The 64,028-nt window shown below is 34.1% G+C and overlaps 2 protein-coding genes across 6 annotated transcripts; both read right to left on the bottom strand.

Annotated features, from left to right (window-relative positions):
• Positions 1-4,805: 4,805 nt before the first annotated feature.
• On the bottom strand, positions 4,806-10,180 carry LOC115706176 (nuclear transcription factor Y subunit B-1). Of its 5 annotated transcripts, XM_030633722.2 has the most exons (7): positions 9,957-10,180; positions 9,499-9,725; positions 9,293-9,422; positions 8,853-8,858; positions 8,666-8,749; positions 8,512-8,550; positions 4,806-5,199 (listed from the first exon to the last, which is right to left on the bottom strand). In XM_030633722.2, the coding sequence occupies exons 2-7, from the start codon at positions 9,717-9,719 to the stop codon at positions 5,158-5,160; spliced, it is 522 nt and encodes a 173-aa protein (XP_030489582.2). In that variant the 5' UTR covers positions 9,720-9,725; positions 9,957-10,180; the 3' UTR covers positions 4,806-5,157. The 5 variants fall into 5 exon arrangements, 1 of the variants encoding a protein (XP_030489582.2); XR_009685708.1 differs by having other exon boundaries at positions 8,853-9,422; positions 9,863-9,960; XR_009685709.1 differs by lacking the exon at positions 9,957-10,180 and adding an exon at positions 9,855-9,952 and having other exon boundaries at positions 8,853-9,422.
• Positions 10,181-31,230: 21,050 nt separating this feature from the next.
• Positions 31,231-35,596, bottom strand: LOC115706683 (protein NRT1/ PTR FAMILY 2.7-like). Its single transcript, XM_030634399.2, has 6 exons — positions 35,242-35,596; positions 34,936-35,153; positions 33,925-34,103; positions 33,289-33,645; positions 31,898-32,283; positions 31,231-31,664 (listed from the first exon to the last, which is right to left on the bottom strand). Exons 1-6 carry the CDS (start codon positions 35,354-35,356, stop codon positions 31,264-31,266), a joined length of 1,656 nt encoding a protein of 551 aa, XP_030490259.2. The 5' UTR covers positions 35,357-35,596; the 3' UTR covers positions 31,231-31,263.
• Between the last annotated feature and the right edge of the window lie 28,432 nt (positions 35,597-64,028).

The raw sequence follows: 64,028 nt of genomic DNA, 5'->3' as shown, positions 1-64,028 counted from the left end.
TCTCTCTCTCTCTCTCTCTCTCTCTATCTCTCTCTCTCTCTCTCTCTCTCTCTCTCTCTCTCTCACTCTATTAACTTTCTGTTGTTTCTTGTGCATGTGAGAGCTTCTTTTCCTTCTTCTTCAAGCTTTTCAACTCTGGATCTTGAAGAATATCACTCAACCGTACCTGGTTGTGTTTGATGCAGGTATATATAGATCTAGGGTTCATGCTTTGTATTTGTAATTAGTTAGTCACAGAAATTAGTTAGGTGTGGATTATAACCTAATCCATTCTAACTAATTTCTGTTAGGGATTTAGAGGCCGAAGGCCAAATTAGGGATTTGCATGTATTTACTGTTTTGTCCTTGTAATTAGTCCATTATCAGTGTAAGTGAAGGTTTACTTCAATAAATATATTATAGACAAAGAATAAGAGCAAAGTTTTTACGTGATTCAAGAATTAATGACCTCTAGTCTACGAGTTAATATTATTATGATAAGATTGAAAAAGTCTTATTGATTTACACACGTGTTTGAAGCCTAAGATTTGACTGAGCACTTAAGGAATGAACTTCTAACCCTTTGCATGAATGAGTTTTCTTATATTTATAGTGCTAGGATTCTAGTATGTACACATTGCCCACTGATGGGATAAATACAAAAAATACATTGACTTCGGGCTCATTTGGTGAAGTCCAACCCATGAGGCATTGTTCTTCTGATGATGTGGATGCCACATCATGTTGATAATTGTCAAATTGTGGGATACTTTTGTGGATAATAAAGACACATAAATGTTTGATTGACAATTACTTTATTTTCTTATCTGAAAGATACGAATCCTGAACATGATCCTGTAAATAAATTTGTGCTATTGTGGGATTTGACAATAAATTATTATGGTACGAAGCTGGATATCCAGATGCCCATTACTAATCTAAAAGATCTATTCGATGCCATCTGGAGATACGCTATGTCGGAGGTGCATCTTTTCTGGACAAGCCATCTGTCCAACATATGGAAGGCTTGACTTCGCTAATGGATCTTGTTGACCTCACTTTTATCTAATGACGACGAGTCAATTAAAATAATAAGATAATATATAATAATTAATATATTTAAGCAATAAGAACACCATAATTTATAGAGGTTTGGCCCCATGATTATAGTAATAGTCTACTCTCCTTTTACTTGTATTACTTCAAAGAATTATCAATATCACAAGGAGCTGACCAAATGAGTTTCTTAATAATCATAAAGAAAAAGTTTACAATTATTTAGACAGCGTAACGACTCTCTAGAAAATCCAAAATCGGATCCCTCAATGGTGAAATGGCTCCACCATTTACAGGGGAAGAAATACATTCGAATGGTTTCTTAAAACAAATTAGAATAAAAAGGGAAAACTAAACTAGTTTCCTATTATCTCTTTACGATGTGTGTTAACTCCATCAAAGTAGGAATTTAAATGAGAGATATTTATGGGAAATATCCCTAAAAATTGTGCTTCATCTGCATTCACCCTATATGGAATACTCGACTTCACTATCACACTGGAAGCTTCTCAAATGGTCACATTTAACCTGTCCAGATGTTCCATGTCGATCTTCAAACTATCATTCTTAAACATGAATCACCCTGAACAATACAGTAAAGTATATACTACCCGTCCAAGTTTGAGAATTTTTTCCATGTGTCACTCATAATAACACCACATAATCCTATGCAGAAATTGGGATAACATTTACTCCTGAAATCTGCGTGAGAACCATTTGCTCATATGTGGACTTATGCGGCTTCTGAGGTCTTGAATGGGTGACACATGTCTGGATCCCATTGTTTGCCTAGTTCTGATGAGGTCGGATCACGAGGTACAAAGATTTAGCTGTCCTTTTGTATTTTGAAAATTTATTACCTCGCTTTGAAGAATGGACATTAATCTGCACACTCACAATTGTACTTTCCAACAAGTAATGATTGTAACTACAAAAGGGGGTTTAGGTATCCTTCCCATTCGTTTACACATTTTCAAACTCGAGGACCAGAGCAAAATGTTTTTTTCTCTTCAGAATTTCTTAATTTTTCTTCTTTGAAGCTTCAAAGAACCCCGAAGCAATTTCTAGAAACCAAGTCAACTCATCATCCATAAACTTCCAACAGCGAGTAAGTTTTATAATTTTTTTGCATTTTTTCAAATTTCTACATTTTATTTTTTGCTTGGATCTCTTTTGTAAAACCTAGGCTCAAATTAAAATATTTTTTGACATTAGAAATTAGGATTCTTAATATTGGGTCTGAATGTATGCGTATGACCTATGATTCTTAATTTTTTGTTAATTCCAAACTTCTTTGCTATAAAACATTAAAAAATATTTGTTCGACATTTCTGGAAATTTCATGAGTTCTTCCTGTGTTTTTGAACTTGTTTGCTTTGGAATTTTTGTTATCAAGTTAGAAGTTCCTTCCTTTGATCTTTAAATTTGTCTGATCGTAGCATCAATGATGATTTTTCTTTGGAAAAGACATTTTATCTATCTGGTCCTTACCTCTCTCTCATTTCTTTTGTAGATGATTCGGGACAATTTTTAGGGGTAAGCATCGGATAGACAAAGATTTACTTTAGCTACTTCACAAAGACCGGCCCATGCTCCATGCAACTTCATCGTCATTAAGCAAGAGCTCATCAACTTTAAGTTTTGATGAGTGGGAGGTGACAAGTGATTCGTCAGAGTCCTCAGAGTTTACCGTACAACACCATCGTTAGCCCGGCCAGGTTGGCGAAGATGGGTACGAAAAGTTCATCTGGGAGTTGAACAGAAGTTGGAGATAATACCTGCCTACATCTTGGACATACAAGGACAGGGAACGTTATATAGATACCCTGCCTAAAGGTTCATCTGCGTGCATTTTTGAATGTTTTGTAAATATTGTACTATATTCTAACAACTCTAATAATTTTTAATTCAATATACGTCCAATTTATCATTAATAAGGGCTAAAGATTTTATAGTGGTTATTCGTTTTAAAATTAAAGTGAATTCTATAAATTAATAAAAGAGACACTTGTTGAAACCACTAGTTATTTGGTTAAAATATTGTCAACCGTTTCTAAAATTTTCTTCACAGTACCGTTTGTAATATTTTATTTGTATTTTGATTGTTATTCTTCTATTTCATCAAAGATAATAAGAAGGAAATTCCCAAAGGGTTTTAGGTAGATCCTCATGAAAAGGGTGTTTAGAAAATGCAATAACGTGCCCTGTTGATGAGCTGGCTGGCGCGTGGAGCCAACAAAATAAGTCACGTCGTGAGCGATGTGGGGGAATGAATACACACATCAATAATATATTTATTATGTTTATTTGTTATGGAAATTGAAAAGGAATTAATAAAAATGGCCCTTTGACTGACCATAATATGATTTCACCACGCCACCTTACGAGCTATTTTCTTCATTCTCTTCTCTCCATTATCATATCAATTCACGTGCATGTAACATGATAGTTTTGCCTTCCAACTTTTAACTTCTACAACAACCAATTTCAAATGACGACAACTGGCTTCTACATTTACATGATAAATGTTAAACACTTTAGCCTAAGGTATCAAACTTATGCACATTTTATATTTGTAGAATTAAATATTAAATCTTACCTCAGAACCATTCTCAATTATAGCATAAAGAGAAGTGCTAATTAAACTCTTATTACAACTTTTTAGTTTATTTCTATATCTAAAATTACATGGTGATTTTTTTTTTTTTGTTATAACAAGATTCGTTCGTTATGTTACAATATCATCTATGAAAATTTTAAAAAAATTCCGAATAGTTACAGCACTGAAAATAGAGTTCCAAATATTTTAATTTACCACATGTGCTAAAAAAATTTTAAACTTATTGTCATCACGATAAATTATTCAAACGTTTACAAAAAAGATGTTATAATTGTAACGAACATAGTCATAATTTTATTTTTTTTAAAAAAAATAAAAAATATTCCAACATGTATTTTTAGATACAAATTGACTAAAAACTTTGTAAATTATAATAGTCTAAATTAATAATAAAAATTGAGTGAATAATAAGTGGATAATGTACCTACCAACCTTGTTCCCATTTCCCATTTATGCCCCCTATCCCCACTCTCGAAAACAAAATTCCCATTAAGTATGAGAACCCATTAGGTACTCATTAGGATTAAAACAATAATAATAAGAAAATGATAATGTAATATAATTCAAAATGAAAATAAAACGTACAAAGATATAAACTTTAAAATAAATATTCTACCAACACAGTAAATTAAGATTAATAATCAACTTTGTACGTATAGCTAATAACTTTTTCTACGTACTAATTAGAAAACTGTATAAAAAATTTAAAAACTATATATAGATCGAATATAGAGTGAGTAGTATCACTTCCAACCCCGCCCCAAACCCACTTTAAGTATATAAAATTACATCTTACCCCACACCATTATCATTAAGACGGATAATCCCTGCCCCATTTGGAATGGGTACCATGGATACCCACCCCGCATGCCAAATTTCCATCACTAATCGGAATAACTTGATCATTGTCATCTATCCTCCAAAAAAAATTAGACTATTCATGTCTTACGTTTACACATTGTTCTGCATTTCACATGGAAAAAAGGATACAAACATTCAACGTGGGAAAAGGAGACATTTGGGGAAATTTTGTAGAAAAATTACACTATCAATTTTCTTTGAATGTATATAGAGTGGAAAAAGTCACAAAATTGAGTGAGTTACGTCGTTCATGTAATGTAATAATATGAATCAAAATGAACACTGTGCAGAGAAGAAAAACAATCGTAATAATACTGACTAGCCATATATACTGCAAAAATGAGAAAAGAACGACTTCGGTTCATAGGTTTTGGAGCCATACATCTAAGCAGTCTTCCATGGCGAGCCCACTATACTACGAAGAGAGACAAGTGATTTACATTACACAACTGCAGATGAGTAAGATCATTAACCAGGTAAAAATAAATCCCTACCCAATGGGAAAGAGAGCCTTTGAAACATAATTCTTAGACTGAATTAGAATATTCATATAAAGAGGATATAACTAATGTAATTTTGCCACCCATGGAGTGCATAAAAGAAGATAGAGAAGGAAACTGAAAATGAAAAGCTCAAGTGTCCTACTCATTGCCTTGCATGGAGGGAACCACCATATGCTGACCCTGCATCACAAGAGGAAAAGAAAAAAATCATGCAATGTTATAATTCTATTCATTGTGCCAATGGTGGTTATAAAACCCCATATCGTATTCTCCTTTCTCAGAAAAGTAAAATTAAACCATCACTTCTCTCATCCAAATTATTCATAGGCACACATGTCTACTTTCCTAGGATAGCTTTGCAAAGATTTCAAATGAAGTTAAATTCACAAAATTAAATGACAAGTAACATCATTGATACACTTCAGATCTGTCAACTTAAGTGGGCAATAATGATCTCAAATGAAACATTATTTAAATATATTAACCTATAATTTGCAAGCACCATATCAAGGAAGAGAAACCAAACCAAAAATGTTCAATTCTGCTCATTTAATTGGAGATGACATAATGTAAGAAAAATAAAATAAAAGAACTCACATGAAGTGAGACTTTTCCGTAACACGTGATGATGATGATAGGTTAAATCTCTTACATAACAACACATATACTACTAATACCTCAAACTTTCATTCTTAGAGAATGTCTACAAAAAGTGTACAAAACATATAAAGTTTACAGAAAGTACACCTTATCCATGCATCTTTAGGTAGTTTTAAAGACATTTTGACTACCAAGTTCAGATAAAATATTTGTACTTATGACCATAAAAGCAAATAGCGCATAATCAGAATTAGTGAAATGCACAAGTAACATTTGACAACTACTACAAATAAAAAGAAGTTGTACTTCAAAAAAAAAAAAGTTAGTTTTTGTTGGAGATGAATTCAACCCATGATAGACACTCAGGTTGTTGTAACAAGTAAACGGGATAAAACCACTTGAGGCTAGCTCAATAGGGCTTACAGGGGTGTGTGTGTGGGGGTCATGGGATCAAATCTCAGATTTTGTAACTCTAATAAGACGCTTCAATCAAAAGAAAAAAAGAAAAAAAAAACAAGTAAACAGGATAAGCACATTAGCTCTGCTGGTTGTGCTCATATTTTCATCCATTTTATAACAGCAGTTATGTTCTAGATAGTTTACATTTAAATCCTTCAATAACTAATTTTGGAAAGAAAAATTCTATTCATCCTGATTAAAAAATCTGAACGAGCTGATTCGGTTTTATTTGATTGGTCCTTTGCAAAGTGATTAAGTTCATTTAATAAATTTTATTAATTTGTAAAATTTTAAGATCCAATACAAGTGGATTGGAATAAAAATTCCATTGTGATGGATAGCAAAGCTCCTTTGCAAATGGCTACCTATACACATAAAAGCTGGAAGGAAGCAGAGAAACTTTATTATTCCAAGAGGACAATTACAAAGATTAGATGAGACTTGACAAAGAGCAAAGCAACAACAAATGGAAGCCCTAATCAAGAATATGAAAATAGGTTTTCTAGTAGACATACCACTGAGCTCTGAGTTTAAGTCTGAAACTAATGGTTATACAAATGAAGTACCATATTGAGATTGTGTACCCTAGTTAAAATATTAAAATCAACAATAAAAAATCAGCAAAAATCTACCTATCATCGGTTAACTACTTGGTGCGAAAACAAAAAAGAAGAGAAAAAGTCTCATCAATGAAAACTAGCATCCATAGAGTACAAAGGTTTCATCACATACAAATCTCAGCTAATATAAGCATAAGACTATAAGAAACAAAATGATTAAAACCCTTTGGTAGCGTTTGGTTAGCGGTAATGAAATGGAAAGGAAATGAATCAAATTTAATTCCATTCTTTTGTTTGGTTGCATGTTAGAGTATTGGAATGTCATTTCACCATTTTGGTGGAATGATTATTCCAATTTGAAATGGAAAGAAAGACTATTCCAATAGAAAATGAGAAAAAACTTAATAACTTTTTTATCTGATTCATTTATGCATTTACAATTTCATTCCATTCTATTCCTATTTATATTCTCATTCACATTCCTATTCCATAGTTTTTATTCCTCCCAACCAAATACAACCTAAAGTGTATTTAGTTGCGGGGTAATGAAATGGAATGGAAAGGAATCAATTTATCTTTCATTTTAGTTGCATTTTAAAGCATTAGAAATAACATTTCCATCATTTGGTTGGAATGACTATTCCATTTCCAAATGGGAAGAAATGCTATTCCATTGAAAGATAAAAAGAAATTAATAACTTTTTTTTTATCAATTTTATTATGCATATTAAATTTTATTTCAATCTATTTATTACAATTCCCAATCCTACTCCATGTTTTTATTGCACTTTCCATACACGAGGAAAGGATAACACATTCACAAACATGAGAAGGAATGTTAACCACAAGCTACAATATCTGAATTCTATTATTTCATAAACTTCAAACGTGGCATAAAATATCTTATAAATTATTTAAAACACAAATACAAAGATAACAATTATTTTGTATAGAACTACAAACTAGATTCTACTTCATAACTAAAAATATTATATATTTATGTTAAGCAAGAAGCGCTATTAAAGGGACGGACAGCTCAGCTCTCTTAATTTTGCAGCAAAGGCTACATTAAAGACATGGAATTAAGGTTCCTAATGAATAAAATTAAAGCTGGTATTTTTATTAAGTCTTCTCGGACTTCTAAATAAAAAACCTCACCTTTCATTTTAGCAGCAAAAACTATGTAAGTAAAAACAAAATTCAAACTGGGCTTTCTTATTAACTTATTAAAATTTAATGGCCTTTAAGTCCAAAGAGCCTAAACTGAGAGTCATCAATTCTGTGAAGCACCCCTAAAGGGGACAGTTTGCAGTAGGGAGGCGGTGTACGTGTATGCCTCTTCATTTCTCACAACATATAACTCACTCTTTTTTAATGTTCTTATTCCCATCTTCCACCCCAATTAAGTCTGAATTACTTTTTTTTATAAGAGTACAAGACTTTACGTTTTAAGAAATGGCACTAGGTCTTATTCATCTAATGTGTAATTGTGTGTATGCTTACATTAAATATCAAAATTAGTGAGCCTAAAATACTGAGTTGGAAAGAGGTGAAACATTTCTCATTCAAGGTTCATGTTTACAAAAATGATAAATTTCAGTAAAAAGAACAGAACAGCGTTAAGTCATTTAAGGACATTGAAATTTTGAACTCAAATTATATATTCACATCTTACTATGTAGCTATAAAAAATGTGCAGTGCTATGTGTACCTAAAATATGCACCAAACAATTACACATCAATCACAATTTTGTAAATCACGTCACTGGGTGTAATGTTTTGGTGCATATTTTGAGTGCACATATCATTACTCTCAAAATATTATGCATGCATACATGGGTACAAATATGTATATAAAGGAGAGATAAATTACTTGGGAATTTATGTAGTTCAATGATCCCTGGTGAACATACTGCCACATTGATTCGAACAAACAGAAAAAGAAATTTGGTAAGCTAAGGATCTAAAATATACTAAAAGCAAAATAAAATGGCACCATTAACCTCTTCATGTTATTATTATCAGACCTGGGGATTTTGACCAGGCCCAGCTCCTAGTCCATCTCTTTTTGCAGAACCATCACCACCCCTACCAGATCCCTTGGTGTCTCCCTGTCAAGGTTGTTCCCCAACATAACCATTCCTCTTAGAAAACATTCTACATTTAACACAAATCTAAAAAGATAACATCAAATTAAAAAGATAGAATTGTTACCTCCAACTGCCGCAGTGCAATCACACCAACAAAATCAGCCACGTCAACAAAACAAGAATGGAAAAATTAGAGTTGAATTTGCACCCAAAGAAATAAAAGAAAGAGTTAAACTCATTTTGTCGAAAATGAATAAATACAAGTATAAGTAAGGTGCTGCCTTGATGCATAAGGGAGAGGACAGAAAAACCTTCTTCAATTTTCAAATTCTACATGCAGACAACCTCAATTTGAATATTATTAACCTCAAATACGATTTGGGATATGATACGGAAAAAAGATTGCTCTTCTTTTTATTCTTTAGTTTTCACGTCAACAAAACACCGTGTAGTCTAATTCAAATTTTAAGTATTTAATTCAATTCATAGCCAAACATGAATCGAGCATAATAATTCGGGTCAGTAAATGAAAAAGGAAATCAGAATCAAAGATTCAAAATTTACCTCCCTGTATCTTGCCAGGTAAGTCTTAAGCGGTTCAATATAATCCTCAAATCCCAACGTAGCCATTGCCCATAACAAATCATCGCCGTTTATCGTCTTTCTCTTCTCCTTTTGGCACTTGTCACTCGCCCTAAACACACAAAATGAAAAATGACAAACAAGACTACTAATTATTTCAGAATAATTATTAATTTTGGAAAACTTACTCGCTGGTGATGAAACTGATGAATTCAGAGACGCATTCTTGTACAGTATCTTTAGCGTCCTTAGCGATCTTGCCATTAGCAGGCAAGGCCTTCTTCATGATACGACTGATATTGGCGATCGGCAGGTACCGATCCTGCTCTCGCACACCGCTCCCACGCGGGCTATGCTCACCGCCGCTATCGGGACTCCCGCCAGCCGGACTCGTCGGAGCTTCCGCCATGATGATCTGCAGTTAACCCAAAAACGAAAACCCTAGATTTTATCGTACACAGCCACAAAACCCACGCGTACACATAAATACAGTCATGCCAAAAATACAATGGAGAACAGAGAAGGAAAAAATCAATAGCCGGACATTGTTACCCTAAGTCCAGGCTAGCATTAAGGAGTTTCAGCAAAGAAGAGTGAAAATTTGTGAAAAGAAAGGAGAGAGGAAGGTGTGTGTATGTATACAAACCTGGAAAATTATATAGAGAAAAAGAAGAAGGAAGTGGTTGTTTTGTATTTGGCGCCGAGACAGAGAAACCGAATTTTTGTTTTGGATGGGCTATAAAATTTTATTGGAGAATTGATTTTATGAAATCTGACGCTGGAGAAAAGAATGGAGAAGCCTTTCGGCGTTATGCTTATCAACACCGTTCGTTTTCCCTTTTTCAATCTCTATATTTATTTATTTTTTTTTCCACAAAAAGAAAAAAAAAAACTCCATATTTATTTATTTTATTTTTATTTATTTTCTTGTTAAGTTCAATCTCTTTTACTTTTTATAGTGTCTCTTAGCACTGAATTTTGGGCGGGTTTCGGGTGAAAAAAATAATCTGAACCTATTTGTTTACGTGTCGCGGGTTGACAGTTAGGCGAGTTGACTTGACCAACTCTTTTTTTTAATATTTTAAAAGAAAACAAAAATGAAATTCTTCATTTTTACATTTCAATATTTTTTTTTTTTTTGTATTTTTATGAAAATCTACATAACAACCAACAGAGCAACTTGAATTGCAACTACAATTCACATAGCAACTCACATAGAAACCATCAGAGAAACTCAAAGATGGTGGTTGTCCAGCCAAGAAAGCCTAACATCAGGAGAAATTTGTCGGTGAGAACCCCATCGATGAAGAGAAGATAGATGACCAAGAAGAAGACCTTGAGGGCAAAAATAATGATGAGGATGATGGCAGAGACAACAACGAGATTAAAGATGGGTATTACAAAGATGGATATTATTATGAACAAGATCCTGAGGTTTATCAAATGGCTGGAGAACTTACAATAACTCAACAAAAATTAGTAGCACAAGAGGATATCTCCAGCCAGATGGAGAAAACACTAGCACAACTACAGGCTAGATTCGAGGCCCACGAGGAAATTTCATAGGAGAACACTCCAGAAGAGCCAAGGAAATAACCCCACAAAAAAGGCGGACCCAGTTGATGTTAGACCTTCTACTCCTGCAAAGGACAAAGGAAAGGTGTTACGTGTGAACCGCAGAAAAAGACTACTCCGACTGTACTTAAGACTAACTAGAATCTAGTCAACTAGTCCCTGCAAAAAAAGAAGGCCACCCCTACCCCAGGGCTAGGATGCCCTTCTGATCCGCGAGCCAAGGTTGATTGGAACGACATGTTTGATGCTCCAGTACCAAGGCCTGTTGTTTTAGGGATGGAAAGACCGCCCTAGCAATTTTGTAAGCCAAGACAAGGGAATAAAGGTAATTTCTCCTAAAGATATTTGGTCCACTATAGATCTCCGTAACCGCCTAAATACAAAATGGGAAAGAGCCAGAGGTGAAAGGGCGATGCCTCATGGAAATGATCTCCACAACCATATTAACGGAAGGATCCAAGTGCTTGGAAGAGTAGATGGTCGCCCTGACCAAGATAATAAGGAAACAAAGCGGGGCCATCTCCGATTCAAAGGAGGAATATGCAGAACCCTATATTAGACGAATCATAGAGGCGGCACTAGCAGAAAATTTCAAAATGCCACAAATAGAGTTATACGAAGGCAGGACGGACTCACGTGCCCATCTGTTAAAATATAACCGACTAATGCAAGTAGAAAAAGCCAGCAATTATGCAAGTGCCTTTGTTTTTCGTTGACATTAACCATGTCCATTGAAGGCGGGTGGAAGAGGCTTCCTCTGGGATCAGTTCACGGTTGGAAGGACCTGCAATCCACGTTCAGGAAACATTTCATTACCACCAAGGACGTTGATATGGAGTTTAGATCCTTAGCCAATATCAAACAATAGGAAAGGGAGAGTCTTACGACCTTCATCCAAAGAATGATGGAAGCAGTGGCCAAGACCAATGTCAGTAACGACATGAAGCTTGTGACCCTTCAGTCCAAATTGATAGTTGGCTCCTTTCTCTGGAGCAAAATGCAAAGAAAAATGGCTGAAATTCCATCTAAATTCATGTACAGAGCCCAAGGAATTATTAATTTAAAAGACTTATATTCAAGCTTTTTGAGTTGCTCCAACACTAACTCCACCGAGTAGCACAGCCTTTGCCCCATAATTCTTAGCTTCGACAGCACAATGGCCGGTAGCCAGTACACAACTCCTACAGTCTTCGGACCTGTTGCCCTAGGGTATGCACCTACGTAGACTAATTTTTCTAGCTATGGGGCGGTACAAACTAGATGTAGTGCTGATTAAGGCTCAAATTTGTACATTTTAAAGGTTTAATTGCGACCATAAAATTAATTTAATTAATTATTTTCATGGTTTTAATTATAAAATTATTGTAGTTGGAAATATTTAATTTAATTAAATTTTTATGTTACTTTTTTTTTTTTTTTGTAGATTTGAGCAAAGTGGTTTAAATAAAAATTATGTCAAGCCCAATAAAATAGGCCCAATTCAAATTCTATATACTTGCATTACTCTATCTCTCTCTCCAATCAAGATACATTAACTTGTTAAAGCTTCACAAGTCTTCAACGTCCAAAGCCCAAGTCATACACCATTTCAAAATAATAGAAGAACCCAAATTGATCATGATAATGCACCTGAGGGAAGTCTTCAATTAGCCATGTGGTCGCTTGTTTTCCTTCAAGCCCAACATCAATAGGTGCAGCTATCTTTTCTCTCACTCCACCTGACCCACTTTCCTCAAACAGCCACTTACACACAAGCCCACCATCTTAGCTGAAGTAATTGATGTGGCCCCATTATCCACTACATCAAAGTTTTTCGTCACTTTCTCCAGTGTGTGTATGAAAAAACTATCAAGTGTGGGAGCAAAATCTGCTCTATAAATAAGATGATTGAAGAGAGCAAAAGTCATCAGATTTTTAGAGTAGTAAAATTATACTCTCTTTATTATTTTCTTATTTCTCTCTTAGTTTTACTTATTTTATGTGACAAAAATGAGTGAACTATTTTAGAAATATTGGTGAGATTAGATGGTAGCTATTTTACTTTTTATTATTTATATTGATATTGATTCTTTTGTGCTTCATCTTCGTATCTCATTTATTAACTTGTTCTTCATCTTCTAATTTTTCTTTCAAAGTTAGCAGTATCTTTTATATAAGTTCAGTCATACTTTTCTTATGTAAGTTAGGCTATTAATATTTTGGTATATTTATTATATTTTATGTCGTTTACTGCCAGGCCCGGCCCTGGGCATAGGCGGGCTAGGCCTGTGCCTAGGGCCCACCTATCCCAGGGGCCAAAAAAAAAATATTTACCTTTTAAAATTATACCATTTTTTTACTGATTTTGAAAAATACCATATTTTTTTCTAAATAAGGGCCCAAAATAATTTTTTTTTCTATGGCCCACTAAAAGTCAGGGCCGACCCTGTTTACTGCATTCTGCTAATAGTGGTATTTTGTCGATTTATGATATATAATATGATATGTTGTCAAGTTAGAGGTGAAATTCAATTTATGCAAGATTAATTAATTAACGCTTTTATTATATACATTTTCCAGTTGTAATTAATGGTGTAGAATTGCAACTGTGTTTTGAATTAATATCGGTTACATTTCTATCTTACCAAACTCTTTATCTGATCAACTTTCTCATCTCATCATTTTTATTATTTTTAGTTCATTCACATTTATATTATTTTCTATTTACATTAATCTTTAGTGGTAATTTACCTCCCTACGGATATGACATAGCCCATTTACTACCGCGATCGTCGTGTAATTAATTGGGCGACATAGCCCTAGAATTGAATGTGAGCTTTTCGCATAACAAGAAAAGTGGAAGAAGATAGAGCTAGAGTGAGGCTCCAAAGAAAGGAAGAAGTCAGTATGAACCAAAATATACTAAATACACCAACTTAATCGACACTTGAGAGAATGTTTATAAGGCTACCTACAATATGGTCCACTATAAAAATCCACCTTAAATGTTCAAAGGAGGGAAGCAAAAAAGAGACCAAAGTAACAGGTGCGTGTACCACAGTGATGTTGGCCACACTATCAATGAGTGTGATTATTTAAAAGATGAGATATAAACTTTGGCCCGTGTTGACCATCTTATTAGTCATTGGGTCTAGTTCCTCATAATCTATCTTAGGCAAGGTATAGCTCACAAACAGCTCGTCATTCTCGAATAGTAGGGAGCTATAACTCCTCTGCAGGGGGTGGGCCTTCTTCAAGCTCCCAAAATACCACCTCTGGCTCTAACCGCTCCGGTGATGCAAGCCCCAACCATTCAGGCCCCTCATGGGGTATTTAATATGCAAGCTACAGTGGCAGTCCTTGTCCCTAGACCTTGGAACCCATACCCACAAGGGTTGGCTCTGCCACTCGTGGATGGCTACATGGCAACTATCTCTAGAGGACCGCACATTACCGAAAGTACTTCCAATGCCCAGAAGAGATATTTGAATGAGTTAGTGCCCTAGTGCAATCACCAACTCATCATTCGCAAATGATGAATTTTCCCATCACTTTCACAGAATAGGACGCCCAACACATACACCTCCCAAACAACGATATACTGGTGATTGAAGCCTATATTACCAACAAAAGAGTGTCCAAAGTGCTAGTGGACAATGGAAGCTTAGTCAACATACTGTTCAAGTTTTCCTTCAGAGAAATTGGATTAACTAAACCTGATTTGATGCCATGCCCTATCCAACTTTAAGGCTTTAATAGGGATTTTCTACTGCTAATAAGGAAGAACCATCTCCCAGTTACTTTGAATGGGGTATAGTCGGAAGTACTACTACCTTCGCTTTTAAGCATTGTATGTTCATAGTAGTAGACTGTCCCATTGCCTATCCTAGGACGCTAGTCTTAGTCAATTTTAGAGTAATTACTTCCTTCAAACACTTATGCATGAAATTCCCATGTGACAACATAAGTGTTGAAGTAATAAAGGGCGATCAGAAAAGCGCATGGAAGTGTTACAATGTATCGGCCATATCAATTTTTATGGTCAGGGACGAAGTTGAAGAAGCTCCTGAAGCACCCATCCAACTTGTAATGACCGCTTTAGTAATGTGGATTAGTAAAGGCAATTAGCACTAATTTTTATTATTTTATTATTATTTGTGAATTTATTTAATTCTGAATCCCAATATTTAGAAATAAATATTAGAGTTATAATTTCTCAATTTCGGAGATTTTATTAAACTCTAGGGGTATTATTTAGCTTATATGTGTAATATGTTATTTTTGTAATTTTTGCTCGGCGACAACGGAAAATGCGATGGATGGCTAGATTGATCACATGGGTAAGTTTAGAACCTTATTTCATAGTGGAAAATATTTTAAAAAAATAAAAAATAAAAAATAATAATTATCGGGATTGAGCGGGGTTATGGAATTTGACCATTTTACCCCTAGCTTTAGAAATACCTTAGTTTAAAGTCTAAAGGGTATTTTAGTCTTTTCCTTGGTGGGAGTAGGTGGCAGCCATGGGTGATGACACCTAGTTTAATTTAATTAGTGATTGGGAAAAGAGGGATTACTTTGAAGAAAAGAAAAATTAGGAAAGAAGGAAATTGGAATTTGAGTTGTTCTTGAACTCTCTCTCTCTTTCTTTCGGCTGGGGCAAAGCAAGGGTAAAGATCAAAGTTTTCATCTTGTTTTTCTGGGATTAAGCTAAGATTCAAGGAGGTTTCATCTAAGGTAAGCCCTAGAACCTTTGAAGATGTGATTTTAAGCTTTTTCTTTGGTTTGAATATATGAAATTGTTAAGTAGGGGCTGTTAAGGTTTGAATTGCCTAGGGTTCGAATTTTAGGATCTTATTGAGTTGATTTTAACTTCTTGCAGCTGGTTTTATTTAGTGTTGATGGTTTTATGCAATTTTAAGTTTAAAGTTTAAAGCTTTGGTCTTTAATGGCAAGTTGAGTATTGATGGATTGTTCTGTGAAATTCTGGTTAGAAATGGTTGTTTATGCATTGTATAGGTACCCTGGAAAGTTTGGTTAAGTTTGGTTGAGTTTTGAGTTCAAGGGGAGATTTTTCGGGTTCCCAGCAACCGACCCGTCGGGGACTGTGCCAACCGGTCGACCGGATGGTGACCCAGAACCGGATTTCCGGTTGGGAACTCGCTCGTTGGGGGAATTTTCAGAACCCTAGTTTTGCCCAATTTTGAGATATTTAGGGTATTGCCATGAGGTTTATCGATAGGGAAACTTTTAGTTTCAAGTTTAAGTCCCGGAAAGTGATTTAGCGAGTCACTCATCTGTGTTACAATTATTGTGATTAGGGCATCCATCTAGCACGAGATTTCCGTTCAGGTCGGCCAGCACACTTGAATTCGGAAAACAGGTAAGAACTGTGTATAATATATGATGTGATTATCTGAATGTGTGTATATGTGTTTGTATATGCATGCTTGAATTATGTTAAGCACTACCAGCACTTGTATGAATAAGTTATAGAGTGCATTGGTATAGTGATTATTGTGGTTGTGAGTACGATACAGTGATACCAACACGGGCACGGGAAAATACTAAGGTGTGTGGTACATCACTCAGTGCTACTCAGTGTTCGGGGTAAACCCTACCAACACTCGTACAGTGAGGTACGATGTGTATGTGGTATAGTGGTTGTACCCTGGTGTTGAACGTTCATACTCATCTCTTAAGCTCTGTAAATAGGTGTATGGGCGCCTATTTACAGGTCGGAAATTATATGGTATGTTATATGCATTTCTTACTGAGTCTGTTGACTCCGCTTCCATGTGTAGGTAAAGGAAAGGCGAAGGCTGAACAAGAATGAACCTGAGCTCGGGTGAGATTGTACATGTCAAGCAGCGCGACCTGGAGTGTTAGGTCTCGGGACATCTGGGAATTGGATTTTGAAAGTCGCTGTGCGACCTGGAAATTATGTATTTTGAAATGTAAGTTTGAAAAGTAAATTTACAAAGTTTAAAAACGGGATCCCAGAATTTGTAAATATTATATTATATTACAAAGTTTAGTATTTAAAGCAAAAATTAATTTGACACGTTTTTCGAGAAATTTCTTTGATTAGCAAAGATCGCACAATAATTGAAAAAGTACTGTAGCGTGCCTTAGCATTAGGGCGTTACAATTTTGGTATCAGAGCCGCTAGGTTTGTCTACCGAAGCTTGCTAAGACATGTACAATCTTCATCAGAGAAAGCTCGGTTCATGGTTCAGTAAGCCCGTACTTGTTTAGTACTTTAAATAAATATGAATGTGAAAGCATGTTAGGAAGCATATTAGATTTTAATTAATTATTTATAAAAGTGTGTTGCCTTTAAGTATTTAAGAGCGGTGTTAAGTTTTGATCGCTGTCTAACCTGCCTGGCTTATGGATTCGCGGGCTAAGTCCTATTAAATGGACGCCCCGCGAAATACAAGAAGTCAGGGTGGCATGGTTGAGACCGGAGGCGGTCAGGGGAATCCTCAAAATCCTCGTGGTTGCGGCCGTGGCCGTGGTAGAGCTCAGGGTGGTCGCCCTGTAAATCCACCTCAAGCTCCTCCTGATTGGGAGCAAAGATTTGCTGAAATGCAAGATAGAATCCGCCAACAAGATGAAGAGATCCAAAGATTTAGGCAGCAAGGTCCTCCTGCCGTGCCTCCTCAAGTGGTTCAGGCCGTTGCAGTTCCTGCGGTGCCAGCAGAACAACCTGTTGCTGGCAACCGTATGGAGCCGTTGTACGAAAGATTCTGGAAATAGGCACCTCCAGTGTTTTTGGGAGGCCCTGATGTGATGAAGGCCGAGCAGTGGCTTTCAGTGATTGAACGCATCCTCAATTTTAAGGGAGTGGTTGGAAATGACCGGGTGACCTACGCCACTTTTCAGTTTCAGGAAGACGCTCTCGTGTGGTGGGAGTTGATAACCCTCACTCGAGACGTCACGCTGATGACCTGGGAAGAATTCAAGGAGTTGTTTAACTCCAAGTATTACAATGAAGCAGTCCGCAGTGCAAAGCGGAAAGAGTTCACCGAATTGGTTCAAACTGAGGGAATGTCGGTTACTGAATATACGACAAAATTTGATCGATTGGCCAAGTTGGCAGCGGGAATTGTGCCAACTGATTTTAGCAAGAAAGAAAAATATTTGGCGGGTTTGAGTGCAAAGATTCGGCATGATCTAGTGATTACCACCACTGAAGCAACCACATATGCAGAGATGGTTGAAAAGGCTTTGAGAGCCGAGGGGGCAGTGAAATTCCTTCAGGAGCCCCTTGTGACTCCTAGTGTTGGTGGAATCCCCACTGTTCCTACTCCTGTTTATGGTAGGGATGGTGGTGACTCCACCACCGAGCAGAAAAGAAAAGTTGTTCCAGCTTCTGGTGGCTCGGGGCAAAATAAGCGGTTCCGTGGGAACCAAGGCAGAGGAGGACGCCAGGGTTACTCTTACCCTGAGTGTCCACGGTGCAAGAAACATCATCCGGGAGAGTGTAACCGGAAGACATGCTTCCTGTGTGGCATGGTGGGGCATTTTAAGAAAGATTGCCCCCAGGCAAAGAAAGAGGAACCGAAAGCTGAGGTGAAACCGGTTCCTGCTCGAGTGTTTGCCATCACCCAAGATGATGCTGCAACCAGTCCTTCAGTTGTGACAGGTCAGCTTCCCGTCAACAACTTATTGTTTACAGTATTATTTGACTCGGGAGCTACACGCTCATATGTGGCTACTAGAGTAATTGATCTTTTGGGTAGGCCTTGTGATATTTTAGAAAGAGGGTTTGGAACCCTAATGCCTAGCGGGGAATTGGTTATCTCTAATAGGCGCATTAGGTCTATGCCAATTATGATCGAAGATAGAGAATTGAGTACTGACCTCATAGAATTGAAATTAACTGAGTTTGACATTATACTGGGAATGGATTTTCTATCCAAGTATTCGGCCAGTATAGATTGTAGGCGGAAAATGGTGACTTTTCAGCCGGAAGGTGAAGATCCATTTGTTTATGTTGGGTCAGTTCAGGGGTCTCGGATCCCGGTTATTTCTGTACTGAAGGCTAGGGATTTACTATGCAATGGTTGTGTAGGGTTTCTAGCGGTGGTTTATGACTCCAGCAGACCTGAAACATTTGGGCCTGGGGAAGTCAGGGTGGTAAAAGATTTTCTTGATGTGTTTCCCGAGGAGTTACCGGGATTGCTGCCACAGCGAGAGATTGATTTTGTAATTGATTTGGCACCTGGAGTCGAACCTGTTTCTAAAGCTCCATATAGGATGGCTCCAGCAGAACTCAAGGAGCTTAAGTTACAACTTCAAGGGATGCTTGACATTGGGTTTATTCAACCCAGTGTATCGCCCTGGGGAGCTCCGATTCTCTTTGTGAAAAAGAAGGATGGTTCCCTCAGAATGTGTATCGATTATCGGGAACTAAACAAGCTGACGATTAAGAACAAGTACCCGTTACCCAGAATCGACGATCTGTTCGATCAGCTTCAGGGAAAGACAGTGTTTTCGAAGATTGATTTACGGTCTGGTTATCATCAACTTAGAATTCGGGAGGAGGACATACCGAAGACTACTTTTAGAACCGAATATGGGCACTATGAGTTTCTGGTAATGTCATTCGGATTGACTAATGCTCTTGCAGCCTTTATGGATCTCATGAATAGGGTATTCAAGGATTTCCTCGATAACTGCGTTATAGTGTTTATCGATGACATTCTTGTATACTCTCAGTCAGAAGAGGAGCACGAGCATCATCTTCGAATGGTATTACAAATGTAATTTCAGTGGATCACAAGTTGTATGCCAAGTTCAAAAAGTGCGAATTCTGGTTGTCTGAGGTATCCTTTCTGGGTCATATTGTTGGAAAGAATGGAATTATGGTTGATCCAAATAAGATAGAATCAGTGAAGAACTGGCCGAGGCCCAAGTCTGTGACGGAAGTTCGAAGTTTTCTCAGATTAGCAGGGTATTATCGGCGTTTTGTCGAAGGATTTTCTAAACTTTCTATGCCCCTAACCGAATTGACCAAGAAAAATCAGAGATTTGTGTGGTCAGATAAGTTTGAGACAAGCTTTCAAGAGTTGAAGCAACGTTTGATAACAGCTCCAGTGTTAGCTTTGCCATCAGATCAAGAGAAATTTGTAGTTTATTGTGATGCATCCAGACAGGGTCTGGGATGTGTTCTGATGCAAGCTGACAGAGTCATAGCCTATGTCTCTAGTCAATTGAAAGATTATGAGCAGCGTTACCCAACTCATGATTTAGAGCTCGCTGCTGTGGTTTTTGCTTTAAAGATATGGCGACATTATCTTTACGGTGAAAAGTGTGAAATTTATACAGATCATAAGAGTCTTAAATACTTTTTCACCCAGAAAGATCTGAATATGAGGCAGAGAAGGTGGTTGGAGTTGGTTAAAGACTACGATTGTGAAATACTGTATCACCCCGGGAAAGCCAATGTTGTGGCCGATGCTTTAAGCAGAAAAGGTCCCGGCCAAGTTTGTACTACGGTTATGATAGCCCCTCAACTAGCCTCGGAAATGGTTAGTGCAGGGATTGAGTTCGTGGTCGGGAAATTACATAATCTAACACTCCAATATGATCTGTTGGAGAGAATCAGAAAAGATCCCGAGCTAGTCAAGGTTCGAGACGAAGTAATGGCTGGTCGGCCTAGAGGCTTTTCAGTCTCGAACAGTGAAATGTTGTTATATAAAGCTCGAGTTTGTGTTCCTAGTGTTGGTGAGCTTAAGAAAGAGATACTTGATGAAGCTCACACCACGACTTATTCGTTGCATCCGGGAACCACCAAGATGTATCAGGATTTGAAACCCTACTTCTGGTGGTATGGAATGAAAAGAGATGTGGTAGACTACGTGTCCAAGTGTTTAACATGTCAGCAAATTAAAGCTGAACATCAGAGGCCGGCAGGGTTACTACAACCTTTAGTCCTTCCAGAATGGAAGTGGGAGGACATTGCAATGGACTTTGTAATTGGTTTGCCTAGAACTACGGGGATGTATGATTCAGTATGGGTCATCGTGGACAGATTCACGAAGTCGGCTCACTTTCTACCAGTGAAAGTTACATATTCAGTGGATCAGTACGCTGAATTGTATGTGAAGGAGATAGTTCGTCTCCATGGAGCCCCTAAATGTATTGTGTCAGATAGGGATCCAAAGTTCACATCGAAGTTTTGGGTGAGTCTTCAGAAGGCTATGGGTACCAAGTTAAAGTTTAGCACAACCTTTCACCCTCAGACTGATGGTCAATCAGAAAGAACTATTCAGATTTTGGAAGATTTACTGCGAGCCTGTGTCATGGACTTTGAGGGTTCATGGAGTAAGTACCTGCCTTTAATTGAATTCTCCTACAATAATAGCTACCAGAGTACAATAGGGATGGCTCCCTATGAGATGTTATATGGTAGAAAATGTCGTTCTCCTATTCATTGGGACGAGACGGGAGAAAGGAAGTACTTGGGTCCAGAGTTAGTGCAGAGGACCAATGAAGCTATTGATAAGATCAAGGCTCGAATGCTTGCTGCTCAAAGCAGGCAGAAAAGTTATGCTGATCTGAAGCGCAGAGATGTTACATTTCAGGCAGGGGAACATGTTTTCCTGCGGGTTTCACCAATGAAGGGTATTAGGCGCTTTGGGAAGAAGGGTAAGTTAAGCCCTAGGTTCATTGGGCCATTTCAGATACTCGAGAAGGTCGGGCAGGTAGCGTATCGGCTAGCCTTACCACCAGCATTATCGGCTGTTCATGACGTATTTCACATTTCTATGTTAAGGAAATACGTGTCGGACCCGACTCATGTCTTGAGTTATGAAGCCCTTGAACTGCAACCGGACTTAACCTATGAAGAACAACCTGTACAGATTTTGGATAGAAAGGAAAAAGTTCTTCGGAACAAAACTATTGCACTGGTTAAGGTACTCTGGAGGAACAGTAAGGTGGAAGAAGCCACCTGGGAATTGGAGTCAGATATGAGGACTCAACATCCAGAGCTATTCAGGTTAGATTTCGGGGACGAAATCCTATTAACGGGGGGATAATTGTAATGACCGCTCTAGTAATGTGGATTAGTAAAGGCAATTAGCACTAATTTTTATTATTTTATTATTATTTGTGAATTTATTTAATTCTGAATCCCAATATTTAGAAATAAATATTAGAGTTATAATTTCTCAATTCCGGAGATTTTATTAAACTCTAGGGGTATTATTTAGCTTATATGTGTAATATGTTATTTTTGTAATTTTTGCTCGGCGACAACGGAAAATGCGATGGATGGCTAGATTGATCACATGGGTAAGTTTAGAACCTTAATTCATAGTGGGATATATTTTAGAAAAAAAAAATAATTATCGGGATTGAGCGGGGTTATGGAATTTGACCATTTTACCCCTAGCTTTAGAAATACCCTAGTTTAAAGTCTAAAGGGTATTTTAGTCTTTTCCTTGGTGGGAGTAGGTGGCAGCCATGGGTGATGACACCTAGTTTAATTTAATTAGTGATTGGGAAAAGAGGGATTACTTTGAAGAAAAGAAAAATTAGGAAAGAAGGAAATTGGAATTTGAGTTGTTCTTGAACTCTCTCTCTCTCTTTCTACTGGGCAAAGCAAGGGTAAAGATCAAAGTTTTCATCTTGTTTTTCTGGGATTAAGCTAAGATTCAAGGAGGTTTCATCTAAGGTAAGCCCTAGAACCTTTGAAGATGTGATTTTAAGCTTTTTCTTTGGTTTGAATATATGAAATTGTTAAGTAGGGGCTGTTAAGGTTTGAATTGCCTAGGGTTTGAATTTTAGGATCTTATTGAGTTGATGTTAACTTCTTGCAGCTGGTTTTATTTAGTGTTGATGGTTTTATGCAATTTTAAGTTTAAAGTTTAAAGCTTTGGTCTTTAATGGCAAGTTGAGTATTGATGGATTGTTCTGTGAAATTCTGGTTAGAAATGATTGTTTATGCATTGTATAGGTACCCTGGAAAGTTTGGTTAAGTTTGGTTGAGTTTTGAGTTCAAGGGGAGATTTTTTGGGTTCCCGGAAACCTAATCTTGCCTGGGGACCTGTGCCAACCGGTCGACCGGATGGTGACCCAGAACCGGATTTCCGGTTGGGAACCGGTCTGCCTGTTGGGGGAATTTTCAGAACCCTAGTTTTGCCCAATTTTGAGATATTTAGGGTATTGCCATGAGGTTTATCGATAGGGAAACTTTTAGTTTCAAGTTTAAGTCCCGGAAAGTGATTTAGCGAGTCACTCATCTGTGTTACAATTATTGTGATTAGGGCATCCGTCTAGCACGAGATTTCCGTTCGTGCCTGGCCAAGACACTTGAATTCGGAAAACAGGTAAGAACTGTGTATAATATATGATGTGATTATCTGAATGTGTGTATATGTGTTTGTATATGCATGCTTGAATTATGTTAAGCACTACCAACACTTGTATGAATAAGTTATAGAGTGCATTGGTATAGTGATTATTGTGGTTGTGAGTACGATACAGTGATACCAACACGGGCACGGGAAAATACTAAGGTGTGTGGTACATCACTCAGTGCTACTCAGTGTTCGGGGTAAACCCTACCAACACTCGTACAGTGAGGTACGATGTGTATGTGGTATAGTGGTTGTACCCTGGTGTTGAACGTTCATACTCATCTCTTAAGCTCTGTAAATAGGTGTATGGGCGCCTATTTACAGGTCGGAAATTATATGGTATGTTATATGCATTTCATCGAGTCCGTTGACTCACGGCTCGCTTCCATGTGTAGGTAAAGGAAAGGCGAAGGCTGAACAAGAATGAACCTGAGCTCGGGTGAGATTGTACATGTCAAGCAGCGCGACCTGGAGTGTTAGGTCTCGGGACATCTGGGAATTGGATTTTGAAAGTCGCTGTGCGACCTGGAAATTATGTATTTTGAAATGTATAGTTTGAAAAGTAAATTTACAAAGTTTAAAAACGGGATCCCGGAATTCGTAAATATTATATTATATTACAAAGTTTAGTATTTAAAGCAAAAGTTTTAATTTGACACATTTTTCGAGAAATTTCTTTGATTAGCAAAGATCGCACAATAATTGAAAAAGTACTGTAGCGTGCCTTAGCATTAGGGCGTTACACAACTAGAACAGGGGTAACTTGGGAGGAAGATGAATTAGATCCTCGAGTTGGGATAGAAAGGATGATTAAACCATTGGAAGATTTTAAGGAGGTCAACATTAGCAAAACAGACCCCACTAAAGTTATCAAAGTATGACGTAATTTGTCTCCAGTAATGAAGGAAAAATTATGATCCAATGGACGGGGTGAATGGGTGCCAGGGTAGTTAAAAACAATTGAGTACCTCTCTAACACCCGAATTAAATGCGTCGGTCTCTCAATGGATGGGAAGCGAATCGTTGCCTGCAAAAGGAAATAAATATTAATGATGACAGTCATAAATGCAGCCCAAGCGCCTAGGGGACGTGCCGTTACGTAAACAAAGCTAGCGGAGGCCTCAAACAAGCCTCATTTACCCTTCACTAAATGAGACTTGGGGGGTAAATGTTGCCTAAGATTTTTTTCAAAATATGTGGCCGCATGTAAGGATGCCACGTGGATTTAGGAGAATTTCCACTTACAAAAATCAATTAAGTCTTGGGGAAGGATGTGCATCTCAGGGAGCGAGCCTCCCGAAGGAGAGCACAAAGCACGTGTTTACTTTCCGGGAGGCTAGAATTACAACAAGTCATCTCCGGGAGGGAAAGAGATCGTTCGAACGATCACCTCGCATTTAATGCCGCATGGGGAAAAACGTATTGGAACCTCCATAAAAGATATGACAGATGGTGTAAGCTCTTTTAAAGGCGATTGCACAACGATCGATGTGTCTAGTGACAGCTACATTATGTGGAATCACATCAGTCAAGAGAGGATAAAAGATTATATCCACCTACCCCTTAAGATACCTACGATATAGGTCATGTATTTCCTATTTTGTGTTTGATAGGAGCATGTACCCCTAAGAAGCAAACACAGAAAGACAAGTGATCCCTTCCTAGGGATCCCTCCAGAAAAACACTATAAATACCCCCACAGACAGAATGGAAAGGGGGTCAAAAAATTGATTAAGGAATCAAAGAGAGTAAAGACGAGAGAGATTCACCAAGAACATTCTTTGTAATAAACACTCTCATAAATAAAAAAGACTTGTAGACTAAGGCTCATTAATGCCCCCAACCACGTAAAAGTCATCTGCATTAACTTTCTACAGCTCTTCTTATTCTGCTAATTTATTGGTTGCCAAAAACCTCGGTCAACAACCCCATTTTCGAAGCCTAAACTTGTAAGATATGTTAGTTATCAAACCTCGTCAACTTTGAAATCCCATTCAAAGAGGCCGTAAAGCTTAAAAAAAATTAGAAATAGTCTACCAACTAGGGAGTAGTTTAAGACGATGCCGATACATCATTTTTCAGAGGAAGGAGCCCCAATATATGGTTAGTTACTCTACTTCAAGAGCTTGTTTATAAAATGACTTTTTAGGGTTTTTTTTTCTTCTCTTTAAAATTTCTTTGATTTGAGGGTTATGTACTGATTTGGTTGGGTCTTATGTATTGAGGAATATGTATTATTCTAGTTTATATTTTTGTGGGGTTGTGCTTTGTGTTGAAATAAGTAAAATTCTATGTGTATTTTTTTGTTATTTATTGTAGTCAACTATTGATTCATTGTTTGATTTCAATATTTAATAAGCTTTAGTTGTGGAAAGTATGTGAAAAGTTGAGTAAATCCATGTGAGCTCTGTACATGCTTTGGAATATATGCTTAAGAATCTTACACAAGTGGTCCTCTATAGTGGGGTCTATTATATTGTTACTGTAGAATTGATTATTTTATATGTGTGCTTTTTTACTAATAAATTCAACTCCATTATAATAATCATTTAATCAAAGATTGAACAATTTATAGTATATATTTTTTTGAAACAGAACAATTTATAGTATTTGATAGGTTTTTAATTTTTTCAATCATCTTCTCTTCTGTGACAGTTTATTGAAGGAAAGAGATATTTCATTTTATGTTTTGCATAGTTAATGATTTGACCTTGTTTGTTTTATCTTAACATGTATGTGGTTTCATTGTGTGATTTCATAAAATTTGTTTTGTCTAATTTAGAAGTATTTATCACATAGATGCCATAAGACATGTGGCTGCTAATGTAGTTTTCAATGAAGAAATTCAAGCTGTACAACAACAAGTCCTACAAATACAAACTGAAGAACCACAAGCTGACCAACAACAAGTCCCACAAACCCAATTTGAAGAACCACAAGCTGAAGAAGATTTTGAACTAGAAGAAGAAGAGTATGCTTAAGATATAGAAGCAGAGAAGAATGTTGATGTTCCAACCAATCCAAATAGGTGGTGGGGATCTGTGACTGTGTTGTGCAATGAGACAGACGAAGTGGATGATGGTATAGAAAGTGAAGAAGACTTAACTAGCTTATGTAGTGATGATGAAGACACTACTCTGAAGAAGTATTCTATAGAGTATAATCCAAAGACAAAGTGAGAAGACTTCAAGTTCAAACTTTATATGTAGTTTGGCAGTATAGATTTGTTGAGGACGACTATTAGGGAATACTCAATTCAGAATGATAGAGATTTTAGGTATGTGACCAATGAATCTGATCGAGTGAGGGCAATATGCAAATGTGATGGCTGCCCTTGGATGGTCTATGCTCATGTTCTCTCTGACAAAAGAACGTTTAGGGTGAACTCTTTGTGGGAAACGCACGAATGCCCGTTGGTGTTGAATAATAAAAAGGCTGACTCATCTTGGTTAACAAACTATTTCTTGGAACGATTCAGATTGAATCCGAATATGGATTTTAAGGCATTTAGAGAAATAACTCAAGATACCAAGTTTTCTATGGTTAGTAGGCATACTTTTTACAGAACAAAGAACAAAGCAATGAAATTATTGGAAGGATCTGTTGAAGAGAAATATAGAATATTAGATGACTATTGCAAAATGGTGGTATCAACTAATCCACGTAGCACAGCCATATTGAAGACAAGATTAGAGGGTGAGAAAATGGTATTTGAGAGAGTGTACATTTGCTTGAAGGCCTGTAAAGAAGGATTCTGAAGAGGTTGGAGGCCTTTTATTGGCCTAGATGGATGCTTCTTGAAAGGGTATTGTAAAGGAATGTTGCTAACAACAATTGGAATTGATGGGAGCAACAGTATGTTCCCAATAGCTTATGCAATTTGTGAAAAAGAAGATACATATACATGGACTTGGTTTTTTCATCTATTGAAGGAAGATCTATATGTTGACAACCCTGCCATGTTCACAATGATGAGTGACAAACAAAAAGGCCTAGAAAAAGCCATTGCAGAAATATGGGAGGGAGCCAAAGCTCGAAATTGTGTTAGACATTTGCACAGTAACTTCAAGAAAGAGTTTCCTGGGTTATTAATGAAACAATTACCATGGGCGGCTGCAAGGCAACCACTCCTCAAGAATTCAAAAGGAGGATGCAAGAAATTAAGGATGTTAATCCCACTGCATTTGCTTGGTTGTCTGGTAAGTTACCAACTCAGTGGACAAAGTCTTATTTTCGAGAAGGTGTGAAATGTGACATGTTGGTTAATAGTACTTGTGAAAGTTTCAATGCTGTTATATTGTGTGCTCGAGATAAGCCTCTAGTGTCATTGTTAGAGAAGATTAGGTACTGGATGATGTGTAGGTTCAATGATAAGAGAGTAAGTATATCAAAGTGGAAGCACCCAGTGCCGGTGGCAAATAGAATTATGCAGATTATAGAGAAACTTAAAAAAATTACTAAGAATTGTTATCCTCAAAGGGCAGATGCAAACAAGTTTTAAGTGCATTAACCAGGGAATAATGTGATCTGTGTGGTGGATATTGTATACAGAACATGTACTTGCAGAAAGTTTCAATTGGCTGGAATCCCTTGTGAACATGCTTTGGCATGTATTTGGAGCATCAGAGCAACTGTTTATGATTTTATCCATGAATGTTACAAGAAAGAACGGTTTGTAGCTGCTTATGAATTAGTTGTTAGGCCAATGCCAAGTCCAGATGAATGGCCATAGGGGTGCGCATAAATCGATCCAATCCAATGACAACCGACCGATCCAATCACAACCGACCGCCAAACATTGGATATCCAATTGTGATCGGATCAGATTGGATGTTATTTTTGAATATCCAATTGGATCGAATCGGATGTTGGATGAAGTGTCTAAAAATCTAATACATCCAACATCCAATTAAACTAATTAGTATTTTCATTTAGTTTGGATGAGTAATTAGATTTTATAATGTTATACGTAAAATATATATGTATACATAAAAATTAACATTAAAATTTTACTCTTTTTTTCTTGGATTGCATGGATCCAGTCTACTCCAGTACATATTGGACCTAAAATATTGGATAGATCTGATCCGATCCAAAAAATACTAGTCTAAAATATTGAATAAATTCAAATTGAACCAATAAATATATATGAAATATATCCAATGGATAGAACCGATCCAATCCAACATCCAATGGATGTTGGATCGATTGAATGACTGAAATTAATTGGATCGGATCGGATGGTAAAATCTAACATCCAATATATAATTAGATCGGATCTGGATGGGCCTAAAACATTGGATGTGATCCAATGAACATGGCCAGATATTGGACTTAACCTTGTAATTCCTCCTACTGCAGCCCCTATGGAAGACCTAAGAAAAAGAGGAGAAGAGAAGCTGATGAGCCTCCTCCAGGAGCAAAAAGGCTAGGAAAATTGGGCAGATAGTTAGTTGTAGTAACTGTAAAGACAAGGGACACTATAAGAAAACATGCATGCAAAAAATTGTGCAGGTACAAGTATTCATTATTTTGACACTACTTCAAGCTCAGTTGTTGGATTTATTTGCACACATACTTTTTGTGAGTTTGTAGGTACACGTTACAAAAAGTATCGAAAGGCCACTAAGCAATAATCCATCTGACGAAACAATCAAAAGGAGACGGAGAAGGCAGAAGCAACAACTTAGGGAAGAAGGTGCATCTGCTGGAGTAGCTGGTCCAAGTTCTTAGTTGTTGGGATTTTAGTGCAGTCGTGAGTGTAGATTTTTTGATGTTAATGCAGCTAAAACTATGACTTTATATAGTTAATAGATACAATTCAAGTACTGTGGTTTTACTATTACAACAAGTATTTTGATGGATACACTTAAATTAGTATGGTTTTGTTATCGCAACTAGTATTTTGATGGATAAAATTGAAGTACTATGGATTTATTATTGCAGCTAGTATTTTTTGATGTTAATGCAGCTTGCATTATGACTTTGTAATGTTAAAAGCTACATGTGAAGTATTATGACTTTGTTGATGTTAATTGGAATATTTTTTTTATTGTTTTTTGGTTTACTTATATGCATTGTTTAGACTAAATGAGAGTGTTTATGATATTAATGGAAATGATTTGAAATAGAAATGTGTTGAATTCTATAAATTTTTATCTGCATTGTGACTGTTGTTGCTACAGTTTATTTCTAGTGCTTTGCAGCCTTAAAGTTCTATAATCTGACTGTGAGTTATACTCAGATGCTTACTGGAGTCTCAAAAAGTCTTTGATTAATATGTGAAATGTATCTCTACACAGGGAAGTCTTTCTGGACTTTGACCCGAATGCTATTTCGAAATTGAATGATACTTTAGGATGCTTACAGTGTTTGTGCTGTACAAAAGCTTTGAACATATAAAGCTACTGTAGGATGATCACTTTGCTTTTTTTTTTTTTTGCTTATTCTCAATTACTTTGTGTCTTTTCTTCCAAGTCCAATAACAACTTATACTCTTCTTATCCTTTTGCTAGAACAAATTGACAAGTTGCAGGGTTGCATAATCAATTAGTACTTCCCAACTCTTAGTTTACCTGCCATTGACTAATACTAATATTCTACCATTTGGTCACCAAACTTCACAATATTTTTTTTTTACATATTAATGGTAGGTTTTTATGTGTCTTGAGACTAAATATCTAGACTTTGTAAGATTATGCAGATTATTTAATAAATATCCCTATGTATTGGTAGCAAGTGAAGAATGGGGTATAGTAATGACAAGAAATGAAAAAATCTAATCAAAATAATACCAAAATAATTTCTCCATTAATCACAACTGACATACACTAGCAAGACGGGAAACTTAGTTAGATTAACATTACATTTAAAAATATATTAGTTAATAACAAACTATACTCATTTTATCAACCAAAACAGAAAATATATAACAACTAAACAGAGTACAATTTTCTTCAAAATATTAAACAAATGGTTCTCTACAGTTTCCTTGATATTACTTTCACCCCAACTTTCCACATCACTCACACTTGATCTTGGAAACTCTCTATTTTGTTGTTCATGGTTGTAAGCCTTTGATATTGAACCTGCAGAAATAGAGTATATTTCTCTCTCTAATAATAGCTTCTTCCTCATCAAGTCTGGTAATACACCCATTCCACATTGACATGCATAGGGTTCATTGTCAACCCATTCAAAAAAAATTACAACCTCCTTTATTTCGATGCTTCACACAAGTTTTGAAGCGTCTTCCTGGGTTCTTTGAAGTCCTAGAAATTCTAATCACCGTCAAATTTGGTGGCTCACAAGTCCAAAACATACCTTTCATCCATGGAGCTTCAAATTCGTTTCCTCCTTCTTCAGCCACAACTCCAGATTTGCTCACACCATTATGTTTCGCCATCATAACAGGTTGGAGAGGAGGCTTTGAGTTTTTCGTCTGGGTTCGAAGTGAGGTTCTTCGTTTGGGTTTGAAGGGGTTTCTTTGAGAGGGTTCTATAGCTAGGTTTCAAATTTCTTGGAGGAGATTGGGTATTTGGAATAAGGTATTTTCTTGGAGGAGATCAACTTCTTCGATGAGATTTTTTTTTTCTAATGTTTTCATTTTAGGGATTTAGAGTTATCAGCTTGGAGGAGATCTCCCTTTTTACTAATTGCTTTTTATTATTATTAAATATATATTTTATTTTTATTGATATTTGAGTTATTTAGTTTTAAATAATACACATCATCAATTAACCCATGTCAGCTTCTTATGTGGACCAATCACATGAGTTTAATAAATCTTACTTGTCAATTAATGTTCTTGACTCGACAGATGCAACAAAAATGAAAATTAAAGTGCTTTTGCAATCAATTTTTTTATATTGAGGATCATATGTGTAACAAACCTAATAATTAAAGGGCTTTTACCTTGTTTGGAAAACAAAAAGGAAATAAACATATATTCATAAACATATTATTGCAGGATATTCTTCCATGTACGTATAGTTTGTCAAAAACTATTACTTATGAACAATATAATTAGAGTTGGTACTCATATAATTTAGCACAGACCAAATAATATCCGAAATTCAAGACTCCAATCACCACAAACAACCAATACACACAATCTACTCTGCCAATGTTTATGTTATTAGGTAACCAACCAGTAGTATTATCTATAAAATCAGTGAAAACCACACTAAGATAATATCCTAATCCAATTAAAAGTGATACCATAGCTGTTGAAGTAGTTTTTAATGAATCAGGAAATTCTTGATAATATAACGCAACTTGGCCAGGAAAATGGAATGCCTCACCTATTCCCACAATCACTAAACATGGCACGAGCCATAAGGCTGACATGGACACGACTGACGTGGCAGGGTTAGCTTGTGCCAAGTGGAGTCGTTTTGCTTCCGTTATTGCAGTTGCCACCATACCTATTAGAATCAAGATCTCCGGTTAAAAATTGGTGTCCCATACTGTGTTAAACTAATCAAAGTTCGACACATCAGCTTATTTTTTATAAAAAAAATTAAATTTTTAATTAAGTCAACAAAAGTAGTTAACATATTTAATATAAATTAGATTAATTAATGTGTTAATTAAACTTTAATTGGTTTAACACAATATAGAACACTAATAATTTTTAACAGGTGATCTTGATTCATACCTAATATGTTGAAGATGTGTCCGATTCCTATTTTTTGAAGTGGAGATAGCGATCGACCGCTTAATTTTTGCCACATGTCAAGTAGGTAACGGTCGACGATGAAGATTGAGATGGCAGTTGTTACAAGAGTAAAGGCTAGAAATGTTCCAGCTGGGATTTTAATGGAGCCCACTTCCCTGTCCATGGCTAGGGCTTGGATTGTTGATAAGCCATTGAACAAAGCAATGGTAGTGGTTAAGAGAATGCCGGTTGACCATAACGGAATGAGTTTGATTACTCTTTTAAGGTCTTCTACTTCTTCAACTGTGCATAGTTTCCATGATTTTGTGCTACCACTATTAATTTGTTCCTCGTTTTGGGTAACCAAGCAAGCCTTATTCAAGAGTCTGCATGCATATATAAAGTATATTATATATATATATATATTTGTAATAAAAACTTGTGAAAGTATAAAATTATTTTTTGTCCTTGATGTAAATGGAATTAAATAATATTATTGGGTGTATGCATATATAATAATTGTAGGAGGAAAATACACAACATTACAATAATACGTGTAGTTAAGTATGACTAATGAGTTTACTACTAATTATAAAAGACCTGTATGCAAGCTAGCTAGTCACTGTACAGAATATAATACGTATTAATGTTGACCAATTTATATAGTTGTTTGTTATTTTTTTTCTTTCTGAAATACCAATTTAATTATATATATAGTTGGTGGTGGGTGCATTTATATAGTATATATATACCTTATACTACAACATGTAATAAATAAGTATATACACAACATTATATGACAGAACAATTATTCAAATAAAAAACAAACCTTTGGTAAAAGGATAAGCTCTATATTTGGTGTAATTTATCAAAAAAAAAATAATATATATATATATTCATTTAAATAATATTATTGTGGAAGCATATTATAATTATTTAAATATGTACATATTTTAATTATTAAGTGATTCAAATTAGTTATTATTTTTTTAACAAAGTTCACATTATTAGTTATTGATTACAGACAATCATGTACTTAATTTTAAAAATTATTAAATTCCACGCTAGCTTATTTTATAAAATATTGACATGCATTATTATTGATTAGTTTTTTTTTTATATAGTATTTCTATATTCCAATCTGCGCATATTAATATATTATAAATAATATTTGCAGCAGGGCGATATAATTAGTTTAATTTGTACTTAACAACCATTGAATGCTTATAAATTGTATATTAATTATTTAGCCTTTAATCAATTCAACAGTAAATTTGAGGACTTTCTTTTTCCCTTAATACTACTTTGAAATTTTAAGGGAGTTAATCATTACTATTATTTATTTCTACAATATATAATTTAGTTGGATATTTTATATATAATATATATACCTGAAACGTTTACTTGGTGATTTTGTGTGAACAATGATACCCGATGTATTTGTTAAAGCACGATCACTTAGTGACAATTTTCTATTCCGAATAGCTGCAACGACAACTCTAGCCATGCTCACAAATGGGCTTCCCTTAGGCTTAACGAATCGATAGAAATTCTTTCCAAGCAAAAACGAAATTAGTCCAAGTGCTGTCATGGCAAGACAAATCCCAAACCCTAATTCCCAACTAATGTTATCCATTAGGTACACCAAAACAATGTAGCTGATAGCATTTCCCACGTACAGCACAATGAAATACCAACTAAAAAAGCTTGCTTGGTGGTTGTTTTTCTCAAATTGGTCAGCTCCCATGCAGGGCCGGCCCTGAAAATATATGGGCCCAAGACAAATTAAATTTTGGGGCCCTCAAAAATATATAAAAAAAAATTAAAAGAAGAGTGTTATGGGATTTGAACCGTAGCCTGACTCTTACGCCATCCATAACCAACTATTTATAAATATTTATTGTTTATAATACACTTAAATTTCTTAAATAAAAGCCTTTAATAATTTTTTTTATTTTTTATTTCGAGCCGGAAAGTGTAAAGTACGGGCTTAGCCTTGGCTTGCCTGGGCCGGCCCTGCTCCCATGGTTGCTATCGTAAAACGAGAGCCACCAATTCCCATTGTAATTAACCCCATGGCTGTATAAAGAATCAAATATTGACCATTTGATGGGCTATCACATGGAATAATACTCGAAGAGCCATTCAAACACGGTATGGGCATCAACGAAGGGATTCCAACTATAAGAGTTAATAATGTCATCCCCTATATTAAATAAGGTTTCAATAATTATTACACACATCTATTTCACATATAATGCCAAAATAATTTATTAAATAATATTCACACCTAATAATCACATCAATATATATTAAGTTTGTGTTTAATATTTTGTTATCCTCACTTAAATATACAATAGGTAAAAGTTAATAGTCACCACAGCTCCATAAATTTTAGTTCAACACATGATCAATTAATATAAGAAATGTTAATTTTACTAGCACAGTTCGCTATACGTTGGTAAAAGTAACTTTTATCAGTGCATTTCGCAAACTGCGTTAGTTTTACCAACACATATTTGCAGTGACTAAAATCTAACTTTTATTACCAGCGCATTTACGCGCTGTAAAAAATCATTTTTGTCAGCGTTTTCATTTTGTGTTGGCAAAAGTTTTAATACCAATGTTAATTTGCTAATCTTTTTTGCCAACACATAGCGTAATACCAAATTTTTGCAAAACACAAAAATATGTTGACGACAAAGTCACATTTCGAGTTGAATATATTTACTTTAATATAAAACATATATACGCATTATTAAATGCACTTTCAGGACATTGCTTCTATATTACTGACTTGTTTGGCTTTCATGCTAACCATGTTGTAATTAAAAAATTAAATCCTTTGTAAAATTATATATCCTTATCATATGACTGTGTTTTCTTTGCAAACAAAAAGATTTAATTACGTTTTCTTTCATTTTATAATATATAAGACCAAAAAGAGTTTATGAAAGTGAAAGGACTGTTACTGCATATATGTTTTGACATGCAATAACTAAACTAAACTTTGTCCATTAAAATTGTTAATAACTTACCAGCAAAGCGATCATAGAAGAGATGGCTATGACGATGAAGTTTCCGGCAAAGGAGTCGGCAATGATGGCGCCAACGATCGGAAAAAGACAGATGAAAGCAAAGCCGACATTGTTGATCTTAGTAGCAGATATACTCCCAATGTTGAACTTTGTTATCAGAAATACAATCCAGTTAGCACCCCACCCACCAGCTGCTACTGAAAGACCCCCTAAATTTCCTATATATATTTCCAAAAACATAAAATAAATTAAGTTTATATATCTGTATATATATATGATGATGAAATTATAAAAGAGAATACATACCCATGATGAAGGGAAAGGTAATCCAGCCTCCATTTTTAGAATAATTATTATTATCATCTTGAGCTCCTATTCCTTGTTCTGCTGGGCTCTTAATGTTTTGTTCAGAGGTTTCCATTATTTTTCTTTTTCTTCTTAAATATTCTTACACTATGAAAATTGCCTCTTATATTGTGTATATATATAGAAGTATATGTATATATAAACTAATTATTTGTTATTATTTCGGTGATTTGTTTAAAAAAAGTCATGGGTGGGGTGTGGTTGAGTCAAAGCGCTATAGACATATATACAAGGATGACTTGGACAGATTAACAAACGTAATTTGCATCTAAAATGTATTATATAAAAAAATATTTTGGTAACTACATCATGAGCTGTACAAACAGTTGACAATGAAGATGAAATTAAACTAGCAATTTTTATTTGTTTGTTTATATCAATTTGTTTGGCTACTTGCCACCTTATCTCCTTGTTTTAATTTTTTTTTTGTTAAGTAAAAATTTTATTGAAAGGAAAGCAAACTACAACATCCTCAAAGCTACCGGAGCTATGTCCCTTAGCAAACCTCGAGTGCAGGACATGGCACATCTCGCCCATCCCGCAACCGCATCAGCCACACAGTTATCTCCTTGTTTTAATTTGTTTATATGAATATAGATATGACATTGTACGATAGAATGACATAAAAGAAAAACATGATTCAAGTTTGTTGATGGTGGAATTAGAAATTGTTGTGGGAAAATCAAGAACTAATAAGTGAGAAATTACTCAAGAGAGGTACCTTAAATGGTAAGACATATAATTTCCTCCTACAAGGTGTGAAGTTAGAGTCCCTCTTTGTTAAGGGTATATGGTTGTTATACCGTTAGTGACAGTTGTAACAGTTTGTCTGTTAGTTTTGTGTCAGCTGTAACTAATTCTCTCATTCATTGTATTGATCTCAGTCACTATATAAACCATATGTACAATTAACACTAAATGAATAAGATTGCTCTTTGTTCAATCAATCTTCCTTTACTTTCTTTCTGCTTTTTCTTTATGCTTTTCTTTTTTTCTATCTTTTGTTCTTGCTCTATTTTCTCTGCTGAACTACAACAAATAATCCCAATAGCGGCGGGGTTATTAGCGGCGGGCCGTCTCCGCCGCTAATAAGAGGGGTATTAGCGGCGGAGGGTGGGGTCCGCCGCTAATAGTTGGCCATTTTTTTTTTTTTTTTGAAAAGCATTAGCGGCGGGCAGTCCGCCGCAATTGCTCCGCCGCTAATACTAATAGCGGCGGGCCCGCCGCTATAGGTCCGCCGCTATTAGTATTAGCGGCGGAGCCCGCCGCTAATACTCCGCCGCTAATAAATGGACGGGATAATTCCCGCTCATGTATTTCAAATTATTAGCGGCGGACTATTATGAGCGAGTCCGCCGCTAATAGTATTTTTTATTTTTTTTTTATTTTTAATACTATTAGCGGCGGACCCCGCCGCTAATAATCCGCATTACACATATTATAAATACCCCCATCAGCCCCACTTCTCCAACTTTTCTTTCATTTCAAAATTCAAACCCCTTTACCCCTCTTCCCCCCAAATCAGGCCCTTCCCCACCATCGCCCACCCCGAAGCACCCCACTCGGCGCACCACCACCCCGGCGCACCACCATCCCGACGCACCAACAGTACATCCCCACGCACTCCCGACGCTTTTTGGTATGTTTTTTTTTTTTAATCTTATAATCTGGGTATTTGTATTTGTATGCATATTGTAATCTTATAGTTTTAGGTTTTAGATTTGTATTTGTATGCACATTTTGATTTATAATCTGGGTATATATTTATGTTTAGATCGGATTTTTTTTTGTTTTTGTGATAGATCTGTATATGTATATTGTGTATATTGTGTATTTGGGTGTATAATTAATAATATGTGTATATGTATATATTGTTTGGGTATTAATTTTTTTTTTTGTATATATATATTTTATTTATATATATATTTATTTGGGTATTTATTATTTTATTTATTTATATATTAACTGTATATATATTTCTGTATATATATATATTTATTTATATATAAATATTTATACATATATTAATTGATATATATATTTTCTGTGTATTTATATAATTTATTTAAGTATTTATTATTTTATTTATGTATATATTAACTATATATATTTCTGTATATATATATATCCACTGTATATATATATTTTTTTTATGTTTTATTTGGGGATTAATATATTTTATTTGTATATTAATTGTTTTATATTTGTATATATTTTCACTATATATATATATATTAATGAGATATATTTTTAAAATGTAATGTATTTTTTTTTTGTATATTATATATAATATATGTTTTTTATGTTTATATATATGTAAATTTAATATATGTAATTTTAGGTGTTAAATTTTGTAATTTATTATTTTTTAAATAAAGAAAAATAAAAATAATGAAAAAAATTAAAAAAGTATAATATTACATAAAAATTTGAATATTGAAAATTAAAAAGTTAAATAAAAATAATTTTTTTAATTTTAATAATAATTGTAATTAAATTATCAAATTTTTATGTAAGTTTTTAAGAAAAAATATGTTAATGGAATTTTATGTATTTTTAAGGTGGTAAAAATTAATTATTTTATATTTATTTTAATTTAAAAAATAAATTTAGTTTTATATAAATGAAAAATAATTCAAAAATTTAAAAATTAAAAATTTAAAATTTAGTAATTTAATGAATTTTTATAGTGTAATATGTAAAATAATTTTTTTTATAATATAATTAGTTTAAATTTTGATAATTAATTTTAAGTTTCAAAAAATAATAATTCATTTAAAATTTAATTATTTTATATTTATTTAAATTTAAAAAATAAATTAATTTTTTTATGAATAATAAAAATAACACAAAAATTTAAAATTTATAATTATAATTATATTTAAAAATATAACATAAAATTTGTATTCATAAAATTTCATAAGACTTTAGAAAAATTCAAAAATTAATAATAAAGAACAATTATAATTCATATTTATAATTATATTTAAAAAATAAATTAATTTTTTTATGAATAATAAAAATAACACAAAAATTTATAATTTATAATTATAATTATATTTATAATTATATTTAAAAATATATCATAAAATTTGTACTCATAAAATTTCATATGACTTTACAAAAATTCAAAAATTAATAATAAAGAACAATAATAATTCATATTTATAATTATATTTAAAAATATATCATAAAATTTCATAAGATTTTACAAAAATTTAAAAATTAATAATAAAGAACAATAATAATTCATATTTATAATTATATTTAAAAAAATATATCATAACTTTTGTACTCATAAAATTTCATAAGACTTTACAAAAATTCAAAAATTAATAATAAAGAACAATAATAATTCATATTTATCATTATATTTACAAAAAAAATATCATAAAATTTGTACTCATAAAATTTCATAAGACTTTACAAAAATTTAAATATTTAATACTTCATTTGTCGTCGAAATTGTAGATGGCGACAATCGATAAGTCTTGGACCAAAATCAGAAATCGTGGTTGCCATGAATTTTGGAATGGTCTACAAGCCTTTTTAGCAATGGCATCAGAACATAAGGATTGTGATGGACGAATACGATGTCCTTGTGTGAGATGTATAAATAGTAGGTTTGAAAAAATAGATAGGGTTAGAGCACACGTATTTGATCGAGGTTTTATGCAAGGATATGATAAGTGGATTTATCACGGGGAGCCTGAGGATGTCGTCGTTGATGTAGCAGTTGCTGATGTTGAATCAGAGGATGAAATGATTCCTATTTTAGAAGACTTCTTTCCTTCGACAACTGAGGAACCACAAGGAGAAGATGAACAACCTGTTGGGTTTTATGCCCTAAATAAAACTTATTTCAATATAATCAGATTTGTTTATTAATATAGATCAGAAATAACATTTAATGTTGCATGGTTCACATGATTTATTTCATGATTATATGTACATAATGTATAAATTCATCTGAAACCCTTTTCACATACTTGATCCTGTTTATTGTGCCGTCAACACATTGGAAAGTAAACATGACTATGTGAATAAAGTTTCCTAGATTTATCAGACACAGGGTTTTACTGATATGATAATCTACGACAAGAGTTTACTTGCATTTGGAGAAGTGCTATGTTCTTTCCAGAGCATTGGTTAAAGTAAAGCTCAGGTTGGATGCATGGAGTATGCATCGGAAGGGACCGATATTGAACTTTGACTTAGATTTATTAAACTTACCGTAATATCTATTCAAGTCAATATCGCCTAGTTGATCCTAGATCAAATGATCTTAATCCAGATATGATTAGGCTCAATCTTGAAAGGCTATTCGTGTTCTTTGATTTGTTAGTTAAGCCTACTTTTAGGTCAGGGTGATACGTACATTTTGGGAACACGGTAGTGCAATTGAGTGGGAGCGCTATCATAAACATGGAATCTATAGCTTATCTCGGCGAATAGTAAGCAAAGGATGATCTCCTTCGAGCTTGACCAAACGAACATAAATGGTGGAGTACTCATTTCACATAAGATGAAATATCATTTATACGGGGTCAAGTGTTTTAAGGAATAAATACATTGTAAGTGTAACGGTAATTTAATCCCTTTACGATTGTAGATCATTCATATAGAGGATTATTGATCAAATTAGGATTATAACAATGGATAACTAATGATGTGTCTATATGGTGGAACATATAGAGCATTCTATATGCGAGTGCAATTCTAAGTTCTATGCGTGGATTCAACGAAGAATTAATAAGTTAGTGAATTTTAGTGTTAAATTCTTGATCTACTTATTGGAAGCTCGGTTATATAGACCCATGGTCCCCCCACTAGTTGAGATAATATTGCTTGTAAGACTCATGTAATTGGTTTTGATTAATCAATTATAATTCTCAAATTAGACTATGTCTATTTGTGAATTTTTCACTAAGTAAGGGCGAAATTGTAAAGAAAGAGTTTATAGGGGCATATTTGTTAATTATGATACTTTGTATGGTTCAATTAATAAATATGATAAATGACAATATTATTTAATAATTATTTATAGTTATTAAATAGTTAGAATTGGCATTTAAATGGTTGAATTAGGAAATTGGCATTTTTGAGAAAATCAGATACAAAAGGTGTTAAAATTGCAAAATTGCAAAAAGCAAGGCCCAATCCACTAAGTTTAGGGCCAGCCACTTTTGTAGGAAATTTAAACTGATTTTTTCATTATTTTAATGCCATATAATTCAAATCTAACCCTAGTAGGAATGCTATAAATAGATAGTGAAGGCTTCAGGAAAAACACACTTTTCTTCTGACTTTTTCTATTCAGAAAAACTGAGCCTTCTCTCTCCCTATCTTTAGCTGACCACTCTCTCTCTCTTCTTCCTTGATAATTTCGAAATCCTTAGTGTATGAGTAGTGCCCACACACATCAAGTGATACCTCAATCATAGTGAGGAAGATCGTGAAGAAAGATCATCACCAAAGGAGTTTCAGCATCAAAGAGATCCAGGTTCAGATATTGATAATGCTCTGCTACAGAAAGGAATCAAGGGCTAGATATCTGAACGGAAGGAGTCATATTATTCCGCTGCACCCAATGTAAGGTTTCTTTAACTTTATATGTGTTTAATTTATCGTTTTAGAAAGTTCATATTTAGGGTGTTAATAAACATACTTGTGAGTAGATCTAAGATCCTGGTAAAATAATTTCCAACAACTGGCCTCAGAGCCATGGTAATTGATTTATTTGCAAGAAATTTGGACTTTAAAACGATTGTTTGTATGTTCTTTGGATGGTATCATGTTGTATTGAGTGTTATTTGATGATTGATTGATGTTTGTGAAATTTTCGTGAACAATAATTGTGATTTCGTTTCTGGAATTATTTTTATTGGATAGTATGGAAAAAATTAAGCAAGTTAGCCTTTTACAGAACTCAATTTGGATTTTATTTGAATTAGTTATGATTTTTTGAAGATTTGACAAAATCTAACGATAGTTTCCTGCGATCGCAGAACTGTCCGTACAGTTTCGGATTTTTTCCTTTTTCTTCCATTTTTCATACTTTTTCATGGAATTAACTTCCAATTTTTTGTATGGTTTTGTATATATACTATTACTATTCCTAATTCAATTCTAATTATCATTTTGAATTAATTTAATTTTTTTTTTAAATTAATTCAAGATATTAGTGTAATTTGAATTCGAATAGAATTAGTATTTATCTTTTTGCTTAAAAATCTATCTTATTTTTAAATTTGATTATATTTTTTTTAAATTTAAGGTCAGATTTTTTAGATATTTGTAATATCTTTTAAGATATTTATAATATCTTTTAAGATATTTAAGATATTTTAAAAAAAAATATCTTTTAAGATATTTATAAAATCTTTTAAGATATTTTAAAATATCTTATCTTTTAAGATATTTAAAAATATCTTATCTTTTAAGTTTTTTTTTAAATCTTTTTAAGATATTTTGACCTTATTTAAATTTAAAATAGATATTTATAATCATGTAATTTTAAATAGATATAAGATAAAAAGTAGGTTTAATTTTTATTTTTTTTATTTTCGAAATTTAATTTTAAATTCCGAAATTAATTTTTTAAATTATTTTTCGAATATTTTTTTTAATTTAATTATTTATTTATTCGAAATTATTTATTTAAAATTAAATAAATCCTACTTTCAACTATCCAGTAACCTGTTGCGGGAGAGTATGTGTTTTAGCTTGTTTGTAAGTTTTCAAAACCTATTATTACTTGGTGCAAATAGCCATGGTTACTTTTTGCGCTGCATCTAATGATACGATGGCTCCCTTGGTCAAGTTAATAATTTGTAACAGGTAAATTTTACAATCTTCTTTCATCTGTGTATGACCTAGCAACATGATAGGACCCATCCAAAGTGTGCTGTAATTTTATGTGTTTAATTTGATTATAGATACATATAGGTTGTTGTTGCTAAAATAAATTATCATAGTTCTTGATAGAATTTATTTAGGCCCATTTAGTTATTGGGCTTACTCAATGAATAACAGTTGTTCTTATTAAGGTTAAATTCCTCTCTTTTGGGCCTTGTGTGAGAGTTGGGAGCCATAGAAGTGGGTACGACATACTGAACCTGAAGACCCCTCACACTGAAACCACCCCAATTGTGAAGGCCCATTTGCTGATTTGAATATTGTACTAGGTTAATTACACTAGTTTAACCTAATAAAAATTGATTAGCAACATAATTAATTTCATTTATTTTGAAATTAATTTAAGAAAAATATAGTTTAAAGAATTTTTTTTATTCTAAGCTAAACTATATGTATTTTCTTGTATTTAATTAAATATAGAATTATAACCATCTAGATTCTTTCTGGAGCTTAATTTAAATTTTTCATTAAATATTCCTATTTAAGTTGATATTTAGTTATCTACAACTAACCAACTTAAATATGAATATCTTTTGAATTTCAAATTTCAAAATTAAGTTGAGGAATTTTAGGCATTGGTTATTAAGATTCTTAAGATATTTTTTAAGTTAATATTTTTTCGAATATTAACTTAAAATGGAATATTTTCAAATTAAGTGGTTACAACTTAATTTTTGATATTTAATTAAATTTAAATTTGAAAATATTTAAGTTCTAGATTTTTTTCTAATACAACTTAAATTAGATATTTTTTCAAATTTTGTGGAAAAGATACTTAGTCAAATAAGATATTTTCTAGATAGTTATTTCTAGACTACTTATTATTTCTAATATTAAATAGGAAAATATTATAAATTGTGAAATTAATTATTTATATAATTAATTTTGGTACAATTTATTTTAAGTATATTTTTCCTAGTATTAAACTAGAGATTAATAATTAAGCCTTCTCTACACTTAATTATTTATTTCTTGAATTTAATACATTTAATTAATTTGAAAATAAAATATCTAAGTTGATTTAATCATCATACTTAAATATTTCTTTTTCATGACATTTAATTATAAAGAAAATTATTTTTAGTTGAAATTTAATTTTTCAACTAAATTTAAATAATTTTCAAAATATATTTTTTCTTTATTTTATTAATCAATTTTTCGAAATTGCATTTCTTAAATGCTAGAATTTCGAATTTTATCTTGAAAAATAGATTAAGTTGTAAATTAATTATTTATTTTAATTAATTCTTGGATCAACTTAAATCAATGATTTTTTCATTTATTGATTAATTTAAAAAAATTGAATTAAAGTATATTATTAGAAATAGAATTAATTAGTCAAAGGAAAATCTAGATAGGTGATATTTTTGCTTGAAGTATTTTTCTAGTGTATTTAATTAAATAGAAAATTAATATTTAAGTTGATTTTCATCATCATACTTAAATATTTGTAATTTTTCTTATATATTTAATTAAATAGGAAAATTATATTTTTTGTTGTAAATTAATTTTATTATTTAATTTTGGGCCAACATTAAATTAGAATAATTTTTCCAGGATTTATTTTTTATTTTAATATGCATTTTTCGAAAATTGTATTCTTATATACTTTAATTTTTCGAGTACGATATATATTTATAGAAAATTAAATTTGAGTTGTAAATTAATTTAAATTAATTTTGTAACAACTTAAATATTTTTTTTAAATATTTATTGGAAATTATTACTAAGATGGAAATAATTCATGTTATTTTCATATCCATCTAAGTAAAATTTATAAATATTAAATTAAAATTTATATTTAGAATTTTTCATTCTAAATTGAAGATTTTAATTAAATAAATATATATTTAAAATAAATAGAATAAATAAAGAGAATAAAAGAAAATACAACTCTTTTCAAATAATGAGCTTTATTATAAGATATTCGATCTCCATTGTTGGTCTTACAAAAGTTAAATTTTTTTTCAATATAACCTCGAGACGCTAGACTTCGTCCCCCTTTATGGATGGTTATTCGTTGAACGCATTTAACACCGTAAGATTTCATTTGATAAGTGTTTTGTAAGTTTTCGTCTCATTAGACTCTCCCCTACGGTATTTACTTAGAGATAAACTTATGAAACATGAAACAATGGTGGAAGCTCATAAAATGAGAATAACCTTGACTCTCGCCATCGGGACAACGTTGGATTCTTATTTTGATCGAATAAAAGGTTGCTAGAATGGTTTCTATTTTAGATGAGTCGACAACTCTATTCAATAAATGATGCTTTGACTCTCGCCCTCTTAGGGACCTTTGTATCGATTTATTGAAAACCTTGGAAATTATTTAGGATTGTATGTTTTAGTATTTTCACTAGTCATTCCTACTTGCTATATGTTTATAATTTCGAATTGTGTATGAATTTATATTGAACCATGTTATTTTTCGTTATTAAGTTGTAGTTTAATTTCGAATCTTCATTGTTGGTCCAACATGTTTGTTTATCTAATGAGATAAATCCCTAGTGGATTTTCACCATTAGACATACATAATAGTGTAAGATCTCAAAAGATAAATATTGTATATGCGACATCTAGCTGTTCATCAATTGATGACACCTTAGACTAGTATTTTTACGATATGAAACAAGAAGATTGTATAAATAAGATTACTTTGACTTTCGCTAATCGAAGCATCGTTGGATTCTTATTTATAAACGAAATTATCCTAATTCCTCTTAGCTTATTCATTTTGAATTAGCTTCAAAACATATCATTGGATGAATGGTCTATAAATCATTTCATGTCATTATATATTTTCTCTTAAGAAATTAAATGATGTATATGATTATAATCCCGAAATTCTATTCCCAATTGATATAAATCCTCAATCCTAGAAATCTCCTACTTGTATGGGCAAATCGACTTAGAGTTTGTATTAGTAGTGGTGGTCCAAGAAAGAATTACTCATTATATTTGGTTGAATTTAAGTCTTTGACTTTAATTTTAGAATCCAAACGAAATTTTCTTATATTTCTAATTCCGGATACAATACGGTTACACTTTTCTCAAGTGTTTAATATCCATCTTTTATTAATGGATTCAAGCTGTATGGAATATGAGTTAGGTGATTCGTGACCGGGATCCACTTGCACTATTCTAAGAACTCTTTGATGTAACTAAACCTATGTCATCAAAAGACAACTACCACATTTTTTTTAATCTATGGCATGTGTATCTTGTTCATAGTGAATTTGACATGATCAATCTCTGCAAAGAGATAATATGCCTATATCCTTTGAAAGTAGTTCATCTCATTCGCGAGATGGATGTACATTCGGGGGTGGATATGAGTTTTTCGTTGTATTCTTAAGACGATAACTCTAGATTATACCTTTTAGCAAAGAAATTTGAAATGTTTGAAAAATTTCATTAATTTCTAGCAATGGTTAAAACCATTAAGGTAAGTGGTTAAAGATCTTGCGGCTGATAGGGGTGGAGAAATAGTTAGTAGATATGCAGTTCAAAGATCATTAAATTGATTTTTGAATTATATCCAAACGTACCTCCCCAGAAATTTCGATTTGCATATTGATGATTAGTTACTAGTCGTTGCCTAAGTCCTTATGGTAATACAATTTGAGAATGATGTAATGGTTGTATACTTAATGTAAATCATTACTAGATTCATGGATGACCTAATCAAAATCTTAAGAAAGGCTAGAGCTGTTAACCATGGTTTGTTAGCTTTTCTAAGTGATTAGGGGTGGACCATCCCATTGTCAATAGATAAGAAAGTGTTTGTTCAAACAAATACTACTTTTAAGAAAATGACTAAGTACGAAAAACAAGTAGCAAATAAAGGAGATATTTATTCTTGATTCCAAAAGTGTTCTATCATCTTATATAACATATGATGATCCCACGCCTCTGTTGTCTTGTCACAAGAAGAGATCAATACCATTTAGTTTTCTTCGACATAATTCACGGTACCTTGTCGTAGTGGGAGAGTTTCTAGGGAACTCACCTTCTTATGACTTGGGAGACACAAGTGATTAAAATCCATTGTGAGTTTAAACAAGTAATGGATTGTCAAGATAAGAAACTAAGAAGAAAGCCAATAGAACTATGGTTTAATCCATTCACATGGAATAACCTAAAGTTTTCTATTACAAGGACATAAAAGGAAATTTTCGTTAATAAGTCTATTCTATGGACTTAACAAAACTTCCTGTTCCTAGTATTATAGGTTTGAGATTATCTAAACCTATGGCTTGTGGTATACCTGGTAATTACTTACTCTAATGCAAGCAACTTACTTTAGTAAGATCTTTGAAGCATTTTCTTTCTAATGGCAATCTATAGAAGCTTCTGACTTCTTAGGTATAGATTTTATTTATCTAAGGAAAAGTCTTAACTATTCCGAGAAAAGATAAAGCCATGAAAGAATTTCTTACATCAACAGTGAGAGGTCTTAGATATGCTTTTTTATGCCTTAGACCGGACACTGCTGTTGAGTGGGAGTAATGAGTAGGTATCGATTAATCCGGAGAAGAACATTGGAAGACAATCAAGTAAATCCTAAGATAAAGAAGAGGAACTATATGTTAGTCTATAAGGGTGTGTTTAAAACTCTTAGACTACACCATATCGAGATTTCGAAATTTGCCTATGTGCTAGTAAATATTTACGATAAGATGGTGGTTACTGCAGGGGTGGAATAGTGATTTTGGAGAAGTGTAAAAACCTATGCGAAGTCTACAGGTCTACCGGAGAGGAAATTTGAATGTTAAAGTAACGGGCAGAAAGGTACTTATTCGGTCTAAGGAAAGTTACTATACATCTTTGGCACCATTCCAAATTGCCTTAAACTACTAGTGTTAATTTCATGATTAACCAAAAGTAGTTGCCAAAGATATAGAATCCAGTATCCCAAGAGAGTAAACATATAGAGAGGAATTTCACATTATCAATGATTTTGTGATTAAGGAAGAGTAATAGTGGAGAAAAGGTTGTGGTTAATTCAACCTTTCGGATCTATTACGAGGAGTTTACTACTACTACACTTGATTTGCATATCAAGGTGTTGAGATTATTTGAAACGCACTTTTTGTTTTATATTAGTGCAAGTGGGAGTTTGTTGGGTTTATGCCACTAAATAAAACTTATTTCAATATAATCGATTTGTTTATTAATATAGATCAGAAATAACATTTAATGTTGCATGGTTCACATGATTTATTTCATGATTATATGTACATAATGTATAAATTCATACGAAACCCTTTTCACATACTTGATCTCTTTTGTTTATTGTGCCGTCAACACATTGGAAAGTAAACATGACTATGTGAATAAAGTTTCCTAGATTTATCGGACACGGGGTTTTGCGATATGATAATCTACGACAAGAGTTTACTTGCATTTGGAGAAGTGCTATGTTCTTTCCAGAGCATTGGTTAAAGTAAAGCTCGGAGTTGGATGCATGGAGTATGCATCGGAAGGGACGATATTGAACTTTGACTTAGATTTATTAAACTTACCGTAATATCTATTCAAGTCAATATCGCCTAGTTGATCCTAGATCAAATGATCTTAATCCGTATATGATTAGGCTCAATCTTGAAAGGCTATTCGTGTTCTTTGATTTGTTAGTTAAGCCTACTTTTAGGTCGGGGTGATACGTACATTTTGGGAACACGGTAGTGCAATTGAGTGGGAGCGCTATCATAAACATGGAATCTATAGCTTACATACGGCGAATAGTAAGCAAAGGATGATCTCTTCGAGCTTGACCAAACGAACATAAATGGTGGAGTACTCATTTCACATAAAATTTGAAATATCATTTATACGGGGTCAAGTGTTTTAAGGAATAAATACATTGTAGGGTGTAACGGTAATTTAATCCCTTTACGGTGTAGATCATTCATATAGAGGATCATTGATCAAATTAGGATTATAACAATGGATAACTAATGATGTGTCTATATGGTGGAACATATAGAGCATTCTATATACTGAGAGTGCAATTCTAAGTTCTATGCGTGGATTCAACGAAGAATTAATAAGTTAGTGAATTTTAGTGTTAAATTCTTGATCTACTTATTGGAAGCTCGGTTATATAGACCCATGGTCCCCCCACTAGTTGAGATAATATTGCTTGTAAGACTCATGTAATTGGTTTTGATTAATCAATTATAATTCTCAAATTAGACTATGTCTATTTGTGAATTTTTCACTAAGTAAGGGCGAAATTGTAAAGAAAGAGTTTATAGGGGCATATTTGTTAATTATGATACTTTGTATGGTTCAATTAATAAATATGATAAATGACAATATTATTTAATAATTATTTATAGTTATTAAATAGTTAGAATTGGCATTTAAATGGTTGAATTAGGAAATTGGCATTTTTGAGAAAATCAGATACAAAAGGTGTTAAAATTGCAAAATTGCAAAAAGCAAGGCCCAATCCACTAAGTTTAGGGCCAGCCACTTTTGTAGGAAATTTAAACCGATTTTTTTCATTATTTTAATGCCATATAATTCAAATCTAACCTTTAGTAGAATGCTTTATAAATAGATAGTGAAGGCTTCGGGGAAAATTACACTTTTCTTCTGACTTTTTCTATTCAGAAAAACTGAGCCTTCTCTCTCCCTATCTTTAGCTGACCACTCTCTCTCTCTTCTTCCTTGATAATTTCGAAATCCTTAGTGTATGAGTAGTGCCCACACACATCAAGTGATACCTCAATCATAGTGAGGAAGATCGTGAAGAAAGATCATCACCAAAGGAGTTTCAGCATCAAAGAGATCCAGGTTCAGATATTGATAATGCTCTGCTACAGAAAGGAATCAAGGGCTAGATATCTGAACGGAAGGAGTCATATTATTCCGCTGCACCCAATGTAAGGTTTCTTTAACTTTATATGTGTTTAATTTATCGTTTTAGAAAGTTCATATTTAGGGTGTTAATAAACATACTTGTGAGTAGATCTAAGATCCTGGTAAAATAATTTCCAACACAACCAACCACAAACCCACAATTTGATGACTTATTTGAGGAAATTGAAGCTCAATTGTATCCCGGTTGTGATTGGATTTCATCTCTTAACTTTTTAGCAAAGCTATTGCATTTAAAAGTTAGGGGAAAAATTCCTAATAACATCTTTGAAGAATTATTGAAGCTTTTAAAGTTTGCGTTTCCGAAGGAAAATAATATTCCATCAACTTACTACGAGGCAAAAAAGAGATTGAAGAAATTAGGCTTGGGTTATGATAATATCGATGTCTGTTTGTATAATTCCTGCTTATTTTATAAGGAGAATGCATCCAAGGAGGCTTGTCCAGTTTGCGGAACTAGTCGTTGGGTTACTTCCGAAAACGGGAAAAGAAAAAAAGTTCCTTGCAAAGTCATGCGATACTTTCCGTTGACACCTCGACTTAAAAGATTATATAGTTCGAGGATTACAGCGAAAAGCATGATATGGCATCATACTGGTAAATCAAAAGATGATGGGGTGTTGCGACACCCGGTCGATGGTTTAGCTTGGAAAGACTTTGATGCAAAACATCCTGAGTTTGCAAGGGACCCAAGAAATGTTCGACTTGGGTTAGCTGCGGATGGATTTAATCCATTTGGCAACATGAGTCTTGCATACAGCATGTGGCCAGTGGTGTTGGCTAACTATAATCTACCACCTTGGTTATGCATGAAAGATAATTATTTTTTGCTCTCTACCCTAATTCCTGGTGCAAAATCTCCAGGTAAAGACATGGATATATTTTTAAGACCTTTGGTGGATGAATTAAAGGAGTTGTGGAATAATGGGGTAGCAACGAGAGATAGTTCGACCAACTCGATGTTCACCATGCGTCTTTGCGCTTTTGTGGACGAGTGAATGATTTTTCTGCTCGTAGTAAGCTTGTACGGGTGGAGTGGTCAAGGTTATAAAGCTTGCCCTACTTGTAATGAAGACACGACGTCCATTCGAGTGATCGGGAAGACATCATATGTTGGTCATCGAAGGTTCTTGCCAAGTAACCATGCAATGAGAAGGGATACTCGATTTGATGGTAAAGCTGAAAGAAGACCTCCTCCAAGACGATTTACTTGTGAAGAAATATTATCACAAGTTAATGCTCTCGAACCCCAAATTCCCGGACATCATGAAAATTTTGGGGGCGTGAAACGTAGAAGAGTTGCAGAAAATTGTAATTGGAGGAAAAAAAGTATTTTCTACGAGTTGGAGTATTGGAGCACGAATATTTTAAAACACAACATTGATGTCATGCATGTTGAGAAGAATGTGTGTGATAGTCTCCTAGGAACCATCTTGGATAATGATAAATCAAAGGACACTGACCAATGCGCGCCATGATTTAAAGAAGATGGGTATTAGGGAATCGTTGTGGATTTATGAAGATGCGAATGGGAGGCTAATGAAACCGCATGCTCCTTATGTTTTGACTCGTGATAAAAGACAACTTTTTTGTCAGTTTGTTAAAGGAATAAAGTTTCCCGATGGCTTCTGTTCAAATTTAAAGAGCAAAGTTTCTCCAGATGAGTCTAACATTATTGGGTTAAAATCCCACGATTGTCATGTCATTATGCGGCGAGTACTAGCGGTTGGTGTCAGTAAATTTCTACCTCGTGACAACGCAACAACTATTACTCGGTTGTGTAATTTTTTTAAACAGGTTATGCTCACAGAACTCTAAATGTAAAAGATATGGAGGATGCTCAAAATAATTTAATTACGTTATTGTGCAAGATGGAATTGATTTTTCCTCCGACTTTTTTTGACATAATGATACACTTGGTATTGCATTTGCTGAAGAAGTCATATCAGGTGGCCGGTCTTTTATGAGATGGATGTATCCTTTTGAAAGGTACATGAAAAAATTGAAGAATTATGTGGGAAATAAGGCACGTCTGAAGGGTCAATTGCGAAGGTTATGTTGACGATGGGCGGATAACCTTTTGTTCAATGTACTTTAAAGGGTGTGAAACAAGATTTAATCGGCTTGATCGAAATGAAGATGCGCCTTCTGTTTGTCGCTATCTCTCAGTTTTTAATTCTCAATCTCGTCCTTTAACTAGCGGACTTATCAAGGCTCTTGATCATACCAGTCGTGAAAAAGGCCGAGTGGTACATTCTTCAAAATTCTCCTGAAATCCAAGCTTACTTAGAGTAAGTTTGTTACATTTTTATAAATTATTTTATTAAATTTTTAGTTTTTATTTTCTATCTCCTTCTATCGTATCTTGACATTATCATACTTCACAGTGAACATTTGGACAAGATCAAGCATGAAAATCCTAATGGTAATCACGATGCCTTGCATAGGCAAACTTTCCGTCCGTGGTTTCACAAGAAGGTATAACGACAAAATTGTTAAGTTTTAATTCAATCATTTATATTCCTCTCATATTAATACATTTTATGTATTTAGATATATAGAAGCTTGGAACTTTACAAAATGGTGATGAGTTACTCGCTCTCGCTTAAGTCGATTACTTAGCAACATTTTACGAAGGTTGTGTAGTGAATGGTGTTCGGTTTATTGCATCAAAGCGAGACCAAAAGCGGAAGACACAAAATAGTGGTTATTCCGTTGTTCTTTGGAACGAAGGGTTTAATTATTACGGCACACTTGAAGATGTAATCACTATATCTTATACTGGTGCATTTACAGTGTCATTGTTTGAATGTAAATGGTATAACACTAATCCATTAAGAAAGAAGACGATCACTGAAAATAATATAACTAGTATAAATACTCGTGGACATTGGTATCAAGATGAACCGTACATCCTTGCCAACCAGGCAAAGCAAGTTTTCTATCTTGAAGATCCACTCAGAGGTCGCGATTGGAAGGTTGTTGAAGATATTAGCCATCGACAAATTTGGGACATTACTGACAACGAAGATGAGACTGATGTAGATGTTGTTAGTGATTCTAACTCTGCCAATTTTGTGTTGACGGTTGATCTTGCAGAGTTGATTATGCAATCGAATGAACCTCCAGTAATTGTTGAATCGTCCGTCCGGTTAGTGGATTACGAGATAGAGAATAATGAGCTTGGATGAGAATTATGTTCTTGAAGAAGTAGATGATTTACTAGTTGAACATGTAGAGGATGAAAATGTAAACTTAGTGAATGATGGAAATGATAGTGATTCTTCAGTGTAACTTTTATTTTGTAAACATTTGTTACTAAAATTTTTTACAATTAAAGGAATATTTAATTTCTTTCGTATTAACATTTTAAATACTTATATTTCAATTATGTGTTTCACATTTGTGAATTCTTACGTTTTTTTCCGTCTTCAAAGTAAAGTAAAATGTCGGCTACGTTAGCGACATACCACGGTGGGGATGGTGATGGCGGGGATCCACGATCCTTCTAGGGTACGCGTCGTCTTGCGAAGCGAGTTTTCATATTTTTCAAATCTACAATTGTTACGGAATATAAATAGTGAATGTATGATTTACTAATAAAATTATTTTTCCCTCGAATATATATAGTTCCACCTCACGGTCGAAAGGGTCGTGGGGTTGCCGCAAACGCTAATCTCGAAAAAAAAAGGAGAGAGGTTTGGTAAGCCCTTACCTGGAAGTGGAGGTAGATCTTGAAACGGCAAAGTAGTTGCACCGAAGCCGGCAATTATGTTCGATTTCTTGGCCAACAAGTGAGCATGTTGTGCCCGGGTGGTCATCTAAATTTTTCCGATGTACCCCAACAATACAAGGATCAAGTGCTCAATCGAATCAGAGTGAGTGATTTTTAATTATTAAAGGTTGTAATAATTTTATGTCCTCATTTACAAATTAACATAATTTTAAATTATTTTATTACATAGTACTACTTTGATATCGATGGGAATCCCCACCGAGACCTACTTATGGGGACTTTATATTCGGTGATGGCGGAGCGGTATAGTGAGCGAAAGACGCTCAGACACAAGCATTTCAAACAACATTACAAAAAACCAGAAGATTGGGACACAGTTCTCAAATTCCCCCCTGACTACTTGAATACCGAGACTTGGAAACCGGTTTGCGAATTGTTCGTTAGCGAGGCATTTTTGAATAGTTCAACTAAAAATAAATCGAATCGGCAACTAATGAAATATCCAACAACGCAAGGCACAAAATCGTTGGCGTCCATACGCCACGGAATGGTATGTATTAATTCTTTAATTGTTAAATGTTTCATAAAAAAAAATTCTTTAATAGTTAATAATATTTTTTTCTTATAATAAACTAATTTAATTGTTTATATTCGTATAGGGGGTCCTCCTGGAGAGCATGTAGTTGAAGCATGGAAGGAGATCCATGTGAAAAAACCGTCTGGAAATTTCGTTAATGAATTAGCTGCAAAAGATTATGTAAGTGATTAAAATTATTTATTATTAAAATTTATGTTTTATATTAATTACATATTCTAATAATTTTGATTTAAATAGGAGGAGCGATCAAGGAGCTTGATAGGAAGCGACTTGAACGACAATCCCAGGGCGATGCGGGACGAATCCGAATACGATGCGGTTATCAGTTTGACGTAATGGAAACAGTTCTAGGCCAAAGATCTGACTATCAAAGAGGCGTGGGTAAAAGGCTCAAGGGCAAAGGAAAGAAACCAATCCCTCAAACTCAATCAACGGTGCCTCCCCAACCAACTACTGAAATGATGAGCACCATGGCAGATATATTCTCAGCTATGCGTGCCACTTGGGGGGGTAATTTGACGCCTGAACAACGTGCCCAAATATTTAACCCACGCTTTGACAATTTCGTTCAAACGTATAGTCAATCGCAGTCGCCTGGTGGTTCGTCTTCTCGAGTCATCTTGGGCTCCTCGGAACGAACAACAACCTCCTACGCAACCACAATTTCGGCCTTCCTCGCAACAATAATTCCAAAATTTGTCACGGCGGCAATTTGAAAATTTTTTGCGACGAACCCCAATCTTTTCCTCGGCAATTTCCTCGGGCAACCAACGGTCTGCCAATGGGAGGAAATCGGTTCTTATACCGAACACCGTCGAGTCTCCTCCGCTCGGCTCAAACTTTGCGATTTTGGATTATTTGGGAGTTCATCGCGGGAGAACCAATTTTTTTCAACTCCCATTTTCAACAGTGAGCTCGAGTAATTTGACATTTGCGGTTTATCATCGGACGAGCGTATGTGCCTTCTCGCCACGGGCCGGGGACTCGTACCGAAAAATAATCCAGAGACCTCATAATTAGAGACTTGAATGAAGATGTTAATGAATAATTTATTTATGTTTTGTAATAATTTAGTTTAATTTTGAGACAATATTTTATTAGGATTAATATGTTAAAGTTAATTACTTTGGAGACAATTTTAAATTATTAATAAATTTTATTAAATTGTTTTAATTATATTAATTAGATTTATTTATTAAATATTTAATTAAATTGTTTTAATTATATTAATTAGATTTATTTATTAAATATTTAATTATTTATTTATATATAATATAAATAAATTTTTAAAAATAATTAATATTTTTTTTTTATTATTTGGTGTTGTAGCGGCGGAAGGCAATAGCGGCGGGACCCGCCGCTATTGCCCCGTGTCGATCTCGAAACACGATTCGACACGGAGCAATAGCGGCGGGGTCCGCCATGTGCTCCGCCGCTGCATTATAGCGAACCGGTTTTGGCGCTAATACTATTATTAGCGGCCAAGCAATAGCGGCGGACCAATAGCGGCCGAGGTCCGCCGCTATTGCACTTTAGCGGCCAAAAACTGGAGCAATAGCGGCCGAGGGGCCCGCCGCTATTGCTCCTTAATGTTGTAGTTCTCAGTTCAGTCATGGCGAAGAGATTCAACATGGTATCAGAGCCTTTTCCTCCATTGACAACAAACATAGTGAGCACAAGAATTGTTAACAATGGCAATCAGATCAACTCCAACACCAACAGATCTCAGAACCAACAAAATAGAGCCTCTGCTTTCAATCGACCAAGAAACAACTCAAATGAACCTATTCCTGTGTATTTCAATCACAATATGTCTATTAGACTAAATGATCACAATTATCTTTTGTGAAAACAACAGGTGCTTGCTGCGATTCGTGGAAAATAGACTGATCAAATACATTCAGGATCGTGCTCCACCACCTCAGTTCTTGAGCGATGTTATTTGTTTGGTTTTGTGCCTTAAATAAAACCCATTACAATCTGATAGTTATCAATTTAAGAGTTTTGAAGTGATTATGTTTACATGTATTTTACATGCTTATGGTTTAATATATATGCACAAAATCAGCTAGTCCAGAACATATATTTATTCACAATTACAGTATTGTCAACACAGTGGGATGTGATTGTGATTATATGATTCAAAAGACTAAGTCCCTATTTATTAGTGTTTTAGATTTACACTGATGTGATAATCAGCGATGAAGTATACTTACACTTGGAGTAAGTGTTATGTTCTTTCCAGGACATTGGTAAAGTATACTAGTTTCGAATGTATGGAGTATATATTGGACTGGACCGATATTGAACTTGGTCAAGATATTATAAACTTAACGTTGTATCTTTCCAAGTCAATATCAGTAGTTGATCTTAGATTAAAAGAATCTAAATCCTGATATGCTTAGGCTCAATCTTAGGAGTGTTATTCATGTTCTTTGATTTATTAGTTAAGCCTACTTTTGGGTCAGGGTGATACGTATATTTTGGAAACATGATAGCATGACTGAGTGGGAGCGCTGAACATAAATATGGAATCTATAGCTTCTACTGGTGTATAGAAGTCAAGTGATGATTCCCTTCGAGCTTAGTTAAATAGAAGTAAATGGATGAGCTCTTGTTTCAGTGACTATATATTAGATCACTAAAACATCATTTACAGGTAGCTAAGTGTTTTAAGGGGCCAAATACATTGAGGGGTGGAAACGGTAAATTTATCCCATCTCGATGTAAATCATCTATATAGAGGATCTTTGATCACATTAAGATTATAACAATGGTTAAATGAGATAGCATATCTATATCGTGGAACATATAGAATGCTCTATATAAGTCTGAGAGTGCAATTCCAAGTTCTAAGAGTGGATTCAACAAGGAATTAATAAGTTAGGGATTTACTTAGTAAATTCGGTTCAACTTATTGGAAGCTCAGCAATATAGATCCATGGTCCACATTCTAGTTGAGACCATACTGTTTGTAAGACTCAATAATTGATTTATGATTAGTCAATTATAATTCTAAAAGTTAGACTATGTCTAATTTGTGAATTCTCACTATTTAGGGATGAAATCGTAAAGAAAAGGGTTTCTAGGTTTATTTATTAATTAAGAAACTTTGCATGTCTAATTAATAATTATATTAAATGACAATATTATTTAATAATCTATTTTAGTTATTAAATAATTAGTTTTGGCATTTAAATGGTTAGAATTAGAAAAATGGCATTTTTGGAAAAATAGAAATAAAATTGTAGAAACTGCAAAACCCAAGTGAGGCCCAGTCACACCATGGCCGGCCACTTCTTTGTGTTTCCCAATTATTATTTTCAATTTTTTAATTGCCAAGTAATTACTAACCTAAACCTAGCAGTTATCTATAATTGGAAAGTGGTGGATCACACCAAATAAGGCAGTTAATCAATTACTCAGTAAATGAGGAAACTGTTTATTTTGGAAAGTTGAGCTTCCCTTTTCCTTATATATAGCAGCCCTCCTCTCTTCCTCTTGCATGCTACCATACACGAAATATACAGTGCAAAAAGAGAGAGAATTTCGAAATCCCAAGTGAGAGAGAAGTGCCCACACACAGCAAACAATACCTCAATCATAGATTGGAAGACTGTGAAGGATCACATCCAACTGAAGGACATTCGGGCTCAGATCTTGATTATACTCTGCGACAGAAAGGATTCAAGGGTTAGAGATCTGAGTGGAATGAGACACATTATTCCGCTGCACCCACTGTAAGGTTTCTTAACTTTTTATGTGTTTTATTTATCGTTTTAGAAGTTCATATTTAGGTTGTTAAATCAACATACTTGTGAGTAGATCTAAGATCCTGGTAAAATAAATTCCAACAGATCAAGCTTCGAATACATTCATTCTAGAATTTCTGGATTGGGAAGTCTAGGATCAACTTCTGGTGTCTTGGCTATTCTCATCGATGACTGAAAGTCTTCTTACACGCATAGTGGGGTGTAATACAGCACGACAGATCTGGAATGCTCTTGAAAAACACTTTACGTTGCAGGTTTCTTCCAATATCTTGGAGTTTCAAACCAAGTTACAGAAGCTTCAAAAAGGATCAATGTCTCTCAATGATTTGATCTTCTTGCGTCTGTTGGAGAAATTCTAAGTCCCAGGGATCATATTGCTATAATCTTCAAAGGTTTACCCAGTGAGTATTACACTTTCATCATCTCTTCTAACAATCGAATAGAAGACTGATCTTGATCAAGATTCTGATCTGAGTGTTAATCTTGCCTTGGTTGATTTCGATCAATCCTCTGAAGTCAATATTGCTTACCAGAACTATCCAAATCAAAGCAACATGTTTCCACACCTCGTGGAGGTGGCCATGGATAGACAAAATGTGGAGCTTTCACAGGTACAATTATGAATTACACTACAAGAAATGTCACTTTTGCCAGCACATTTTTGTGCTGGAAAAGTTTAGTATTCCGCTGGTAAAATGAAATTTACTTTGATGTGTTGGCAAATCAACGTTGGTATTAGAACTTTTTCCAGCACAAAATGAAAAGCACTGGCAAAAATGGTAAAAGTTAGATTTTAGCCACTGCAAATGTGCGCTGGTAAAACTTTGACATTTTTGCCAGCGCAGTTTGCGAAATGCGCTGGTAAAAGTAAGTAAAAGGGACATTTCTTATAGTGTTACCTACTAGTACTAATGGTCGTGGTGTTTCTGGTGTCAACAGAGGTGGTAGGTTCCCCACACTAGCTAATCGTGTTCAGTGCCAGCTTTGCCATAAGCTTGGACACACGGTTATTGATTGCTTCTACATGTTCGATAATAGCTTCACAGGGGTGGGCTCAACTTCCCCCACTGCTCAAGCTAATCTTGCCCAGACATCTCAAACTGATGACACCAGTTGGTATCCAGACTTGGGTGCAACAAATCATTGCATACCAAATGTTCAAAATCTGGCCACCAGCACTGAATATGAAGGGCAAGATCAACTCTATGTTGGAGATGGTTCAGGTCTATCAATCAAACACATTGGCCAAACTTTTATTAATTCCAATTCTCCTCATCCTTGTTCTAAATAATCTCTTGCATGTGCCTAAAATAACAGAAAATTTACTAATTGTGTCTCGGTTTGCCTGTGACAATAATGTCTTTTTTGAATTCCATGCTAACAAATTTTTTGTAAAAGACCAGGTCACTCAAGCCATCCTTCTTACTGGGATACACCAGAGTGACCTCAATACTTTTAAACCCTCCCAGTTCAGGGTTCAAGCCTCACCACCAGATGCTTTCCAAGTGCTTTCACAGCAACCCTATCCCAGAATAATGAGCAAATAACTCCTGCCTGTACTGCTTGTAATAAATTCCATGTATCTAAATATGACTTGTGGCATAATAGGCTTGGACATCCTTCTGAAAGGATTGTCAAATCTGTACTTCAATCATGTAATATACAAATCAGCAATAAAATACCTTTTTTAGTTTGCTCAGCCTGTTGTTTAGGCAAAATTCACAAATTATCATTTCCTAAATCTTCTCATACTATTTATACTGAACCCTTGCAACTTGTGGTTGCTAACTTATGGGGCCCTGCTATAACCCCATCTGTTAATGGGTATAAATACTACATCTAATTTGTTGATGCATTCTCTAGATTCACTTGGATATATATGCTTAAAAACAAATCTGATGCTTTAAAAACATTCGCTCAATTCAAGGCTGAATCTGAACTCCAATTAGGTAAACATATCAAATGTCTATGAACTCCAATTCACTCGATGTGAAGACGTTAACAAAATATTTAAAACATAAGTTGAACTAATAGTCACTATCACTCTCATCATTTTGAGAAATTATATCGTCTTCACATCGATCAACTAGCAACTCGTCACCTTTATCATCTATTACATTGTCAATGTCGTCATCTACAATATTTTCATTAGCTTGATTAACATTTAAATTTTGTGCAGTATCAATTATTGTCGCCACTTAAGAAGGTTGTAAAAATTAACTCTCCTAGATCCATAGTCATCCAAAAATTTGACGAGCTTGTATCATGTACAACATCATTTCATCCTCCTCAATGTCTCAAATTTATCGATGGTTTACATCCTCGACTATTTTTTCAGTTTTTGTTGGAAATATTTTACCAGGATCTAGATTTACTACCATGTATGTTTCATTAACATCCTAATATGAATTCTAAAACAATGAAATCATATAAAGTTTAGGAAACCTTACATTGGATGCAGCAGAATATAATGACTCCTTCCGTTCAGATCTCTAGCCCTTGATTCCTTTCTGTAGCAGAACATAATCAAGATCTGAACCTGGATCTCTTTCCCTCCTTCCTTGATGCTGATTCTCCTTCTTGTTGGTTGGATTCTATACAATCTTCCACACTATGATTGAGATACCACTTGATGTGTGTGGGCACTACTCTATCACTTAGGGATTTTGAAACAAAGAAGAAGAAAGAGAGAGATTGGCGGCTCAGGAATTTTTCTCTGAAAGGAATGAGATGCAATTGTGTTCTGTTTCCTGAAGCCATTACTTTCTATTTATAGAATACCACATAGGGTTAGGGTTGAATTACTTGGCATTAAAATAATGAAAAAATTAAATGATAAAACTAAATGCATGTGGCTGGCCAAGACTTATGGAAAAAGGCCTCACTTTTGCAACTTTCCTGTTTTATCATTTCTGTTTCCCATTTTCTCAAAAATTACCAATTTTCACATTCAACCATTTAAATGTCAATTTTAACTATTTAATAACTATAATTAATTATTAAATAATATTGTCATTTATTATATTTATTAATTAGACTAACCCAAGTCTCTTAATTAAATATACCCTATAAACTCTTTCTTTACAGTTTTGCCCTTGCTTAGTGAAAATTCATAAAGTAGACATAGTCTAACTTTCGAATTATAATTGATTAATTAAAATTAATTAACTGAGTCTTACAAGCAGTATGGTCTCAACTAGTATGGGGACCATGGGCCTATATAACCGAGCTTCCAATAAGTCGAACCAAATTTACCAAGTAAATTCCCTAACTTATTAATTCTTTATTGAATCCACACTTAGAACTTGGAATTGCACTCTCAGTCATATAGAACGCTCTATATGTTCCACGATATAGATACGCTATTAGTTATCCATTGTTATAATCGTAATTTGATCAATGACCCTCTAATAGATGATCTACATCGAATTGGAACCAAATTACCGTTACACCTTCAATGTATTTTATCCTTAAAACACTTAGCTCCGTATAAATGATATTTCAGCGAAGTGAAATGAGATCTCCACCATTTATCTCTGTTTAGCCAAGCTCGAAGGATATCATCGTTTCACTTCTAAATTCCTATAGAAGTTATAGACTCCATATTTATGTTAGTGCTCCCACTCAATTATACTATCATGTTCCCAAAATGTACGTATCACCCTGACCCAAAAGTAGGCTTAACTAACAAATCAAAGAACATGTATAATACTCTTGAGATCGAACCTAACCATATCAGGATTAAGATCATTTGATCTAGGATCAACGGGTGATATTGAATTGAATAGATATTATGGTAAATTTTAATATATCTAATCAAAGTTCAATATCGGTCCCTTCCAATGTATACTCCATACATTCGATACTGGTAAACTTTGCCAATGCCCTGGAAAGGACATAACACTTATCCAAGGTGTAAGAATACCTATCGCTGATTATATCATGCCAGTCTAAATCTAGTGAACTGACAAATCAGGGAATAAACTTTCGAACATATAATTAAGATTATATTCCACTGTGCTGACAACACTATAATCATTAACATATTCATATGTTCTGGACTTAAATAGAATTCATACATTATATGCATATAATCATGAAATAAATCATGTGAACCATGCAACATAAAATGTTATTTCTAATCTTTATTAATAAGTAAATCTGATTATATTGAAATGAGTTTTATTTAGGGCACAAAACCCAACAGTTTTTACCTCTAAGTAGATCATTGGGATAAAATACTAGCTTAGCTTGAGTAGCAAGCATAACATGGTCATCTATGTACCATTCACCACTCACGTTAATACTAGTGACATTATTCTTAGTGATTGTTTTCTTCCTACATGGATCAGTATTAAGCCATTTCAATTGAAGAACCATGGATGATAGTTGGGGATTTTAATGAGATTTTGAGCTATGATGAAAGAGTTAGAAGAAGGAACCATAAAAATCAATCTGAGAGGTTTAAGGACTATGTAGTCCATTCTAAAATGGAGGACCTTAAATTTTTAGGGTGCTACTTCACATGGAACAATGAGCAGGAGCCTAACGAGATAATTTTCTTTAAGATGATCGTGCCTTGGTGAACTCAAATTGGACAGATTCTTTTTTGAATTCAGAAGTTATCTTCCTTTTGAAAGGGGACCATGACCATTGTCCTACATTGATCTCGTTGGATAAAGATTTGAGTTCTGAATGAAGCCATTTACATACTTGAGCATGTGGAAAATAGCTTAAAATTATGTAGAAAAGGTTTGACAAAGTTGGTAGACCCTCATTGCAGGTACACCTATGTATAAGTTGGTGGGAAGATATAAGGGGCTTAAGGAAGTTCTTAAGGCTATTAATAGTGAGGGTTTTAATGAAATACACAAGACTTAAATGTGGGCAAAGCAAGAGATGCTAGCTATCTAGGAAGAATTGAATAGAAATCCTTGAAATAGAGAATTAATGGAGAAGGAACAAATGGCTCGAGATAGGTATCCTCATTAACACGAAGCTCATAATATGTTTTTAGATCAAAAGACAAAGATTGATTGGGTTAAAAATGGTGATGAGAATAATGCCATATTCCATGCATCTTTGAAAGCCCGAAGAGCTCAAAATAGAATTAATTCTATCTGAAGTGAGAGTGATATTTAGATAGAAAAACCAGAGGAAATCCAACAAGTTTTTTTTTTTTTTTTTGTGTTATTATCATAACTTGTTAGGGACCTTTATGAGCAACAAAAGTAAGGGCTTTTAATCGGTAATGATTGTTGGACCTTTATTTCTAAAAAAGCATATTCAAATTGTACAACAACCTTTCACTATTCATGAAGTTAAAGATACTATATTTTCCATTCAAAGTATGAAGGCTCCTGGCCAGGATAGGTTTGGGAGTTTTTTTTATCATGATAATTGGGATTTGGTGGGAGAAAAGGTTGGAATTATTGTGATTAGTTTCCTAAACACATGGAAAATACTTAAAGAGATCAATACAACAACTATTACACTCATCCTAAAGTCAAGTGCCTGGATAGTGTCGAAGAATTTAAGCCAATTTCTTGTTGTAATGTGATATATAAGGATGCTACTAAAATAATTTTTCTGAGATTAAGGAAAATCCTCCCTAAGATAATTCCAGAGAACCAAGGTAGTTTCGTACATGGACGATATATATAGCTCATAATATAATAGTATGCCAAGACATTGTTAGGCGTTATGGAAGGAAGACTTGTAAATAGAGTTGCATGATCAAAATTGATTTGAGGAAAGCATATGACACCATAGAATGGGGATTCATTGAAGAAATGCTCATTGCTTTTCACTTTCCTTGGAATTTCATTGATCTCATCATGGTGTGTATCAAAGCTCCGAGATTTTGCTTACTGCTTAATGGTGAAATGCACGAATTCTTTGAGTCCAAGAAGGGATTGAGACAAGATTAACTGATGTCTCCTCTCTTATTTTTTCTAGGCATAGAATATATGTCTACAATAATGAGAAAAGTGGGTTATTGGAAAGGTTTTAAATACCATGACAGAAGTGATACTTGAAAGTTGAATCATATGTGCTTTGCAGATGACCTACTATTATTTTGTCATGGTGACTTCATTTCAATTTTATTAATGTTGAAAGGTCTGAAAATCTTTTTCAACTTCTGGTTTACTACCAAATGAAGAAATTTTTTAGTTAATTTGCTTCAATGATATGAAGGAGGGTGAGGTTACCCGACTCCTTGAAATGTCAGGATTTACAAGAGCTCACCTTCCTTTCAGGTATCTTGGCATCCTAATATGTTCACAAAAAATATCAGTTGTTGAATGTAACGGAATCTTTGAGAAAAAATTCGGTTGGATCAAAGTTTAGAGCTCTAGGAATTTGTCATACATAGAGATAATCATATTAATTAATTTTATTTTGATTACCATTCACTCTTATTGTGCCTAAATTATGATTCTTCCAAAAAAGTTGTTAAAGGATGTAGAAGCTATTTCCAGGGATTTTCTTTGGAAGGGTTCGAAACACACCAATGGTACTCTTGGGTTAGTGGCTTGGCAAAATATTTGTTTGCCAAAGAAAGTTGGGGTTTGCGCTTTAGGAAGGTTCTTGGTTGGAACATGACTGCAATGAGAAAATACGTTTAGAAAAAATTGCCACCAAGAAAGATAACTTGTTCGTGAAATGGATTAACAATGTTTACTTGCTGGATAGGAATTGGTGGGAGTACCACCCACCAACTTACTCTAGTTGGTACTGGAAGAGACTAGTCATTGTTAAATATGCTTTCAAATTTAAGGCAGATCTCTCATATTTTGTAGCATTAAGG

This window comes from Cannabis sativa, chromosome 1 (genome assembly GCF_029168945.1).
Source record: "Cannabis sativa cultivar Pink pepper isolate KNU-18-1 chromosome 1, ASM2916894v1, whole genome shotgun sequence".
Lineage (NCBI taxonomy): Eukaryota > Viridiplantae > Streptophyta > Magnoliopsida > Rosales > Cannabaceae > Cannabis > Cannabis sativa.
The sequence above is the reverse complement of the archived record's forward strand: the minus strand, read 5'-3'. Positions and strand labels throughout refer to the sequence as shown.

What these genes read in the sequence shown, in the direction of transcription:
- LOC115706176 (XM_030633722.2), bottom strand. Translation starts at nt 9,719, where the DNA reads ATGGCGGAAGCTCCGACGAGTCCGGCTGGCGGGAGTCCCGATAGCGGC. An exon ending in GGCCTGGTCAAAATCCCCAG is followed by an intron (nt 8,551 to 8,665) that starts GTCTGATAATAA and finishes TCAATGTGGCAG; the next exon opens with TATGTTCACCAGGGATCATT. An exon ending in TGAACTACATAAATTCCCAA is followed by an intron (nt 5,200 to 8,511) that starts GTAATTTATCTC and finishes CTTGTGATGCAG; the next exon opens with GGTCAGCATATGGTGGTTCC.
- LOC115706683 (XM_030634399.2), bottom strand. Translation starts at nt 35,356, where the DNA reads ATGGAAACCTCTGAACAAAACATTAAGAGCCCAGCAGAACAAGGAATA. An exon ending in TCTCGTTTTACGATAGCAAC is followed by an intron (nt 33,646 to 33,924) that starts CATGGGAGCAGG and finishes GGGCCGGCCCTG; the next exon opens with CATGGGAGCTGACCAATTTG. An exon ending in TCACCAAGTAAACGTTTCAG is followed by an intron (nt 32,284 to 33,288) that starts GTATATATATTA and finishes ATATGCATGCAG; the next exon opens with ACTCTTGAATAAGGCTTGCT.